The sequence below is a fragment of the Nuphar pumila genome, chromosome 2, assembly GCF_984573655.1.
Source record: "Nuphar pumila chromosome 2, dmNupPumi1.hap1.1, whole genome shotgun sequence".
In the NCBI taxonomy this organism is placed as follows: domain Eukaryota; kingdom Viridiplantae; phylum Streptophyta; class Magnoliopsida; order Nymphaeales; family Nymphaeaceae; genus Nuphar; species Nuphar pumila.
This window is the reverse complement of record NC_143250.1, coordinates 106509571-106571752: the sequence shown is the minus strand read 5'-3', so window position 1 is coordinate 106571752 and position 62182 is coordinate 106509571. Positions and strand designations below refer to the sequence as shown.

General features: G+C 40.5%; 2 protein-coding genes across 2 annotated transcripts; one reads left to right on the top strand and one right to left on the bottom strand.

Annotated features, from left to right (window-relative positions):
- Positions 1-11488: 11488 nt before the first annotated feature.
- Positions 11489-12697, top strand: LOC149846586 (fasciclin-like arabinogalactan protein 21). Its single transcript, XM_089991677.1, has one exon. The coding sequence runs from the start codon at positions 11489-11491 to the stop codon at positions 12695-12697; it is 1209 nt and encodes a 402-aa protein (XP_089847803.1).
- Positions 12698-52604: 39907 nt separating this feature from the next.
- On the bottom strand, positions 52605-53771 carry LOC149846585 (fasciclin-like arabinogalactan protein 21). The gene has a single exon (XM_089991665.1). It carries the CDS (start codon positions 53769-53771, stop codon positions 52605-52607), a length of 1167 nt encoding a protein of 388 aa, XP_089847791.1.
- Positions 53772-62182: the final 8411 nt, after the last annotated feature.

The following is a 62182-nucleotide window of genomic DNA, read 5'->3' as shown; positions in this document are numbered from 1 at the left end:
GAGCAGAAGGGCAAATTGAAGTACCAATACGTGACGCTGAGACAGAGTCAGACCTGTAAAGAGGCCAATGAGGCTTGGGCCTCAGGGTCCCTGGGCCCAAAAAAAATTTAGGGGCCCATTTTTAAGGCCCGAGCTCCCCATAAAAATTTTAGGGGCCTATTTTATTATTATTTTGATTCTTTAAAAAAAAATCTGAGGCGCTGCCCCTGAACTCCTACTGTTAATAGGGGCCCATTTTTTCCCTCCGCCTCAGGCCCCATAAAACACAAGTACGGCTCTGCGTTGAGATTAGAAGACAAGAAGCAAGGTTTAGATCAAATATTAATTCTAGAGAAACCAAAAAAATCACTAATTTCGATTTTAGATATTTATGTTTCTAAGTTGCCTTATTGTGACAGATCCCACGAGAAAAACAAATTTCTTGGAAAAATATCAAGAGAAACTCAGTGAATGATGAAAACTTTGTTGTTGTTGTTTGCGAGAAATAGTAAATCTCATGAAATTAGCTAAATATCATGATATTATCACGAGAAATGTAAAATCTATGCCTATGAAATCAATGAGGGAGGTGGGTTTAATTAATGGTGGAGGTGCTGGTGGACTTTATGCTGTCACAAATGAGGCAGATGGAACAAGAAATGTGTGCAATTTATGCCTATGAAATCAATTATCAGTGTCAAGAATCACTATAAGAGAAGCCATTGCCCCAAGATGTATGTACAACATATGCAATCGGATTTCTCTATTTTCAGATTTGAGGGATCATGAAAAGCACTGTGGACATCTCAAATGTTCACGTGAGAACTAAAAATTATGTTGATTTCATTTGGTTCACACAGGACATCGAGGCTGAGACATAAACACCAAGTGATTTATCTGTGTTGACATGATAGAGAAACGTTAAATAAATGGTAGTTAAGCATGGCCTCTTCTAAATATTAGAACATTTTTTCTTCAAAAAAAAATTCAGAACATTAGAGTTGTAGGAAAAGGGACAAGCATAGTGACAAATATCGATGATATAATTGATGCTTGGTGGTTAATAGATGATACTTCTAGATATGATTATTTCGAATCTAAGGTAGATTTTATTTTTTTATGTAAAAATTAATTTTATAATTAGTTTTTTATTTGATTTTTAATTTTTTTGACATTTTTGCAAGATCTTATCATAAAAACCCTAGAAAGATTAAAAAAAATGAAAATCTGACGAGAAAATGCCGTTTTAAACTTTTGTCACTATGATTGTAAGCCTTCAGCGAATGATAGCTTTTGTTATAAGGATAATCTCAAGATGCATCTCCATTAATAAGCAAAAAACCATCTTCTATTGGCCTGTAGCCTGACCTGTCTGGGTCGGGCTTGGGCTTGGTTTTTGAAGTAGGGCCTCACCCAAACTGGGTTTAGATCCAGACCTGATTTTTGCCGGGCCCTGCTGTGGGCTGACATGGGCCTGTCCAACACAACCAGACAGCTAAAAGCGCTAGCGTATCATATAAGGAGTTTTATCATGAGGACTTATCATCATTCACTCTAGATGTCTCGGTTTTTGCTAAACATTGGATTTGGGATTTGGGATTTGGGATTTGGGATTTGGGATTCCTGCTCAGCTCATGACTCTGGTGCTAAAGTTGCTCTCCACAAGTTCTCAAAAATGCAAGTGTTCAGGTTTTCAATTCCAACCCAAGTATATCAGAGCCAAAAATCCTGGACTTTGACCCGATCTCCAGGTTGAGGGAAACTCAATACCAAGAAAAAAAATCCCCAATTCAGTGGTTTTTCAGCCATAGAAACTCACCCTATTCAGCCAAATTCCTTTTTACACCAAAAATAATTCCCAAGCAGATTGCTACGTACTGTTTGGTGGTAAATGAGAGGAACAAACCAAGCAGGGGTTGTTTGGGCTCGGCTTGTTTACAGACATATGGTGTTCAGACTTGGCCCGTATGTCTCATGAGAGCCGAGCCGAGCCGAGCTCAGCTCATATGGGCCCGAGCCCGAACTGACTCACCTAAATAAAAAAATATTTTTTTTTAAAGGAAACACACTGAGAATGGAGCCTGACTTGTTAGATGCATGAATATTACCCAACCACCCAATTGAGCTTACATGTTCTTTACCATTTATGCTAAAATAAATTCTATCTAAACAAGCCTATACGAGCAGAGCAGAGATGAACACCCCTTGTTCGTGCTCAACTCGGCTATGTATACCGAACCAGCTTATGCTCAGATCACCATTCAAGAAAACTGAACACAGACGAGTTTGGGATGAGCCAAACTGAGCCGGGCCACGAGTTGCTCGGTTCGCTTACCAGCCCTACCGGCTGCCTCTTATTAAAGAGGAAAGGAGCCGAACACTGGACCATGCCTCAGATAATTCGGAGAGCAGATCAAATGATCGTGGCTGAACACTTATAGTGTTCCACCCCAACCAAAGCGAGAGCAAATCCAGTGTTCGGGGTAGAACACTTTATAGGATCCATGATTTTTAAATGTAAAAGAGATAAAAAAAAACATTAATTTATAAGATATGGATTGGGTCTGGTTCATGTAATGCTTAAAGAACCCGGGTATGGTTTTTCTTATGGTGGACCTGATCAGATTTGGGTCAGACCCGGTATCCACACATCAAAGTCAGATCCAGATTGGGACCCACTTGAGTTTGGACCAGATCTAATCCGTTGACACATTTAATTGCAGATATTATGCATCGAACTCTGCGTTGGGTGTGGAACGAATATATTCGGATCAGAATCAGGCGAATATAGTATATGGTCGTGTTAATATTCATGTACCGAACAGTTTTTGTTTGCTAGATGTAAATCAATATGTTTAACCCATTTTATTGTGCATCAGTATCACACAATTTCATTTTCTCACAGGATCCATAACCCCGTTAATGTGAGATTCCCTTAGAGTCCGGGTCTAAAACCAAACCCATCATTCACAAATCTGATACAATATCAGGTAAAACTGAATCAGGATCGGGTGCAATATTAAACACCTGATTACCCTCCATCTTGGGCCCCACAACTGACAGGCCCTGTCCCCAAGATGGAGGGTGACCAGGTGCTTAATGCACAAATATTTGTTCAATCCACCTGATCTTTTCACGGTAAAACTAGACCTAACCCTAGTGGTCATAGGTTAGGTCCACCGATACAATGTTGTACTTCAAAAGAACTAGTCTTCAGTGCTAAAACTAGAAGGGAGAGGTTGTCTTGACCAAATCTTTATTTGATGACTTGAAAGCCTTGCCCAGAACTGGGTCACTTAAATGGGCTTGTCCCTTGTGATTGAGGTAAACCCTGACTAGGGTCACAAACACCCAAGCTCTTACAGATCCTACCAGCTAAACACACTTGTACACCGAAGGAAAACCAACCTGGGACGAAAGGATCAGCACCTGTTCTGTCACGCAGGAAAATTGGGGAGTCCGGATCGGGTGTAATATGATTGCACAAAAAATTGTGCATTAAGCACCTGATCACCCTCCATCTTGGAGCCCAAGACCTGATGAAGGGTGATTGGGTGCTTAATGCACAAATATTTGTGCAATCATATTGCACCTGATATTTTCACAAAATTGGGTTGAAGCTGTCTAATTGCAACAAGGACTTCAAGAAAGGGAAGCAGATCATGTCATGTTGAACATGAGCGTTTTTGCTCATGCTGACATCGTGGCCATCCGATTTGCATTTTAAAAAGTTCAAAAGTCAACAAAACCACGTGGCATTCATCCAAAATGCAAACAGACGGCCACGATGTTGGCAGCTTGTACCTGTGATCCAGCTCATCCGATTGGACTCCACCCTCCAAGCTCAACAAGAACTGAGTGGACGTCAATGAATTGCAGGAAGACTTAAAAAGAAAAAAAGATACAAAGAAATGATTTTTCTAGGGGACACAGGTTCAAGGAGGCCGGCGACCAATTTATCAAAAGTTGAAGATCAAAGTCTTTGCCGGTGTCAACGGGTCGGACTTCCTACAGAAATGAGTGGATCCAGACCTGGATCCTATTAAGATTTCTCGTACTGGAATTGGAACCTGATCCGAATATTGTTCATAAGAAAACCATATTCAGAACAAAATAACGATTATGTAGTTCATACCCAGTAAAGTAATATTTCTTATATTTTTTACATTGAAAAATTGCAAGTTTTAATTGGATCTTGGGTTTCATGTAAATCTCGTAAACCATACCTGGGTTCATATACTTTTCGGATCTCACAGGTCCGAACAATGCGTAATTTCAATTAGTTAATACCATTCATGTTTGAATTGGAGAAAATACGAATATATGTTTAAAAGAAATGTTTACTTTTCCACGTGTTTTCTCCATAAATCAGTCACACTTTTTGTTAATTGCTCAAGCGACCATGGCCACACAGTTATGGCTGGATCACAAAGCAAAATATTAGCAAAAAAAAAAAATTCTGCTAACTTGCATACCTCAAGGTTGAAGTTGGGTGCACTCTTCTGTCGGCAGGAGGGACCTGAAGGGTTTTACTAACTGGGGACTTATCAATGTGCTGTCAAGAAAGCAAAAAAAAATATTATTTATAAAAAAACATGCCTAGTTCTTATTGATAATTCAACTTAAGAGGCCATTTTTTATGCAGCGGTGCACGCAGTTGAATATTTCTGCACATGGACACCACACCCATCCGGAGAAATACCAAGATAGGTGACTGTCAAGCAGGTCACTGCATGCCCACCATGTGGAGATGTAGATGCTGCATATATATATATATATATATATATATATATATATATATATATATATATACTTCAACTTAATTCCCAAAAGATTTGGTAAATCAAATGCATATATTTGTTCTATGATAAATCAGAATCACACTTGGGGTTTAGTTTCCAAGGTGACAATTCATATTTTCACCTCCAAATCTTCATTTCGCCCGCTTAATTATTATAGAAAATCAGTTTTACGCTCAACAAATGTTTTCCTATTTCCTCCATCTCCTTTATCCTTTCCTTCTCTTTCTTTTTTTATAATATTAGCAAATTCTAAGATCCCACTTAACAATCTTGTCCATCTACAACAATCTAGGGCATTCCGATAAATTGAAATTGGGTTAGTAAATACGATTGAATTTGGCGCAATATGCATAAACTTATTCATTATGTGTTTTTCTTATGCACATCAAAATGTTTTTAGTGTTTTGAACAAATGCAAAACTAAAGGTGTAAACAAATCAGATATGTGAAAGGTGCCTAACCAATACACCAAAAAGCCAAATGTGGTACGATAAATTTTGGTATTGGATCTGCAAAAAATGGGTCAAACAAACGTGGATTTACAGGTGAAACATGTAGGGGTGTCAATGGGTCGGGTTTACTCAGACCCGATCCGAACCAAACTCTATAGGGTCCGGATATGGTTTTACTGGGTCTGGTTCGTGTTGTTCAGGTCTGGATATTGTTTTAGTATAGTGGACCTGATTAGACCTGAGTCCGGACCCAATACCATACCCAAAAATTGGGTACAAGTCTGGTTCCACCTGGGTCCGAACCAAACCCGACCCGTTGACACCACTAGGAACATGTAAAGCAGATTAGGCAAGACTCATTCTCAACCTAGTTCCAATCACGTTTAAATACCCAGTCCTAACATGGTTTTGGATAGACCCAACTACGGTTTCCTAATATGACTCAAATTCATCTATGCTATCCATCTCAGATAATACTCCAACCAATTTGCATCCCTACCCAATACCACGTCTTAAATCCTTAGCAGATCCACAATACCACTTAAGAATATTTCAGTTAGATCCAAACATAAATCTGGATCCACTCTCTAAAAGTACGACTCAACCCATTTTGCATTAAGATCCAACCCAACCAAACCCTATAAAGTCACGGTTTGGTGATAAAAAGAGGACCTCCAATCAGAATCTGGGTGAGACTCAAAAGGTCCGATTAATATATAGAGCTGGGTATTGTTTATGAAATTTCACATCAGACCCAGCTCGACCCGAGTTCTGATTAAGATCTAAAAAACTTTCGATGTGAAAAATGATAAAATTAATATGATTTTACTGGGTATGGTCGCGCGGGGTCTGGTTCATATAATCCTTATAAGAGTTGGGTATAGGTTTATCTTATGGTGGGTCCAATTGGACCTGGAACCGGATCTGGCACCAAAACTTTAAATCAGATCCATGATCGATCCCAGCTATGTCCAAAGCAGATACATGACGTAATACAATTAGTTTGAGCACTTGGGATTCAATCACATAAGTTACAGTAGGTGCAAGTGATAGACAAGCAAAATGATGAAAAAAAATGTTGTAAGACTACCAATTAAGTTTTCACAGTACTACCTTTAACTAATTACAACAGATTGATTGGTATATGTGTTGAACAAAGAACAAGGATGCTCGAAAGCCAATGCTTCCCAGCATGAGGAACAAACGGTAGCAGATGGCCATGTAACCAAAGAAGAATGATGTCTTCATGAAACCCTACATGTTCGAACACAAGTAGCAATAATAGAAGCAGTAACAACATAACTACACTGTTGTAGATCTGCCATAACATCAACCCAAAAGGTCCAGAATTCACTAACGAATGTTTATGCACCTCATTGCTGGTGCAAACTAACCATGAAGTTATATAACCTTCAAAATGCACATCAATGTCTTTTAATAACACCAGTATAAGAGACTCGTTTTCCGCCCATACACAAAGAAACACCATACACAAAGTTTGGTGGAAAAACAGGGGAAAGTTCTTGTTGGCACTTGGGGGTCACAAAATTGAGTAAGGTACCATTTTCAACTTGAAAAACGAAGGGTATCATGATGTAGAATATATATATATATATATATATATATATATATATATATATATATATATATATATATATATATATATATATACAAAAATGTGTAGGTGTTATTTAGCATGAATAGTACAATCAGTTATAAGATTTAGCATTCAGATTTATAAATCGATTTATTTACATAAGAAAACCTTACACGAAACTCATCGAAATGACAGGAGTTTTGGTAATCCGACAGTGAAGGAGAAACACCTAAAAGGTAAATGTAGTGGATGGTGGCAACGGTGTTCCCACTATGCAGACGACAACAAAGGTTGCTCCAACGGCAACAGATGACGGCAAAGGGTGCTCTGACGATAGCAAACGACAGAAAAGGGTGTTCCGACGACAGCAGACGACGACAAAGGGTGTGTCGTCAAAAGAAGCTCCTATTACAGTAGATGGTGTGTCGTTAAAGGGTGATCATGCAGCAGCATAAGAGTTTACTGCTTAAGGCAAAAATGAAATGTTTGGACTTTAAAAAGTTAAGATTATCTTCTTTTTTCTGAATAAAAGACATTTTGTCTTTTTTTCAAATCATCGTTTCATGACGAGAATAACAGGAAAGGGTACTTAAGTCTTTACAATTGCACCAGACTCCAACGCTAAGTAATGCCGATACACACGGGGATATAAGACACACGTGCTTATATAAGTGGCGCTCATTCGGACCCCGAACACGAAAGACATATAACCTGCTTCGCCCATATATCGGCTAACGCATAGTAAAGCTCAACGTGGGTAGGGATGGCAGTGGGGCGGGGGACAAGGTCTCCACCCCCGCCCCGCCTCAAGATTTTATCCTCCACCCCGCCCCGCCTCCCTGGCGGGGATGGATTTTATCCTCCACCCCCGCCTTCGTCCCCGTTTCATGTCCTCCATCCCCGATTCAAACGAGGATGAGGCGGGGCGGGGATATTGCGGGGAAAAGTGGTGGGGTGGGGGTGGGGATGAGGTGGGGGACAAGGTCTCCACCCCCGCCCAGCCTCAAGATTTTATCCTCCACCCCTGCCCCGCCTCCCTGGCGGGGATGGATTGTATCCTCCACCCCGCCTTCATCCCCGTTTCATGTCCTCCATCCCTGGTTCAAACGGGGATGAGGCGGGGCGGGGCAGGGATATTGCTTGGGGCGGGAATGAGGCGGGGATCGTGGCGGGGCGGGGAAAAGTGCACGTCCATCCCCACCTCCACCCCCGGACGGGGATGGATTTTAACCTTCGTCCCCGCCTCCATCCCCGTTGCATACCCTTCATCCTCGGTCCAAACGGGGCGGGGCCCCGCTTTCCCCCGGTCCACTGCCATCCCTAAACGTGGGTGACACCGCAACGCCGAAGCCCTGGAAGCGGATAAGATCATTTGTGAAAATGAGCCTTCTCCTCATCCGGAAAGCATAACCATCCGTTAGGATGAATGCCACGTGTTACGTAACCTTTCCTTTAACGGCATCAAATACAAACTTTTGAATGTTACTAAAAAACAGTACGGAGCCACCTTTCAGCGTCCTTTCCCTCGTCTTGTCTGGAACTCTCTCTCTCTGTGGCGCGCCCCTCATCTCGTCGGAAAACCGTCAACCAGTTTTTCGGCCGACAACGAGAGATGGAAAAGGAGCGGTGGTAGGTCATAAGCGAAGCGGAAAAGGAGGAATCTCTCTCTCTCTCTCTGCCGAATCGCTCTTCGGCCGCCAGGGAGATCGCTTTCATGTGAGTCCCTTTTCCGATGTCTGATTGAGAAAAAACAGAATGTCCGTTTGTTTTGAGTCTTTTTTTAGTGTGATCGTGCTTGTGTTTAGGGGAAACGAAAATTTTAGGATTTGGGAAACTTTTTTTGTTGGTTCTGGGATTGCCTTGTTGCGGTTTTAGGCTGATCAGCCGTGCAAATTCCCGATCAAAGGCACGTAAGGATTTTTCTCTTTTTTATTGGTTTTGGGATTGCCTTCTCGCAGTTTAGTTCTAAATCGGTGTTTCTTTTTGAAGGTTTGGTTTGTGTTTTCATTTTGACCTTTGCTTTCTGCGTTTAGCTATGAAGTGGTGGAGTTGATTCGAGCAATTAAGATGATTTTTTGGGATTTTGTTGTATTTTTTTAATTTCTTGATTGCCATGATCTTCATTTTATTCATTCTGATTGTACAGGAAGAAAGCAAAAAATAAACTTTTGCTATTTTTTTTGCTTAATTGGGTGTATATGCCCGGTCTAAAATGGACAGAGAAAGGTTTTTCTTGATCACGGTGGCTGTTCAATATCTCAAGTATGAAGTATGAAGCTCTAAAAAATGAAGAAGAAAGAAAAACCAGTAAATAGAGTTATGACTACATTTTATGTCAATTTGCTGATTCTTGAGTTATTCGACCACGTTGTGGTCATGAATGCTAATTCTTGATCTATTCTGTGTGAATGATAACAGGTTGGATTTGATTGCAAAAGCACATCGTTAAGAGCACGTTCAGGCTATTGGAAGGCATCCCACCAATGGTAGGGGCCGACCAACCCTAACTTGCAGGGCAAGGTCCTCACCTTGCAGGAATATACCAAGCAATGACTGGGCATTGCAAGGCATAGGCAGCAGGGCACAGGCATTTGCATTTGAAGCACTTTTCACAAAAGACCTTTGAGGACCATGTTGATACTTCTCCGGTCACTTTTTTTTTTTTTTAATGGTCTTAACACAGCAATTATCATAGTGACAAATATAGCTAGATTCATGAAAATCTACCGATAATATCATGAGAAATTGCCTGAAAGTTTAAAACGGTAATTTCTTACGAGCCATGATTTAAACACAATATTTATGTTTTAAACGGCTATTTATCGTGAAAAAATGTGTACTTTTATTTCTAAATATTTTTTATTAATATTTTTTTATAAAATTTAATTGTTATATTTATTTATTTTTATTGTCGAGATTTTGCTGAAAAAAACATGAGTTTCAAATTCTCATGAGTTTTTAAAAACAAGATTTTGTTGTTTTTAACGTTTGTCACTATGTGCCTAACCCCAACTTTCTCGATCCAAAAAAGTTTTGTTGAAATGATATCATTCGAATGTTAATTGGTACATGACAACAACAAGTGATGAGGTATCACAACTAGAGGAACAATGGGCAGAACAAATTAATATATGATGCATATTTTATATCATATATTGTACATAGTTTTAATGTTTAGCATGCAAGAAAGACGTTTAGAATTCAATCCTTTTGGTTTACAACTTCAACACAATGTAATAATTTTGTAAATGGGTCAGCTTGTGCTTCTCTTAGTAGCTTTAGATTTCAAGTTCTATTATTTTTATAAATAACTGAGCTCAAGCTGAGCCCGTTTTGAACAAGCCGAGCTTGAACCACAATGGACCAGCACGTTTACCAGCATTAGTTATTAAAATTAGGGGTGTCAACGAGTCGGCTTTGGTTCGGACCTAACTGGAACCAGACTTGGACCAGATTTTCAGGTATGGTATCAGGTCCGGACCAGGTCTAATTGGGTTTACTATAAGAGAAGCCATACCTGGATATCTGATAAGAACTACATGAAGTAGACCCAGACCATACCCAGTAAAATAATATTTTTTATCATTTTTACATTGAAAATTTATGGGTCTTAATCGGAACTCGGGTCGGGTCCAGGTCTGGAATAAAATTTCACAAACTATAACTGAGTCCAGGTATTAATCAGATCTTCGGGTTTGGACCCGGGTCTTAATCGGGTCTTCTTATTTGTCACCATACCCAGACCATATAGGGTTTGGTCCTGGTCGGGTCCAGGTAAACCAGACCCGTTGACACCCCTAGTTATTATGGATGATTATTTTTATCACTAGTATGAAAAAAAAAATCAAGGCCAATCCCCATACGTTGATGTTACATTTTGAAGGTTTCACATTTAAATAAATCGTTTTATGTGCGGTTCAATTCCAGGATCCCAATCACAAAGCTCATCTTGAAACTGGATTTGAGTCTGATATAATCATATCCGAATCCATAGCACGATTTGTAATCTTCAAGTAAGGGCCCAAAGCTGCCCAAAATCAGGCAAAAACTTGCCTCTTAAGTTAGTTTTTTCAAAATTTCGTCGGTCATATATGCCTGATCACCTGAATTTGGTTTGCACGCGGTTGGATCCGGACGCATCTAATAAGAAAAGTAGGTCCATAACAACTTGGACATAGCACTTGAACTGGGGGATGATCCACGTCTAATATGATCCGTGGATATATATAGTACTGCGCTGACTCGATATGCCTAAAAAAAGGCTACGCAACACTCATGACAAGCTCCCATGCAAGAGGATCTGGATCCAGAGATTATATTAGGAGCCAATCAATGTGAAATTGCACCCATATCCACCATTACAGGAGCTGTTACAAATCAGAATTTGGATCTGGATTAGTTGCTTCAGTCAGGTATATATTAGCCTTCAGCTTGGCCTTCAAACCAAAAAGAAAGAAATATAAAAACAAAAAGAAATAACTAAATAAAAAATCAAGAATCAGAGCGCAAAACAAACTAAAAGAGAAAACAATCTCCAAATCTCTTACAACAGACTCTAACCACCAGCCTTCGACACTTATTTAACTCCTCTCTCTCTCGTTCTGCAAGAAAGATTCAGGTTTTTGGCTGCTTCTGATAGAGCTACAGCCATCCCCAAGATGGCGTCGTTACACAGCGCCTTCTTCTTCCTTCTCCCCTTCTTCTTCTTCACGTCGCTCTGCACACCGTCCCTTTGTGCGACCCGCCCACAGCCTTTTCCAAGTCTCCACAAGCTCATCGCCTCCGTCCTCGTCTCTCTCGGCTACCAGCAGCTCGCCTCATTAGCCCCTTCCCTCTCCAACTCCCTCTTCTACTGGCATCTCCCCGCCACCGTCTTCGCCCCCACTGACCACTCCATCAACGCCTCCTCCATCGTCCTCATGGAGCACATCGTCCGCGGCAACTTCAGCCTCAGCCACCTCTCCAAGCTCGAATCCGGCACCGTTCTCGAGACCACATACCCCGGACGATGCATAGCCTTCTCCCTCCGGGACTACGGAACCACCATTCTGGTGAACTCCGTCCCCATCGTAAAGCCCGACTTGTACAACGACGGCCTCCTGATTGTCCACGGGATCCAATCTCCACTCTCCCACTGCTCTTGCGACCTACATCCTACCACCTTCGGCCCCAACAGCACTACCCTGACCGGAAAACGCTGCCACCCATCGGCGGCGTCCGTCAAGAGACTGACGCTGCTCGATGCGATGCTCCGACTCGAACTGAGAGGTTACAGCATCTTGGCGGTCGCCATGCAGAACCAGTACGCGGAGCTCGTGAGGCTCCACAACATGACGGTGTTCGCCCTCAAAGACTCGGCCATCTTCTTGGGTGGCCACGCCTACTTCAACAACGTCCGGTTTCACGTCGTGCCCAACCGGTTGCTCACCCATGCCTGTCTCGCGAGCCTGCCCCTTGGCTCGGTCTTGCCGACGCTGGTGAGGGGGGACAGTCTCGTCGTAACTAACGCGGGCACAGGTGTTCGGATCAACTACGTGCCCATTCAGTCGCCGAACGTGTTCTACAACCTCAACATCATGGTACATGAGATCTTCCTTCCCTTCCCCCACCTATTCGAAGCGCCCTCCATCGATGACAACCCGCTCGGCGATGAAGTCTTTCAGGCATCTGAGAATGGTCTGCTCATAGATGAGCCATCCGAGCAAGGTCTGCACACAGCTGAGCCATCCGAGCATCGTCTGCACACAGCTGAGCCATCCGAGCAATGTCTGCACACAGCTGAGCCATCCGAGCTATGTCTGCACACAGATGAGCCATCCGAGCATAGTCCTAGCCCGGTCATGGAATCGGAGCATGACGAGCTTTGATGCGAAGAAGGGAGCCCCTCGCTCGCTCTCGTCTTTCTTAATTTCTTTTTCTTTATCCATCCATTCTTGGTGTTGGTTTTCTTGTTTCCTTGAATATACTAGAGTGCCTTGATTCTGATAGACGTCTCTTTTTTCCATGAATATTGTGATATCGTTATAAATCCACATGGACTAGCCTTTGTTGGTAAATCTACATGAGCTCCCCCTAGCCGGACATGCTGACGAGAGTGGGCAAGTGACCACCCGCTGAACATTCAGAGATTTATATTTTACCATACGATGCTCAAAACCAACCAAGATGCCTATAATTTGCCGAGCATTTAGAGATATATATTTTACTATACAATGCTCAAAGTATGGTTTGATAATCAGGCAAAAATCATAGCTCAAACCCAACCCACATGTTACTTGGGTTAAGTTCAGGTCGGGTTGGGGACCATATTTTACACTCGTATATCCAGATATTTGGGTTTGGGTTGTGTTGGAAACCCAACACAATGTAATTAAAGATTTTTTTTTTTCGCTCAAGAAAACTGACGTAAAAATGGCATGGAAAATTGAGTTACATTAAAAGCATTAAATAGTACACATGGGTTTAATTCGGCTTCAATCTTACAAAATGAGGTAGGGAAATGGACATGTAACGCCTTCCTTGGAAATCAATTGTTACTGTGTAGGAACTACCATTTCATGTCCAAGACTTGATATCATCCAATTCTCAGACCTGACAAAAGAAAAAATGATCCCACACTAGTGCTTTTTTTTGTATTTTTCTAAATATAAATATTCGTGTTCTAAACTTTTCCATTAACGAAACAAAACCAGCTTTTTGCTGATGTTTTGACAAAGACAAGAGGTTTTTCTGGTTTTTTTTTGTTGACAAAGCTTTATCGACAAAGAGATGGGATCAAGTCAGAGTGTGTTCTGAGGGAGTGTTTGACGTGCGGAACGCATGTGTCTGCAGGAGGCGCAGCGCATGGGCCCCACGCACGTCTGGACGCCCATGCAAGCACCGGATACATGGAAGCTGTTCTGGAAAGTCTCCCCCTAAAACAGTATCCTCCGCTATTCCGTCTCTCCCCCCCACCACACACACACACGCACACACACACACACACACAATGGAACAACGGTGGACGAACACTGCCGGATGCTTGAAAATAATAATAAATAAATAAATAAAATTTGGTGCACGGACAGAATCGGACAGCGCGTCCTGTCACGCCCCTGACCAGTACAAGACAGGATAGTGCATCCCTGTCTACTCACAAACCGCGTGTTCAGTGTTTTGATGGTTGGCGTTCATTTTTAAGATGAACAACATCCAAGGATCTCTCATACAAAAAGGTGGGTTTTAAACAAGAATTTTGCTAACTATAATAACATGACTAAGAATCTAAGATTATATCTTCTACTTCTTCCAAAAAAAAAAATAACTTGGCAAAGATTATGGGGGGCGCAGATCAGGTCATGCTGAACATGAGCGTTTATGCTCACGCGGACATCGTGGCCGTCTGTTTGCATTTTGGATGAATGCCACGTGGTTTTGTTGACTCGGACGGCCATGATGTCAGCATGAGCAAAAACCCTCATGTTCAGCCTGACCTGATCCGCTACCAAGATTATATACTCTGGTCAAACGCTTTTTCCCAGAACTACAATGACAATTTAGGAACTTGTTCTCTATTAATATCTAGATACATGACGTAGCACAATTAGTTTGAGCACTTGGGATAGGGATGGCAGTGGACCGGGGACAAGGTCCCCACCCCCTGCCCCATCTCAAAATTCTGCCCTCTATCCTTGCACAGATTTTTATTTTAACCTTCATTCTTCCTCTATCCTCATTTCATGTCCTCCATCCTGTCTAAACGGAGCGAGGCAAGGTGAGGTGAGGCTCCATTTTCCCTCGGTCTACTGTCATCTTTAAAGAAAGAGAGGAAGGTTTACTAACTGGGATCGGAAATGGGGCGGGGCGGGGCAAGCGAGGCAAGAAAAAGCGTAAGTCCATCTCTGTATTCATCATCGTGCGGGTTTTGATTTTAACGTCCATCACCCTTGCGGGGCGGAGCCCTGTTTGCCCTCGTTCCACTGCCATACATAGCTTGGGATGCCATCACCTATGCTATAATAGGTGCAGGCGATATGACAGGCAAAATGATGAACAAAAAGTGTTGTTTTAATCACAATTAATGGATTGGTACATGCGTTGAACGGAGAACAACGATGCGCAAAAGCCAATTTCCCAACAAGAGGAACAAACAGTAACAGATGAAAGCCATGTAACCAAAGAAAGAATGATGTTTGCATGAAACCCGACATTTCTGTGCGCATGTAGTAATAATAAAAGCAATAACTATAAGCATACGGTGTAGATCCTCAGCACAAAACAGATCTGCATAGCATTAACCACAAAAACGTGAGGATGTTTTTATGCATGTCACTGCCCGGTAACTTAATGCCCCCCTCCCCTCCCCTCCTACTAGGTAAACCTCGAATGGGATCACCAACATTGGAACCCTTATAGATTCCACCAGTCCAACTCTGCTTGTCTCTTTGACGAGCTTGAGCTAAACTAGCCAAGCTCAAGCTAACTCATTAACAAAAAAAATATATGATTTATGAGTTAAAAAAGAATTTGGACCCTAAACCTAAGCCAGGCCCCTAAAACGCACAAAAAAAAACTTTCAAACTTGTATGCAATAGGATAAAGTCTAAATTTATTGCTTGCAAGCCAAAACTTCAACCAACCATACTAAAAAAACTATCTTCATGTAAATGAATATATTAATTGAGCATGCACATGCACATGCACATGCGCACACACACATATAGCAGCCAATCAGACCATCACAACTAGCCTCCACCACCACAAACCGCATACATGAAGTTGGTGTTGCATTAACCTGTATCTGAGTTGGTGTCCGTAGTGTGAGTGTAAAACTCCTCGAGTACTTCCCCTACGCGTTTGGGATATTTTTTCATTTGGCAAAGGCCTTGTTGCAAAAGATGCACACCACAGATATCAAACTCTTCAACTTCTTTCAACTTGAAAGCATTAGGCCAACCAAGATGGAGCCCTTGTGGGCAATTTCTATTTGGTTAAAGACCAATTTCGTTCTTGAGCACCTGCAGATCATACTATACATGCTACTGCAAAATTCGTATAACTAACCTACTAAAATATAGATAAAATAATCAATAGTCCTCTCTCTCTCTCTCTCTCTCTCTCTCTCTCTCTCTCTCTCTCTCTCTCTCTCTCTCTCTCTCTGTGTGTGTGTGTGGTAAAACCAATTTCACAAGCACCTGTGGATCAATCTCCCCACTGCAAATTTGGTAGAACTAAACTACACTGGTTTCAATAAACAAAAGATGTAGATGACTCACCTAAAATGTCCAACGTTTCTCAAGCATAAATCTTTCTCTCTCTCTCTCTCTCTCTCTCTGAGCATAGAATCATCAATAGAGGTTAGATCCAAAATTTGGATTGACTACTATATTATCTTTATACAATGAAAACCATAACAAAAACATAATCACAATGAACCGAGGTTATGTTGGCCAAGAAGACAGAGCGACCTTCCTGTAGTTCAAAAAGCTCAAACCCTCAGAGTTGCTTGATCTTGCTATGAGATTTTTCTCTTGCCCACTCTTTTTTCACCTGCATCGCCACTACCTATTCCATTATTGATCCCTCTAAAGATGGATAGCTTCAAATCATTCATCGATTGATCACTCTCAATCACGCCCATCTTCACCTTCTTATCCAACCATAAAGGCGCCCATACAACCTCAACTTCCCCACTATCTTCCATCTACAACGAACACCCGGCTATATGAGTAGGGAAGAAAATGTATACCTGTTGAAATATGCCAAAAATAGAAATCTAATAAATTGCCCAAGATATAACAGAAAAAAAAAATTATGGATAAGGAAGAAAAAACCAAGATATTGAGAAAAGCGCAAGACCTGAAACGGATCCCAAAATATTAAGAATACCCTGTTATAAATGAAACCCAAAGCAAACACCCGGCTATATGAGTATATACTTGAAAAAGCTAGAAATATCAATAAAACTATTTTTTTCACTTCAAATGGGAAGAAAAGATTTAGGGGCATGTGATTGAGCGTAATAAATGAGAGGTAAATATGAGAATAAGCATTTATCAACAGTAGTGAAAGACCACTAAGGTTCTTCCACCAAGTTGGAAGTTCATGAGAAGGTTGATCAGTAAGTGCTAACAAAGCACAAGTGGAGTCGATCTCTTCGAGGAAAGAGGATCAAAAAGAGGCAACCTGCAACCAGAGGATTGCTATTTACAAGAAGTAGCAAAGAAAACTTAACAAGGATTTGAATAGATGCAAAAGTGTTTTGAAGAACTTGCTGGTTTCTGAAATTAACTAGAAATAACAAGTTTGTGCATAGATGAAGTGCCTGAATTTGCACATAAAACTGGAGTGCCTCATATGGAGATGAACAAATACCTAAAGAATAGATCATCATCTGGTCTGAAATTATGGAGAAGCACAACAAAAGTAAACATAGCACAATTAAACATTGCAAACAGATAAAAAAGGTGAACCAACTGTGGATCTAAGATCCTCTAAGCAAAAATTAATGTTCAGCATCTATATAAAGTGATAGCAGTCCATATATGAGATATCTACACAAGATTAAACAATAATGGAGATAAATAAAAAATTTACACTGCATAACATGTAGCATTTGCATTATAATAGAATGTTCTTCACATTTGACCGAGTAACTAACAAATTCAGAAATTCCATCAATAACATGGTGAAAGCTATGTTGAAGGAATTCTGTATATACATATCTTTTCCTTTTTAAAGCCCTGAAGATAAAAGCTTGAATAGGAACAGTTAATTATAATGCAAATGGATGCAGTGCGATGGGGGAATAGTTAATTGGGCACTCTGAATGCAAGGGTGACTCACAGTATAAACAAACCCCAATCCAAAAGAAACAAGTGGTGATTTCAGTAAGATTGAAGATTTCAAACTTGGCATAGATACCGAAAACCACTTCCAACTATTGTCATTTTAAGAATTTTCCCTACATAAAGCCATCGTCAATATAATGACAGCCAAATCAACCTCCAACAAAAAAACTTGTTTGAAACCTAACCACCCTTATTCCTTGAAAATCATTAAAGCAATTTGCCATATCATCCATTACCAATTTAAATTCAATCCATCAATTACGTGACCAAATGGCAATCCAAAGAAAAGTCGTTGATGAATACTTGTGAAGAAGCATTTACAGAACAACAAAACACACATGAATCCAAGCAAATCTAAATACCTGAAGCAATATAAATTGTGCTGACAAAGTGGTTGCCTCTTTCTGAAGTGTTTGCACCTTCCTCTCCAGCTCACTAGTATAAAGTATCTTTTGTTCCTTTGGTCGTGTTGCAGACTGTCGGTTAGCAAGAATCCTACACATGGAGGATCCGCAAAAACTCAACTTGAGTCAAAAGGAAGTCATAAACAATATGCAATCATCTCAGTAGAAACCCTCAAACAACACACTCATAACTAACACCTTCAAAACATCACCACACATCTGAAAAATTGCACCAAAGAGAAAACCACAAATTGTGATCCTCCCGTACACCAAATATATTATAGATGACTAAATAAATAGTTAAATAGATTAATAACCTACATACATTTAGAAAAACACCAGCTTGGCAGCATAAGATAGATAAATTTTCCAATAGAATGACTATAATCAGGAATAGTAGCCACTAGTACTACCACTAATACTAGTACTAATACTATAACGGCAACAACAGTAGCAAAAACTATGATGATAATGTTGCACAAAAAGATAGAATTTTTCATGAAATTTTGGGTTTTTGTGATTAAACAATGAAAATGGTAACATTAAAAGCAAGAACAATGACGATGGTGGTAGTGATGATGATGGTAATTGTAGCCACAAGCAGAAATCAAGAAAAGTTGGGGTAAATTTTCCCCATAAAGTCAAAATTTTATTACAAAAGGAAATTTTAACACAATGAACAACAAATCAAACAATCAGCGACAAAATGAATAATCTCCCAAAAGTAAAAAATGAAAGAAAAAAAAGAAAGGAAGTAGAAAAAAATTAAGAAGTAGATGAAGAAGACAAGCCTCTTAGCCCTCCTGGGATCGATCAGAGAGAGATCAACGAGCTTATTGGCGGGCATGGCCTTCTTTGTGTCGACCATCGACGACTCCGCTTTCAGAAACAAAGAGCTTGGCAACCCGTCGACCGACCCAGAGCGTCGGTGATGCGGCCTCTGACCGGGAACCGGTGTGGCCAAGCCCCCATTCTCCGTTGGAGGCCCGGCCATGTCCGACTGTGCTCGTTGGTGGGAGCCTCACCGTGGAGTGTTCGGCATGTGGTAGAGCGGGTCTCGGATGGAACCTCGGCCCGCTAAGAACTTCTCGATGCCCGCATCGGAATATTCGGCCTCCATTCCGTTAGAAAATCTTGAGGACAAATCGCCGGAGATGGTTCGTACGTATCTTCTTCTTCCTTTGATTATACTTCTGTCACAGACAGAGGGAGCTTACTTTCTTACGCCGTACTGCGGGAAGATGAAGTGGGGATCCAACGCCCCCCCCCCCCCCCCCCCCCCCCCCCCCCGTTGAGCTTCGTGGAGGAGATTGCGAGGGGGATGCGGAGGGCGATGGGGCTCAAAGAGGCATGCCCGTCGAGACAAAATCAATGTTCCTCTCATCCCTGTTACTTTTATAATAGGGGGAGGGTGGAACTAAAAGACCATGCGTTTAAGGACACAGCGAATGCATGAAATGTCGTCCGCTGCATCCAACATTTGTTGAAAATCGTCGTTCTCAGCGAGATTTTTGTCCAAATCATGATGGGAATGGTGCATCAAACATACCTTGAGAGAGTGAATTTCTCCCTCGCCCTTCTCTTCCATGTTCATCATTGACACAGAGGAAACACCTTTCCTCTCTCTCTCTTGTCGTCGAACCTCCATCCATGGCACACATCCCTATGCAGTCATCTAAAAGAGATGCCTCTCTCACTCCAACATAAACTGCGTGAATAAAATATCGCTAAAGAGTGTGTGTCAATGCATACTTCTTATTGAGAATAATCAAGGCAACAAAGGTTTGCCCCTTATGGTATATGTGGTCATAAGGTATACATGTCTTTTATGAAACATGAATACTTAGTCTAGGTTAAGGGTTGTGACCCTTGGGTTTAAAGGGACACTTCTTCATTAGACATGTCCCAATCCAGCCTCCTTTAAAAAATACATGTATGGCCCTAAGGGCCAGTTCTACACAAGGATGGAATTGTAGAAAGGATTATCGATTTTTGGAGAACAAGAAATCTAACTGAAAGACAAGAGGCAATGAGTAAATATTTGTCTGTGGTGATTTCTTGTGTAACTATGCACGCCTTCGATCCCAGGTCCATCCTTCTGCAATTGCATACAAGTTCCGACAATAGAAAGTTATTTAGGAAATACTTGGGAAAATACTACCATAATAGAAACAGATATAGAAAATAATGTTCAGCTTGCACTATTTGTTAAGTATCAAAACATGGATCATAGTACTTGTCGGGGACGAATGAGAAAACTGCATGGTAAGCACCATTGTCATAACCCAACGAGGGTCTTGAGCTTTGAACCATAAAGGGACATTCCATTGCTTCATTTCTCCTATTATTTTTTGTTGAAAGTTGCAGTTTTTTTGTTGTTTGCCTCGTTGTTTTGGGGTTTTCTTGGGTGTAGGATGATCTTAAAGGGAAGGAACAACCTATGAAGCATCTTGAGGTGTGTTTGGGAATCTTTCATAGCAGATTTTGTGATTCAAGGTAGATGTCAACCCCTCATTCTAGTGAATAGTGGCATGCATAGGTGCAATATCATGGTCGAATTTGATGAATGTCTGGCTAAGCATGTTAAGTTTTGATTTTTTGTTGTTCTAGCTTTTAAAACATATATATATATATATATATATATATATATATATATATATATATATCATATATAAATTGTGTATAAGATATCTTGTTGTCTGTTCATGCTTGTTTTAATACAATGTTGCATGATTTAGAGGTTGAAGCGTGTTTGTCATTGTGTTCTTTCAAAAAAATTTATATATTATTTTTTGTAGGGATGTTAGAGAGTTGTGTTGTTGTCCATAGTGAATGTCATCCAGTGAGCAGATTCAGCAGAACACTAAAGCTTTAACATCGCTTTAAGTATAAGGGGACCCATACAGGATATTGTAGCAATAGTAAACCCAAGCATTAAGATGGTAGGATATCAATTTTGAAGTTAGTTAAAGGATAAGTATGTTATCATGATGTCATCAAAGAAGGTTAACAAAAATTTAAAACCATTCCAGCTGACCTCAGTTAGGAAGATAGACTCAGGTTAACCATGAGTTGCTAATGGCTTGTCCTGAGTTATATGGGCATCGTAGTTTGCAGGATTAAAAGTCAAGTTTCAATGTTCAGAAGGAAAACAATTAGCTTTGCATTGTAATCTTGAAATACCAGCATCAACTTTCTAATGTTATTGTAACTCATGAGGCGAAACAACATGAACTCCCTTGTTGAAAATTTATTTTAAAGAACAATAAAAGATGAAAATCTTTGAGCCTGCCCAGCAAAATGTTGGATGTCTTAAAATCCCAATATATAACTGAGTTTTTTCGCTTAATGAAAGGAAGCAAGACCTCTTGCTTACCTCAAGGCAATCATTGTTTTGACAGCTCAAGAAAGTGAAAGCAAAATTCCTGTAAGTATTACAGAAATGATCAACCTAATGCAAAAAGAATTTTCCAAGAAAATTTAAGCAACTCAAGCATAGATACTTGTTGATATTAGGTACACAAAGTTTGTCAAAGCAGCTTTATAGTTAAAGGAATGGCATGCTATAAGGGTTATAAAGGTAGAAGAACATATTCTTTACATCGTCAGTCTAACTCAAGCTTAGTAATGAAAGTGACCATGCAATATTCATGAGTACTTCAACTTAAGCTGGTCAATTTTTGTTCAGTTATGGAAAATAAAAAAATTTGTTCTGACATTCAATGCAATTATTTTGATACTGTAAAAAAAATTAATATATTTCTGTGTTGGCCTATTCAATATGAATGCTTATGTGCCTAGGTGATTAGGTTCTGAAATATTATTTTTTTAAATGAATGCTTATGTGCCTATGAGATAGGTTCTGAAAACTTATGTTTTTTAATATTGGACTGAAAATCGATAAAGAATCCAATTGACACACTAACTTTTATAAAAGGATTAGTTTTTTTTTTCAAATGCATATATTGCTTATAGAATACTCTTAACCATACTTATTACCGTTGCTTCTACCTAAATAAGTTTTTTAAAATTAAAATTGATTAAGTCATGTTTAAGAAAAACTATGTCATAAGAAAAATTAAGTGGATTAGTTATGCTATACATTGAAGAGATATAATGACAAAGCTTGACTATAAAGATTTAATCAATACATTTGCATCATTAAAAACGAGAAATATTAATTTTAGATAGTATTTTTTAAATTATTTTAGATATTATGGGGCATATTTTATTACTGCAGCATATCTTCATCACAAGTGGAGAAAGATGACCCTATGTCACCAAAAAGTCCTAATTGATTGGAGGACTCATGCCGAGACCCAAATAATTGATATAAGTGCAATTGACCATCTACCAATTAAAGAGTCAATAATGTGTCTAGAGTCGCAAAGAAAGTGTAATGTAAGTGCATGTGTTATTGCTTTGTTTTAGGCCTTTGTGTTCTTTTTAGCTTTTGTAAATGAGTTCAAAAATATATATGACCCTTGTTTATATTTCATAATTGTGTGTTATCTTTACTCTATGATCTTGTAGTTGACGTTCATTTGATTTAATGTTTTTCTTATATGATAGTGAATATTCGTGTATGATTTAATTCTTTACAGTATAGTGTGATCTAATATTGTTTGTATAAAATTAACAAATATCGGCATATCATTCACGATGAAGAGATGGGCATTTTTCCTCCTCGTGGATCAGTTCACCACCTGCCAGCCAAGGTGAACACCTAGACAAGATCGACTTCAGATCACAGGTGGATGATACTTCAAGGGAGAAATAGGTGGGCCCCACATATCACAGGCCACTACAACTCTAGAGCCATCCACAATGGCCTCAGGTAAATATTAATCCAGTATTTCTTTAATACAATCAAATTTTTATTCCTATTAATATTTGTTTCTTACTACAAATTAGCAACTACAAAATCTTCTCAGCGCAAGCGTGGGAAGAACAAATGCTTAGCCCATGATAAGTTAATCAAGAAACGAAAGACTTTGGTAACTATTAAGCTTGAGACGCAATGAGTCATGGGCGAGGGATCCTCCATATTCTCTAGGAAGCTTTCATGCATCATCAGGGAGTGGGTCATACTCACTCACAACTCATGGAAGAATGTTTCACATGACAAGAAGATGGTACTACATGAGGCAGTTTATGTAAACATATTTTTTAACAAAATTTTAATAAAGAGATTAATCCATAAAACAGTGTTACTAACTATATTTTGAAAAATTGGTACTGAAAGAGTTTGATTTGCACAAAGATATACTTAAACATCATTGGTGCATGGAGAAGCATCTTCAGCTATCATACTCGAAGGTTTCTACAAGCATTACAAAAAGTTTTAAAATCACGATATAGCATAACAACATCCTCTCGAGGGAGTTCACTCTAAAGCATAGAAAGAGATTTGCAAGTTTTTCATCAGAGACTATTGAACAGTAAATATTAGATATATATTTATAAGTAAATAAATATTCAAAGTTTTAGATTTTTGTCTACTAATAGATTTTTCTTTGGTTAACAGCGATCGTAAAAAAAAATGGATGAATAGAGCAAAACAGACAGTCGAATATAGAGTGGATCGTCTTCATACCTTCACTACAAGAAAAATGCAGATTAGCGACGGACGCTATCCATCGTTAATCTGTCGCTAACGTATTTAGCGACGCATTAGCAATGTATTAATAATGGAAATTGACCATCGCATAATCTTGGTCACTAAAATGCAACAGAATTTATTTGTCACCAATTCGTCGCTAATTGGTGATGGATAATATTTGTCGCTAATTCGTCACTAAATAAGGATTGATTTGGTTTTGCGAAGGAATGTATTCTGTTGCTAATCCGTCGCTAAAATTTAACGATGAATACATATCTGTCGCTAATATCCGACACCAATTGAGCGAAGGATTAACGACAGATTAAATTCCATCGCAAAACATCAGTCGATTTAAATTGGTGACAAAAATTAGCGACGGATAATATCCGTCGCTAATTCATCACAAATGTAAAAAAAAATTAATATCAATATCGAGAAAAAATTTTTGTTATACAATTTATATAACCTGTGTATAAAAAACAAAGTACACATAAAAAATACATATACAAAGCAGGTGAAACAAATTTAACATAAGTTATAAGTTACAATACAGTCCTTACCAAGTTCTAATTAGTTACAAGTACGTGAAACAAATTATGGTACCTCATTGTCAACACCATCCATATATTCAAGTGATACCTCATTGTCAACTATCTTACGGTACATTCATTCACGGTTTGCAGTCATTTTGTTCTATGATTGTACGAATATTATCCTATCAAGTTAAAAGAGAATCATAAGAATGCTATGATAAAGAAAATATCTAATTTATCATGCATTCATGATGAATGTATTAATTTGATATCACACACACACACACACACACACACACACACACACATATATATATATATATATATATATATATATATATATATATATATATATATATATATATATATATATATATATATATATATATATATAATGTCATTAAATCACAAGAACTATGATGCATGCATTGATAACTTAATATTTTCATGTGAAAAATCATTCATTTGAAGCATGTTTGAAGCATTGATAACTTATCATTCATTTTCATGTACAAACTCATTCATAACACGATTCATTCATTTGAAGCATTTTTCATGATACAATTTCACATGAAAGTCATAATCAAATTGAAAATAACTTTATGCAAGCATGGATACAGTCACATCAAACTTGGCAATACATTCAAATCATTCATATCAAAACAATGTCAAACATGTACCTACAGCAAACACACTCCAATATCCTGCTAATTACTATCATGACTAGCATTGAATCCGAACTCCAAAAATAAGAAAACTTCTATTTTCATACTTTAAAATCATGCGCAGGATGATCTTCGAACTCCATCAAAGCAATCCTAGATATCCACAACTAAGTGAGTGTGTAAACAGAAAAGTGTTGCATCGAAGAAATTAAATAACCTGTGATGCGCTTGCATCATTTACTCATCACAGGTATTTACCTGATTTTCATTGCTTTTGCCTTTGCATTTTTTTCCCGAGTAACAAATTCGGTGCATTTATTTGTAAGTAACATATCCAGATAAATTTCATACTCTGTACACGATATCAAGCCTAATTGAGTCCATAAATTTCATACGTGTGTAGGCAATGCAGGGCTCGGGTCACGGGACACAAGCGGGATCCGTTGCGGAATCTGCAGGAGACATTGTGTTAAAATAAAGTTTATTACCCAATGACAATGGGCTAATGCACCCTGTCGAAAATGAGCCCGAACAGAGAGACGCAACCCTTTGCTAAAAGTGAGACAGGCAGGGATGCTACCCCTACCCGCAGTAAGGTCAAGGCAAGGAGAGAAACCTCCTATTGGAACATTCAGAGGAGGCAGGGGGTGGGACCCCCCGAAGGGAATCATCGAGAGGCAGAGGCCGAGCTCTCTGCCGAGATTCAATCACGAGGTAGGGGGTCTCGTCCCCTACCAAGACAAAATAGCAGAGCAGGGGGTTCTGCCCCTTGCCGAAAAAACAGACAAGGGGCAGGGGCAAATTATCAAGGATAGGGGAGCGGCGCCACCCCCTGCCAGGGAAAAAAAAAGGGCAGGGGGGAAATTATCAAGGACAGGGGGGTGGAGCCACCCCCTGCCAGGGAAAATAAAAGGGCAGGGGGCTTCTCCTCCTACTGATCATAACGAGGATAGGGGGGCGGAGCCCCACTACCAGAGAAGTCAAGAGGACAGGGGACGAAGCCCCCTGTCGACATTAAAAAGGACAAGGGCAAAGCCCCCTGTCTTGTCACAGAAAACAAGAGGACAGAGGCAAAGCCCCCTATCCTGCGGAAGAGATCAAGGGCAAGGGGAGGGCCTGGCAGAGGCAATTGGGGCCTCTGCCAGCCCCCGTCGACTACAAAGCGGTGGGGAGGGCCCGACAGAGGCTGTCGGGCCTCTACTGGCCCTCTGACAACCATAGGGGAAGGCTTCGACTGAGGTTGGTGGCCTTATGTCGGACCTTTGGCGATGCTAATTTCAAGGGAAAACAACAAGGGGGAAAGGGGGAGGGTTACCTGCTGGAGGCACCGACAATCATCGTGGGCAGAGTCGATGCGGGGAGAGCAGGCTGGGGTCGTCAGCTTGCTAGAAATCGCAGAGGGAGAGCAACGAGAGAGAGAACAGGAGAGGGAATGAGTCAGGAACGAGAGGGGAGGTCGCAACCTGGGTCCCCTCCTGCGACCACTTGAAATCTCAGGGGGGGGGAGAGCCATTTCAGAAAACCCCAAAGGGGTGAGGTCGGAAGGGGGTTGTCGGAAGGGGTTCGCCGGCCGAAAAAATGATAAGAGCAAGAGAGAGGGGAGCAGAGGTGAGAGGGGGACTGAGTCGAAGGGGGAGGTTGACAAGCGACGGGCGAGGGATGAAACAGAAAGGAAAAAAAAGGGGCTCGCATTAGGGTTTTACAGGGGAAATTAGCAACGGATTAGCGATGGAACAATTTCGTCACTACTTGGCGACAGAGTAGCGACAAAAAATTTTTGTCGTTGATCTGGCGCTAAGTTGTTAAGGATCTTGAGATAAAAAAAGTCATCGCTAATTAACGATGGAATTAGCAACGGAAGTTTTTTCGACACTAATTCTGTAAATAATCCGAAATTTAGCGACAGATTGTTTTCTCTAGCTAATCCGTCGCAAATTTGTGACAGATTATTTTCATCGCAAGCTTTCATCGCTAATTAACATTTTTCTTGTAGTGCTTTAGAATTATCATACGAGGGTAAGTTTTTTATTTTCATTATTTATTTTTTTATGTAGTATAGTGCTAAATATATTTGATCAAATAGATTCTTAATTTATTATTTGAAAATTAAAATAGATGGGCAAAAACTGATGACAAATGCATTCTAGAAAAAGATCTGCACTTATTTAGATCATACAACATTCATTTGTAGCAAAGCAGAAGATACATTTATAAGTAACTCACACTTTGTAGTGCCACATTCATTCATTCTATTTTGCACATTATCATTAGTTATTAATAATCAATTATTAACCATGTGTAGGTGAAGCTGCAATCTATGGAGATTGAAAATTCAATATCTTCTTCACAAGGATTCTTGTCGATGTTGCAGCGAGACATCTTTACCAAGGTCCTTGGAGAGTGGTACGAACCTGTGAAAAGGATGAGTGTATTTTTTTTCTCTATTTAAACCATCATATTTCAGCTAGGCTCAAATTTCACAACTATCTTCTCATCTCAAGGCGACGCAGACAGAGCTTCAATAATTAAGAGAGAAAATAGAATGACAACAATAAGCAACTAGATTAGAAATAGAACGAGAGATAGAAGCAATTAGATAGGCAATGATGTGAGAGAGAGAAGCAACTAGGAAGCTCAGAGAGGAGATGCATGCCATCATAGATGCGCACAAATAGAACCTCCCATCCTAGATCTAAAAATTCTAAAATCTTTGCTTATATGAAAAGTGTATATGTTTTGATTTCTAAAGCCTTTGCTACAATTGTTACAATTACTACAATTAAATTTTGATTTATGTGAATATTAGAAGTGTATGTATTTATTGTAGGTTTGAAGAGGATGTAAGGAGTGTAAGGGGTTTGTATTTGAAGTGTGTTTGTTGCATATTTGGAGAGAATGCAATGTGTGTGTATTTGAAGTGTGTTTATTGTAGGCTTAGAGAGAATGTAAGGGGGTTTGTATTTTTGAAGTGTATGTTTGAAATTTTTGTTGAATGTTTGTTTGAAGTGTATGTCAATAGTTTGAAGTGTGTTTAATGTTTGAGGATATATGTTTGAAGTTGAATGTTTGAGGATGTATCTTTGAAGTGTATATTTAAAGTTGAATGTCTGACGATGTACGTTTGAAGTATAGATTTGAAGTTTTTGTTGAATGTATGTTTCAATTTCAAGTTTTAAATGTAAAAAAAAAAATTAACTAATTTATGGTTTTCAATTTTCTGGTTTTATAACCTATAACAGTGGCATTCATGTCTCACTATTATAGTCATCCTATAACAATGAGTTAATTCTCATTGTTATAGCCTATAGCGGTGAGTTAATTCTCGTCATTATAGACTATAACGGTGACACAAAAATGTTATAACCTATAACGGTGAGCCAAAAATCTTGTCATTATAGGGTATCTCATGGTTAAAATAACCTCATCGCTATTAGTGTCCCCAATTTCAGTGAGATTCTACGCGTAACTACTATTATGTTATACTAACATTCTGGCTCAGCATGAGTTGGTGACATGGTGGACTCTTACAGATGGGTTCAATCATCAGAGTTTGTAAGAGGCAAAAGGAACTCGAACAATGTAGGTTTGCTTTCGAGGTTCACAAGGTGGGCTGGCAAAAAAACAAAAAACCAACCTGACCCATGAACCCAATTGGTTGACTCAGTTTAACACAACCTAAGTTGGTATATATGATCAAATACAAGTTTAAAAGTTGGGTCATATTCATATCATGGTGGCAAATTTTGATGATATTTTGAAGATACTGCCAAAAGAGAAAACAGAGAGAGACCCCTAGGGGAGTTGGGGGTGAGGACTTAGCCGCTAGCCAAGATTCAATTTTCATGAGTGTTGGGAAAAAGTCAGCAAGCCACATGAAGAAGGAGGCTTGGGAATTCGTAACATGAGTCCAACTTATCCAACCCAAATAACTAAACTTTGTATCAAATTGGGTCCCTCTTCATTCTTTTTTTGTTATCCACTAAATAACGTGGAAAATCACCATTAATTGCTTGTCTATATATTCAGAAGGCAAAAAAGCCTTCGGCTAAGATATACCCAAATGCCAAACGTTCCCTTATGGCATGTTTGATGCGTCGTTCTCAGCGTGATTCGGACGAAAATTATGCTGAGAAGGACTATTTTCAACAAACATTGGACGCGGCGGACGGCGTTCCGCGCGTTTCCGCGCCTCCATATTTGTTTGTGATTTGCGATCCAACACCCCCTTGTTACAAAATGAACAGGGACGAATCCTCTTCGCTGGGCTTCCACAAATCCTCTTTCACTCTCTCTTCTACAATAACAGGAGGGCTTCCACTCTCTCTTCTACAGTAACCGCTTCCACAGATCGGTCTCTCACTCTCTCTCTCTCTGGACGGTACCATCTCTCTCTCCTTCTATTGCTATCTGTATGTGTATCCTAGATCGATGTCTCCTCTCCTCCCACCACTGGCCTACCTTCTTTCCCCTTCCACCTCCACCACCACGCCACCATCGGCCTCCCCATCGTCGTCCCTTTTTCGAAGGTAGCCGCCCAAGGCAGAGCCCCCTATTCTCCCTCTTCGCCTTTATTAGTGAAATCTTTCATAACAGATGAAATTTTGGTTATACAATCCAAACCCACAGGAAGGTTTTCTTTTGCATGATGTTTTTATAAACCTGGGAATGTTAAAGACACAGAATGGTGGGGATGGATTGAAATCCTCAAGCAAATTGATCCTGGCTGAAAGATAATCATAGAAACCAGAAGGCTGTGGACCTAAAAGTGAAAACCTTCAATTTTTTGGAAGAAAGAACCAATGGTCAAGGACTTCCTCCTGAGCTGCGATTCATTTTGCAGGATTTTGACAGAATCTGTGTACAATTGGCGCAGGGGGATCCAAAAATCCTAGAAGGATACCCCAGACTGTTCCCTTCAAGGGATTGTATATAAAATTTATAATGATCTGATTAGTTAATGATACATGGCCTAACGACAGCTTACCTTTCAAAACGTCCAAAACCTAGCTGATGTAGCTCAATTCCAATAATCACTGGTCTCTTTTTTTACATATAACAACTGATATTTTGAGAGTAAATAGCATTTCGTGTGTATCTATACATACATATATATATATATATATATATATATATATATATATATATATATATATATATATATATATATATATCAGTAGAATAAGAGGTTGTAGGCTAGAGCAAATAACTGACATCAGGATGAAAAAAGAAATTTACTTTCTGAACTTTCATCTTTGACCCATAATTTAGTTGATGATGCAATATCATAAGGAAATTTCACATGTGAAGACTCTGATATTGATGCTAAGTTGCTAACCATGGCTATCACAGTGCCACTAATTTGAAAATTTTGCAAAATATCATTCAGATTTGATACTTTTGAATAAATACAGAGTTGCTCCACTGAAGTTGCACGAGGAAAAAAATGCTCCACTGAAGAAATCATCCCCATCTCATTTTTTGCATCAGTGTTTGAAACAATCTCATATTTTTCATTTAAATGACACTTATTACTGAGCATGCATTTTCATTGCATCCTTTATTATTTTCATGCTGAAGTTTTTTCTCTTTTACTAATCTCCTGTTATATGTATTGGGATTCATACAGTAATTTGATAACGCATATTATGTTCTCAATTTTTTTAAGTAGGGATGTTTTTTCTTAGCATTTAATATATCCTTTATTTACATGTTTCATAGAATTCAGAATGGGGTTTTTGTTTTCATTTCTTTTTCTAGAAGGCCGGTGTCTCCCACTGCGTCGTCCACCTTGCCTTTTCCCTGTGCACTCGCCGACGACCCTCGCCGGAGAACCCTGTGCACTCGCCGACGACCCTCGCCGACAGTCTTCTTCTACCGACAACACTCAGTCGAACCCCCTCGCCCCCATCTTCCTCGATTCGCCGACCCCCTGCGTCGGTGTCTCCCCCTGCGATATCTTTCAGCAACACCCCGTTCGGCACTCGCCGGAGAACCCACGACGTCGTCTCCCATAGGTGCATCTGGTCAGGGATTGACTCGATATGCAGAGTGGCGTCTCAAGAAGTAGGCCTCTCTCGTTCTAGAGTTTACTTGAGCCCTTTGTTTCAGCAGATCGTTCTTTTTGGTTTTCCCATCTATATTGGGGCCTGACAGATCAGAAAGACACCTCTTCCCTCACGATTGGGGTTTTTCCTGCACGGTGGGTTCCGGCCTCTTTCCTCACGATTGGAGCTTTTCCTGCACAGTGGTTTTCGGCCTCTTCCCTCACGAATGGATGGTTAGAAAGAGGCCTCTTCCATCAACATTGGGGCTTTTCCTGCACAGTGGTTTCCGGCCTCTTCCCTCACGATTGGGGCATTTTCCTGCACGGTGGTTTCTTTCTATGTTGTTTTGTTTTGTTTGTTTTTCAGGAAACACCGACCACTGTTCGTCGAAGAACCCTATACCATCTTCGGTTTCCAGGCACTGTTGAGGCCTCCAGGTATGCTTTCCTCACACAAATAGGATTTATTTGATTTGATCATTGTGTTGCATTTCTGTTTTGGTTATGATTCATCATCAAGGGTTTTTTTTGTGTGTAAATCCTTTTTCTCTTTCTGTTCGGTCCCAAGCCCTAATATAGGAGGAGGGTTACGGTAGGCCAGTGACAGTCAACATAAAAACTTAGTCACACCCTTTGAATATGAACCAATATGATAATTTTGTTGGGGGGTTTCCTACTGAACGACGCGGTGTACTCTATAGGCCGAGAGGCGGTGATAAATGGCCAAGGGTTGCTAGGTCATCGCCCAGGAGCGTCGGGTCACACCGGTGCCCGAGTGTGGTGTCAAATAGGCAAGGGTTCTCTCACTTTGTTGGACGGGTGAAGGAAAAGACGATAGTTCAAGACCATAAAATTAGGTTAGCCACTTGGAACATAGGGTCTTTAACTGGTAAGTTGGTAGAGTTAGTAGATGTTATTTATAGGAAAAAGATTGATATTTTATGTTTACAAGAGACCAAACGGGTGGGTGAGAAGGCAAAAGTGATAGACCCTTAGGGATATACGATTTGGTATATAGGAATAAATAGGAATAGGAATGGAGTAGGGATTGTTATTAGTCGTGAGTTTATAGATAATGTAGTTGAGGTCTGATCATGCATAATATTTGCATTTTATTAATCATTATTTATGCATGATCCGTGTTAAAAATCGTTCTAAAAACCCATTTTTATTGTTAATTCTGAGAAATCGCATTGAATCATATTTTATCAGAAAATCGAGTTTTCAACGCTTTCTCTACGGTTTTAGTATTTTTATTAGATTTAGATTTTCTTAATGGTAGTTTAGTTAGTTTAGGTTTGTATTAGCTAATTTGTAATTTTTAATTAGTTTAGGAAGTTTTCTTTTTAGACAATAAAATAGGTTTTACTAAAGTGGGTCTTTTTGAAAATTATTGAAAACTGTTGAACTTGTGTTGAAAAATTTGCTTTAACCTAATATTATATTATAAATAGTATACTAAAGCAAGGGAGAGACGTTTTTCCCTGGTGGATTGTACGCCTCTCTCTCTCTCTCTCTCTCTCTCCCTTTTCCTTTTCTTGTTCTTCTTGTTGTATTCTCCAGCACCGGTTCTTCCATCTTCTTCATTGGGAAGGTGCAGCAACAGCCAGGATTAACCAGTCTTTTCGCAACCCATCCATGGAATCACTCGGTGAGTGACCTTCTCCTTATTCCCATCTCTTTAACGTAGCTAGTTGCATAGAATCACATTGGCATATCGCATCTTAGTTCAGCAATACATATTTCTTTATTATCTGAAAAAAAAATACATAAAACAAAACAAAAGAAAAAAAAATATTGTGTTCACAGATTAGCCATTTTATTTCCATTCAACGTTCTATTCTATTCTGCATGTTATTCCATTCAGTAGGTTTTGTGCTGGTTACATCCATCATTTTATATTTTTTTTCCGTGTGTTATTCATTCAAATCAGCGTCTTTTGTTATTCAGTTTAGCATTTTTTATTTCTTTTTTGGTTGAGTATAGCATTGGTTCTTTAGCATCATAGCAACGTCTTGTTTTCTTTAATTTTTTGTTCATCAAGTAGTCTAAGATGTCCTTAGTTTATATACTATCAAATTAGTGGGTATAGAATAGTCGGTTTTGGTTTGATGTGTCATTTAAGATTCTTTTGCATAGGTGGGTGATTTTCCATTGCATTTTGGCTGCAGTGTTAGCTTAATCAATTAGGATAGTATTAATGCTAGTTAGGTAGATGAATCAGACGTGTTTATAATATAGATTTTTGTTCAGCGTGTGTTGTTTATCAGCCATAATTTTTGTGAGTCAACTGAAAACTCATGATTAATTGGTTCCAGCCTTTCTTTTTGGTTGTTTTAGTTTTAGCTTATTAAGTTTTTTTTTTCTTTTTAAGTAGTTTACTACATTAGACGCTAGTTGTTTTGGGTATGTATTAACATTAGTTGATTTTTCTTATTTCACCTAAGATCAATTAATTAGGTAGCTAGTAGTATTATTCCATGTCTTACTATTTGTTAACACCGTACAACCTATAGTATTGATTAGTTTCATTTAGTTGATTAGTGAGTTTCTTGATTTCTTGTATTAGGCATTAGTTTGTTACATTAATTCATGAATTATAGTTAGTTAAATCGGTTGTGATATTTTGTCCTTTAGTGTTAGGTTGTCAGATTAGTTTGTTCATAGTCCAGTTTATGTTTAGTTTAGTTAGTTAATGTAAATCTTGTTTTTGCTGAATGTTTTTAGTTATTAGTTATTAATTTCTTGTTTAGCTTCGTCGTACTGCTTTGTTTTTGTGTTTCTATGTTGTAGAGAAGCGGTGGAACGTGCGATAAAGCTATTTTCATACATCAGAAAGACCTTTCAGGGAGCCCTCAGAAAAGCAAAAGTTCAAGAAAACATGCATTACCTCAAGAAGGGACAAGAGGACTTGAAGCACTGAAGCCTTCTCTTTTCTTTTTAGATTAGGGTTCTATTTCTGATATTTATTCATTTAATTAGGTCTGTAATAAAACCATTTATTTTGTTTAAGCCCTCTGCGTAGGGCCATACTCCCTTAGTTATTTAATTATTTAATTTATTCTTTTACTTTTGGCAATAAAGAGTAGTTTAGTGTGTGTTTGAATACAAGTATTTTCCGTTCCCTGAGATCGACCCGGACTCCACCACTTGTGTGAGCCGGTTTTTATATTTTTGGTGTCTGGCTTTCACTGGATTTTCATTAAAAAAAAATATTGTTTTAAAAAGAGTTTTCATAAAACTCACACCAAATTTTGGCGCCGTTGCCGGGGAACGGCGAAATACTAGTATTCACTTTATTGCCTTGTGTTTGTTCTCGTATTTATAGGTTGTTAGTTTAATTCAGTTCTTTAATTAGGATTGTTTAGTTTGCTTTTCGCATTTAGGCTTAGAACCACGTGTGTGCATACCGTAGAGACAAGCTTACTTTTCTGCACAGCTCACCCATTAGGATCCCCTTAGAAGTGACTGTGTACGATTGGTTCCGTGCACATAGATTTCATTTTTGTAAATTCTCTACTGAGTGCAACTGCGTGGTGCTTGTTTATTTCTTGTTTTCAGTAATTATTTTTGTTACTCGCTTTGTGGTTTGTGTGGTTTGGCCGCTAGCGCGTTAGTTAGGTAGAAAAACCCAATTTAGGACGGTTGCTGCACCGGTCTACCCTTTGGTGCATGCACGGGCGACGTTCGCTTGAACCTGAGCTTGCCGAATTTGTTGAGGATCCCGAATCTTTCTTTAGAAGAGCCCATAAATCCAGCCCCATGGCTGAAGATCAGCAGTTGATCCGTCCTCTTAGGGAGTACTTCATGCCCAATATATACACTCCTGCCTCCTGCATCACAAGACCGGATGTGGGAGCGAACCATTTTGAAATCAAGGCCAGTGTCATCCAGATGTTACCCTCCTTTTATGGCCTTAGCAACGAAGACCCATACCGTCATCTCGACGAATTTCTCGAGATCTGCTCTACGGTGCGGATCAACAATTTTGGAGATGACGCGTTAAGGTTGACGTTATTCCCCTTCTCCCTTAAGGATAAAGCCAAGCATTGGCTAAAGGCCCTCGATACAGTTCAAATTACCACTTGGGAACATATGCAAAGGGAGTTTTTAAAGAAATACTTCCCAATTGGTAAGACGAACCAGTATCGAAAAGCCATCACCAGCTTTTCACAGATCGAGGGAGAAATGTTTCATGAAACGTGGGAGAGGATGAAAGATCTTCTCCGCAAGTGTCCCCACCGCCAGGTGCCCCGTTGGCAGCTGGTGCAATATTTTTATGATGGTCTCATTGAGAAGAACCGTCAAATGGTTGACGCTGCCTGTGGGGGCACTTTTATGCTTAAAAGTGAAGATGAAGCATGGTCCCTTTTTGAGACCTTGAGCGAGAACTCCATGCACCATGCTTCTGCTTCACGATCTGAGAGGGCCACACATGTGCTAGATGGCGCGAAGAAGGCTGATATATTCGAGATAGGAATGCACCTTGAGTTGCAAAACAAGGTCGACCAACTGTCCCAGAAATTGGATCAGTTGTTGTCGAGTCCCTCTCCAGTCCTACAGGTGTGTGCGTTGTGTGCTAGCCCTGCACACCATGTTGCTTATTGCCCCGTTGCGCCACAGTACCCTGAGTTTGTCCAGGAGCAAGCTCAGATGGCGCAGAGTTTCGCTAGGCCCGCCGCACCCAATCCATATTCCAGTACATATAACCCGGGTTGGTGGAACCATCCCAATTTTTCATGAAGAAATCCACAAGCCCAACCTCCCAACCCGTCCCAAAGCCAACCCAGGCAAGGCGGTTATGCGCCTGGATTTCAGAGAACCAGCTACCCTTCAGCTCAGCCTACTTATAGTCAGCCTCAGTCCCAAGAGCCTTCGTCCAGCCAGTATTTTGAGGACAAGATGTTGCAAGCCTTCTCGGATATCAAGGTCAATCTGAGCTCCCATACACATTCTATTGCGAAGCTTGAGACGCAAATGGGACAACTCGCCGAGGCGCTTAGCAGGCGGAGTGAGGGAGCTTTACCTAGCCAACCGGTGGTGAACCCTAGGGGTAAGGAGCCGATGCATGGCCTGCATATGACAGATGCCTATCAAGAGCAGGCTCAAGCGGTAATCACCATTAGGAATGGGAAGCAATACCAAGCGAGGGAGGCTGCAGAAGAAAGAGAGAGAACGAGTGAGAAGCAGCCTGTCCCTACCGTCCCACCTCAGGAAAGCGAGAGGGCTCTACCATTTGAGCCTTCAAAGTCCTATATTCCCAAAGCCCCCTTTCCTGAGGCGTTAGAGAGGCCGAAGTCATTAGGCAAACATGGAGTGAATATGCACGAGATGCTTGAGATATTCAAGCACGTTCAGATAAACCTCCCCTTGCTTGATGTCATTCAGCAAGTCCCTGCATACGCAAAGTTTCTAAAGGAGCTTTGTACGCAGAAAAGAAAGTTGAAGTCACAAGTGCCGAAGAAGATATACTTGACTGAGCAGGTGAGTGCGATGTTGCAGCACCAAAGCTTAAGGACCCAGGGACTCCAATTATTTCGTGTGTCATAGGAGACATCACTGTCGAGCGTGCATTGCTCGACCTTGGGGCAAGTGTCAATATCTTGCCGGGTTTCTTTTATGACAAATTTGGATTAAAGGAGATGAAGCTAATACCTATGACCCTGCAACTTGCAGATAGATCAATCAAGGTCCCGCGAGGGATTTTGGAAGATGTTCTAGTCAACGTAGAGGGCTTCTACTTCCTTGTCGACTTCATCATTTTAGATATGGAGGGAGTTAATGATATGTGACAGACCCCCATCATTCTTGGACGCCCATTTCTGGCCACTGCCAATGCGTACATTAATTGTCGCACAGGCGCGATGGATGTCTCATTTGGCAACAGGAAGATGAGGCTGAACATTTTTCATGCGGCGATGGGACCTGCCGGCGATGAGGCTTCTTTCGAGGTCGACTTCATTCAGGACCTGGTAGAAGCAGAGCATACCTGGTTATTGAGTGATCGACCTCAGGAGGAGGTTGATGAATCACTCAAAGAAGATTGTCATGGGTCGATAGAGAGTCAGACAGGTGATCTGAGTTGGACCTGGCACTTCGAGCCGCTTCCTGAATTGTCTGAAAAGCCAGCCCGACCATCCATAGAGAGTCTGCCTGAGCTTGAGTTGAAGCCCTTACCGGCCTCACTCAAGTATGCCTTCCTAGGCAAGGATCAGACTCTCCCCGTCATTATTTCCGCAGACCTGACTGACACACAGGAGTGTCAGCTTTTACAGGTCTTGCACGAGCATAAAGAGGCGATTGGATGGTCGGTGGCAGATTTAAAGGGGATAGATCCCTCCTTTTGCATGCATCGGATTATCATGGATGAGGGGGCTAAACCCTCAAGAGAGGCCCAAAGGAGACTAAATCCCCATATGAAGGAGGTGGTAAAGAAGGAAGTAGTCAAATGGTTGGATGCGGGGATCATTTATCTCATCTCCGACAGTCAGTGGGTGAGCCCTACCCAGGTTGTCCCCAAGAAGTTTGGGCTCACTGTAGAGACGAATGAAAAAGGAGAAAGTGTCCCCATGAGGACTACCACGGGGTGGCGAGTATGCATAGATTATAGAAAGTTGAACAGTGCAACTAGGAAGGATCACTTCCCTCTGCCGTTCATCGACCAGATCTTGGAGAAACTCGCGTGCCAGCAGTATTTTTGTTTTCTGGATGGTTATTCAGGATACAACCAGGTGGTCGTTCATCCCGAGGACCAGGAGAAAACGACGTTCACCTGTCCATATGGCACTTTTGCTTATAGGAGAATGTCGTTCGGGCTATGTAATGCCCCGGCTATATTTCAGCGGTGCATGATGGCGATCTTCTCACATATGATGGATGATGTTCTGGAGATTTTCATGGACGATTTCTCGGTCTATGGCTCTTCATTTGACGATTGTCTCCAAAAGTTATCTCGTGTGCTTCAACGTTGTAGGGAGGCAAATCTGATTCTTAGTTGGGAAAAGAGTCATTTCATGGTGAGACAGGGGATTGTTCTTGCACATATTGTGTCTGAGAAAGGAATCGAGGTTGATAAGGCCAAAGTGGAGACCATTGCTAGATTAGCTCCACCGACCTCTGTGCGGCAGGTGCGATCATTTCTAGGGCACGCAGTTTTTTATAGAAGGTTCATTAAGGACTTTAGCCAGATTTCTCGACCGTTGTGCAACCTGCTAATGAAAGATCAGTCGTTTGTGTTTGATGATGCCTGTCTGAAGGCATTCTTGGCCCTGAAGGAAGCTCTGACTACTGCTCCTATTCTTCGATGTCCTGAGTGGTCAGTGTCATTTGAGATTATGTGTGACGCGTCAGATTACACGGTTGGAGCGATTCTCGGTCAGAAGATTGAGCGACGATCTCATGTGATTTATTATGCTAGTAGGACCCTCTCTGATGCGCAAATGCATTATACCACCACAGAGAAGGAATTACTAGCCGTAGTTTTTGCTCTTGAGAAGTTTCGATCATATTTGTTAGGCTCCATGGTCATCATTTACTCAGATCATGCAGCATTGCGATATTTGATGAGTAAAAAGGATGCCAAACCGCGTCTCATTCGATGGATCCTTCTGTTACAAGAATTTGATCTCGAGATTCGAGATAAGAGTGGATGTGAGAATCTTGTAGCAGATCATTTATCCAGACTGACAGTGGAGACATCCACTGATCAGGGGCAGATTGATGATTCATTTCCGGATGAGCAGCTCTTTCATGTCAAGCATTTGCCTTGGTTCGCGCATATCATCAACTTTTTGGTGACTGGAGAGTACCCTTCGCACTGGAACCACAATGAGAGAGATTGATTTTTCTCGCAGGTAAAGCACTATTTTTGGGAGGAACCAGAATTGTTTCGATTATGCCCGGATCAGATGATTCAGAGGTGTGTTCCTGAGGAGGAGTATGACTCCATTCTATCATTCTGTCATTCCTTGGCTTGTGGAGGTCATTTTTCTAGTCGAAAGACAGCCGCAAAGGTCCTCCAGTCAGGATTTTGGTGGCCGACATTGCATAGAGATGCTCACGATTTTTGTAGGAGGTGCTTGCGCTGTCAGCAGACGGGACGCATTGCCAAGCGTGATATGATGCCCCTCCTTCCTATTTTGATTGTTGAGATTTTTGATGTGTGGGGCATTGATTTTATGGGTCCTTTCCCGCCTTCGTTCGGATTTATTTATATTCTAGTGGCGGTTGATTATGTCTCCAAATGGGTCGAGGCCGTGGCCACCCGAACCAATGATCATAAGGAGGTGCTCCGATTTATCAAGCACAACATTTTTAGTCGGTTCGGAGTCCCTAGAGCGATCATTAGTGATGGTGGTACACACTTTCGTAATGTACAAGTAGCTTCCTTACTTAGGAAATACTCGGTACATCATCGGATTGCCACACCGTACCACCCACAGACTAGTGGCCAAGTCGAGGTCTCCAATAGGGAGATCAAGCGGATTCTTGAAAAAACAGTCCGGCCAGACCGCAAGGACTGGTCTCAACGCCTTGATGATGCCCTTTGGGCCTATAGGACTGCTTTCAAGACTCTTATTGACATGTCCCCATACCGATTGGTTTTTGGGAAACCATGCCACCTTCCTGTTGAATTGGAGCATAGGGCATATTGGGCTATCAAGAAGTTCAATTTTGATATGGTCCAAGCTGGAGCTGAGAGGAAGTTGCAGTTGAGTGAGCTTGAGGAGTTGCGCAATGAAGCCTACGAGAGTGCCAAAATATACAAGGCTCGAACCAAGCATTTCCATGATCAACATATTGTGAGGAAGCAGTTCGAGCCTGGTCAAAAGGTGTGGCTTTATCATTCACGTCTCCATCTTTTTCCAGGGAAGCTGAAGTCCAGATGGGATGGACCATTCATAGTCCATAGAGTTTTTCCACATGGAGCGGTAGATCTTTTGGACCCTCGAACGGGTAGCATTTTCAAAGTTAATGGGCAGCGACTGAAGCCTTACATTTCTGATATGGTGGTGCAGCAAGACATTGAGGCTATTAACCTCGTGGATGCATGAGGGGGAGCACAGGTTTGTATGTTGTATTTTTAGTAGGATCTAGTAAATATCATAGATGGTTTTTTGTTATTTTGCTTTGCTTTCTTGTATCTCATGAGTGTTTTGTTAGATTAGGTATGCATTCTTGTGTAATCGTAGGACATGCATTCATATGTCATCTCAGGTGATTTCTGCTCTTTTCTCTCAATTATTTTGTTCTCAAGTGCAGCCTCTTAGTTTCATACAAGCATGGGGGAGTGCCACTGAGGACAGTGTCATTCAAGCATGGGGGAGGGTGTAGTTTGCACACCTAAACTTTTCATGTCTTTGTACTTGCATTTTTTATGTCAACTCATTAAAATTAGGCTTTTAGGGAATGAGTTTGAACTTATATGATTGCTTTGCAACATCTAACGTTTTAAGAGAATTTTTAAGCCCCACGAAAAACTTTTTCTAACACGAATCTAGAAAATTGTGGTTGTTTATGTGGATTTCAAAGAAATGATTATAGATGCATGTTAGAGTTTATTTTGAAACACAAGTATGGATATGCACAGTTTTATTTTTTTAAAAAACTAAGCAAATGAACAATATTGCGTTTATGAGCTCAAAAAGTGAAACGAGCATACGTTTAGTTGTTTGATATCTTTGTACTCCCTAGTAGCTGAGCTTAGACACAAGTTGAAGTGTTTGAGTCCATGTTGAAAAGGATAACGAAGGAAGTCAATTCTTTGTCTACGTTGATATCTGTGGCCTATTTTGTTCGAGCAAGTAGAGCCTGAGGGGTGTTTACACTTGGTGCCCTAAAGCCATCTGGTTTCGGAGTCATCGGCCTGAAAGCTCGTTACATGGACTTTATAGAGAGCGTAATAGATATTGACATTGCACATGACAGAAAAGTAGACTATACGTAAACTATAGAAAATTGAAGGTCTAGTGACTCGAACAATTAAGTCTGAGGGATACTTTGTATTTGGTGCCCTAAGGTCGTCTGGCCTGGGAGTCACTGACCCAAAGCTCGTTACACGGGTCACAAAAACTAAAAATTGGGTATAGTGCTCAGAAAAAAAAATTTAAAATGTGGAAAATTGAAAATCAAGAAAGAGAAAAGAGCGTAAAAGAGAAAAGTTCATTGCTTAAAAGCAAATATTGAGAAAACCTGTGCAGAACACATATGAGTGAGGATAATTAAATAATGATATGTATGTATTTGAATTTCTAAGGATGAAACATAAATGATTATGCTATTTAGAAAAGTGAAAGAAAATATTTTATTCTGTGGTGGCAAGTAGAAGACTCTAATCTTGTTTTGATGATGCAATGGCATGAAATATTTGTTGAAACGAACTCCTTAACTGCCTAATGCTTTGTGTTTTAAAATGCTTATGCATACTTGACGCAGATGTTTGTGGGTAGCATCACTGCAAACCCTCACGAGACCTTACTCGTCCACTGGGGTAACTCATGGGTTGAAAGGGCTTGTTGCATATGCTAATTGCAACCGTGATTCCTACGAAAGTGAGTTAGGTTTTTATTGTGTCTAGTTTAGTATTTTTGTTTTTGCTTCAGTTTGCTTCAGGACTAGCAAACGATAAGCATGGGGGTATTTGATCATGCATAATATTTGCATTTTATTAATCATTATTTATGCATGATCCGTGTTAAAAATCGTTCTAAAAACCCATTTTTATTGTTAATTCTGAGAAATCGCATTGAATCAAATTTTATCAGAAAATCGAGTTTTCAACGCTTTCTCTACGGTTTTAGTATTTTTATTAGATTTAGATTTTCTTAATGGTAGTTTAGTTAGCTTAGGTTTGTATTAGCTAATTTGTAATTTTTAATTAGTTTAGGAAGTTTTCTTTTTAGACAATAAAATAGGTTTTACTAAAGTGGGTCTTTTTGAAAATTATTGAAAACTGTTGGACTTGTGTTGAAAAATTTGCTTTAACCTAATATTATATTATAAATAGTATACTAAAGCAAGGGAGAGACGTTTTTCCCTGGTGGATTGTACGCCTCTCTCTCTCTCTCTCTCCCTTTTCCTTTTCTTGTTCTTCTTGTTGTATTCTCCAGCACCGGTTCTTCCATCTTCTTCATTGGGAAGGTGCAGCAACAGCCAGGATTAACCAGTCTTTTCGCAACCCATCCATGGAATCACTCGGTGAGTGACCTTCTCCTTATTCCCATCTCTTTAACGTAGCTAGTTGCATAGAATCACATTGGCATATCGCATCTTAGTTCAGCAATACATATTTCTTTATTATCTGAAAAAAAAAATACAGAAAACAAAACAAAAGAAAAAAAAATATTGTGTTCACAGATTAGCCATTTTATTTCCATTCAACGTTCTATTCTATTCTGCATGTTATTCCATTCAGTAGGTTTTGTGCTGGTTACATCCATCATTTTATATTTTTTTTTCGTGTGTTATTCATTCAAATAGCATCTTTTGTTATTCAGTTTAGCATTTTTTATTTCTTTTTTGGTTGAGTATAGCATTGGTTCTTTAGCATCATAGCAACGTCTTGTTTTCTTTAATTTTTTGTTCAGCAAGTAGTCTAAGATGTCCTTAGTTTATATACTATCAAATTAGTGGGTATAGAATAGTCGGTTTTGGTTTGATGTGTCATTTAAGATTCTTTTGCATAGGTGGGTGATTTTCCATTGCATTTTGGCTGCAGTGTTAGCTTAATCAATTAGGATAGTATTAATGCTAGTTAGGTAGATGAATCAGACGTGTTTATAATATAGATTTTTGTTCAGCGTGTGTTGTTTATCAGCCATAATGTTTGTGAGTCAACTGAAAACTCATGATTAATTGGTTCCAGCTTTTCTTTTTGGTTGTTTTAGTTTTAGCTTATTAAGTTTTTTTTTTCTTTTTAAGTAGTTTACTACATTAGACGCTAGTTGTTTTGGGTATGTATTAACATTAGTTGATTTTTCTTATTTCACCTAAGATCAATTAATTAGGTAGCTAGTAGTATTATTCCATGTCTTACTATTTGTTAACACCGTACAACCTATAGTATTGATTAGTTTCATTTAGTTGATTAGTGAGTTTCTTGATTTCTTGTATTAGGCATTAGTTTGTTACATTAATTCATGAATTATAGTTAGTTAAATCGGTTGTGATATTTTGTCCTTTAGTGTTAGGTTGTCAGATTAGTTTGTTCATAGTCCAGTTTATGTTTAGTTTAGTTAGTTAATGCAAATCTTGTTTTTGCTGAATGTTTTTAGTTATTAGTTATTAATTTCTTGTTTAGCTTCGTCGTACTGCTTTGTTTTTGTGTTTCTATGTTGTAGAGAAGTGGTGGAACGTGCGATAAAGCTATTTTCATACATCAGAAAGACCTTTCAGGGAGCCCTCAGAAAAGCAAAAGTTCAAGAAAACATGCATTACCTCAAGAAGGGACAAGAGGACTTGAAGCACTGAAGCCTTCTCTTTTCTTTTTAGATTAGGGTTCTATTTCTGATATTTATTCATTTAATTAGGTCTGTAATAAAACCATTTATTTTGTTTAAGCCCTCTGCGTAGGGCCATACTCCCTTAGTTATTTAATTATTTAATTTATTCTTTTACTTTTGGCAATAAAGAGTAGTTTAGTGTGTGTTTGAATACAAGTATTTTCCGTTCCCTGAGATCGACCCGGACTCCACCACTTGTGTGAGCCGGTTTTTATATTTTTGGTGTCTGGCTTTCACTGGATTTTCATTAAAAAAAAATATTGTTTTAAAAAGAGTTTTCATAAAACTCACACCAAATTTTGGCGCTGTTGTCGGGGAACGGCGAAATACTAGTATTCACTTTATTGCCTTGTGTTTGTTCTCGTATTTATAGGTTGTTAGTTTAATTCAGTTCTTTAATTAGGATTGTTTAGTTTGCTTTTCGCATTTAGGCTTAGAACCACGTGTGTGCATACCGTAGAGACAAGCTTACTTTTCTGCACAGCTCACCCATTAGGATCCTTTTAGAAGTGACTGTGTACGATTGGTACCGTGCACATAGATTTTATTTTTGTAAATTCTCTACTGAGTGCAACTGCGTGGTGCTTGTTTATTTCTTGTTTTCAGTAATTGTTTTTGTTACTCGCTTTGTGGTTTGGCCGCTAGCGCGTTAGTTAGGTAGAAAAACCCAATTTAGGACGGTTGCTGCACCGGTCTACCCTTTGGTGCAAGCACGGGCGACGTTCGCTTGAACCTGAGCTTGCCGAATTTGTTGAGGATCCCGAATCTTTCTTTAGGAGAGCCCATAAATCCAGCCCCATGGCTGAAGATCAGCAGTTGATCCGTCCTCTTAGGGAGTACTTCATGCCCAACATATACACTCCTGCCTCCTGCATCACAAGACCTGATGTGGGAGCGAACCATTTTGAAATCAAGGCCAGTGTCATCCAGATGTTACCCTCCTTTTATGGCCTTAGCAACGAAGACCCATACCGTCATCTCGAAGAATTTCTCGAGATCTGCTCTACGGTGCGGATCAACAAATTTGGAGATGACGCGTTAAGGTTGACGTTATTCCCCTTCTCCCTTAAGGATAAAGCCAAGCATTGGCTGAAGGCCCTCGATACAGTTCAAATTACCACTTGGGAACATATGCAAAGGGAGTTTTTAAAGTAATACTTCCCAATTGGTAAGACGAACCAGTATCGAAAAGCCATCACCAGCTTTTCACAGATCGAGGGAGAAATGTTTCATGAAATGTGGGAGAGGATGAAAGATCTTCTCCGTAAGTGTCCCCACCGCCAGGTGCCCCGTTGGCAGCTGGTGCAATATTTTTATGATGGTCTCATTGAGAAGAACCGTCAAATGGTTGACGCTGCTTGTGGGGGCACTTTTATGCTTAAAAGTGAAGATGAAGCATGGTCCCTTTTTGAGACCTTGAGCGAGAACTCCATACACCATGCTTCTGCTTCACGATCTGAGAGGGCCACACCTGTGCAAGATGGCGCGAAGAAGGCTGGTATATTCGAGATAGGGATGCACCTTGAGTTGCAAAACAAGGTCGACCAACTGTCCCAGAAATTGGATCAGTTGTTGTCGGGTCCCTCTCCAGTCCTACAGGTGTGTGCGTTGTGTGCTAGCCCTGCACACCATGTTGCTTATTGCCCCGTTGCGCCACAGTACCCTGAGTTTGTCCAGGAGCAAGCTCAGATGGCGCAGAGTTTCGCTAGGCCCGCTGCACCCAATCCATATTCCAGTACATATAACCCGGGTTGGCGGAACCATCCCAATTTTTCATGAAGAAATCCACAAGCCCAACCTCCCAACCCGTCCCAAAGCCAACCCAGGCAAGGCAGTTATGCGCCTGGATTTCAGAGAACCAGCTACCCTTCAGCTCAGCCTACTTATAGTCAGCCTCAGTCCCAAGAGCCTTCGTCCAGCCAGTCTTTTGAGGACAAGATGTTGCAAGCCTTCTCGGATATCAAGGTCAATCTGAGCTCCCATACACATTCTATTGCGAAGCTTGAGACGCAAATGGGACAACTCGCCGAGGCGCTTAGCAGGCGGAGTGAGGGAGCTTTACCTAGCCAACCGGTGGTGAACCCTAGGGGTAAGGAGCCGATGCATGGCCTGCATATGACAGATGCCTATCAAGAGCAGGCTCAAGCGGTAATCACCATTAGGAATGGGAAGCAATACCAAGCGAGGGAGGCTGCAGAAGAAAGAGAGAGAACGAGTGAGAAGCAGTCTGTCCCTACCGTCCCACCTCAGGAAAGCGAGAGGGCTCTACCATCTGAGCCTTCAAAGTCCTATATTCCCAAAGCCCCCTTTCCTGAGGCGTTAGAGAGGCCGAAGTCATTAGGCAAACATGGAGTGAATATGCACGAGATGCTTGAGATATTCAAGCACGTTCAGATAAACCTCCCCTTGCTTGATGTCATTCAGCAAGTCCCTGCATACGAAAAGTTTCTAAAGGAGCTTTGTACGCAGAAAAGAAAGTTGAAGTCACAAGTGCCGAAGAAGATATACTTGACTGAGCAGGTGAGTGCGATGTTGCAGCACCAAAGCTTAAGGACCCAGGGACTCCAATTATTTCGTGTGTCATAGGAGACATCACTGTCGAGCGTGCATTGCTCGACCTTGGGGCAAGTGTCAATATCTTGCCGGGTTTCTTTTATGACAAATTTGGATTAAAGGAGATGAAGCCAATACCTATGACCCTGTAACTTGCAGATAGATCAATCAAGGTCCCGCGAGGGATTTTGGAAGATGTTCTAGTCAAGGTAGAGGACTTCTACTTCCCTGTCGACTTCATCATTTTAGATATGGAGGGAGTTAATGATATGCGACAGACCCCCATCATTCTTGGACGCCCCTTTCTGGCCACTGCCAATGCATGCATTAATTGTCGCACAGACGCGATGGATGTCTCATTTGGCAACAGGAAGATGAGGCTGAACATTTTTCATGCGGCGATGGGACCTGCCGGCGATGAGGCTTCTTTCGAGGTCGACTTCATTCAGGACCTGGTAGAAGCAGAGCATACCTGGTTATTGAGTGATCTACCTCAGGAGGAGGTTGATGAATCACTCAAAGAAGATTGCCATGGGTTGATGAATCCCTGTGACATAGGCCTCAAGGTGTAAAGCCTAAGCCTCAAAATTAAAAAAAAAACCTAAAAAACTTTAAAATATATATAAATACAAATAAATAAAAAATGCTTTATTGATGAAGCTACAACCAAAAGCGACGCGTCACACCGGCGCCTGGGTGTGGAGTCAAATAGGCAAGGGTTCCCTCACTTTGTTGGATGGGTGGGGGTAAAGAAGATAGTTCAAGACCATAAAATTAGGTTAGCCACTTGGAACATAGGATCTTTAACTGGTAAGTTGGTAGAGTTAGTAGATGTTATGTGTAGGAGAAAGATTGATATTTTATGTCTACAAGAGACCAAATGGGTAGGTGAGAAAGCAAAAGTGATAGAACCTTGGGGATATAAGATTTGGTATACAGGAATAAATAGGAATAAGAATGGAGTAGGGATTGTTATGAGTCTTGAGTTTATAGATAATGTAGTTGAGGTCCGTAGGAAGGGTGATAGGATTTTACTTATTAAATTAGTATTAGGTACGGATATCATTAATATTATTAGTGTTTATGCACCTCAAGTAGGTTTAGATGATTCCATTAAGCGTCAATTTTGGGAAGATTTAGACGGAGTAGCACAAGGGATATCTCATGGAGATAAGATTTTCATCGGCGGTGACCTTAATGGACATGTAGGGATTAGTAGGGATGGATTTGAGAGTATCCATGGAGGCTATGGTATAGGAGAAAGAAACGAAAGTGGAGAAAGGATTTTAGATTTTTGTTTGTCCTATGATATGATCTTAGCCAACACTTGGTTTAGGAAGAGGGAGTCTCACCTAGTAACATTTAAAAGTGTGGTTAATACGAGTCAGATAGATTTTTTTCTACTTAAAAAGAGAGATAGGGGTTGTTGCATCGATTGTAAGGTTATACCAAGAAAAAGTGTAGCTACACAACATAGAGTCTTAATTTTAGATCTTAGAATTAAAAAATGTCGTAAAAGGGATAGACATAAGATAGATCCTAGAATTAAGTGGTGGGCACTGAAAGGAGCTAAACAAAGAATGTTTGTAGAGCAGGTAGTTAAGGAAGTTGATTGGTGTCTTAAGGAGGATTCAGAATCAATGTGGAATAAGATAGCGAGTTACATGAGAAAGGTGGCTAAGGAGGTATTGGGTGAGTCTAAAGGTGGTGCACTACTAGGTAAGGATACATCATGGTGGAACGAGGATGTCAAATTAGCTATTAAGGTTAAAAGAGAGTGTTATTGAAATCTAAGTAAAAGTCATGATAATGAGAATTTGGAAAAGTATATGATAGCAAAGAAGGAAGCTAAGAAAGTATTTCGAAACGCGAGGGATAAGGTATATAAGGAGGTTTATGACAAGTTGGATACCAAAGAGGGAGAGAAAAATATTTATAGGCTTGCAAAGATGAGAGATAGGAAATTGAGTGATCTGGGTATGGTTAGATACATCAAATGTGAAACTCAAAGGGTTTTAGTCAAAGATGAGGAGATTAAGGAGAGATGGAAAGATTATTTTGATAATCTTTTTAATTGAAGTCATACTCAGGATCTTGGAGACTTCTTCATTCCTTCTCATGAGATGAATCGTGACTTCATGCGCAAGATTTAAAAGAAAGAAATTGCAAAGGCTTTAAAGAAAATGAAATCAAGAAAGTCAGTTGGACGAGATGGTATATCTATCGAGACTTAAAAATGCTTGGGTGAGAATGGTTTAGAATGGTTGACACATCTTTTTAACAAGATTTGGCAGACAAATAAGATGCCCAAGGAGTGGAGGAAGAGTACTTTGGTGCCTCTATATAAGAATAAGGGTGACATACAAGATTGCACAAACTATCATGGTATAAAACTCATGAGTCATACTATGAAACTTTGAGAGAGGGTGATTGAGCATAGGTTGAGGGAGGTTGTCATGATATCGGAGAATCAATTTAGTTTTATGCCTGGAAGATCAACTATGGAAGCTATACATCTTCTTAGATAAATTATTGAGAGATATAGAGAGAGGAACAAAGATTTGCATATGGTTTTTATTGATTTAGAGAAGGCATACGATAGAGTACCTAGGGATGTTCTCTAGTGGACAATGATGAAGAAAGGTGTTTCTCTCAAGTATATTAGTATAATTAAAGATATGTACGCAGGAGTGGTAACCAATGTCCGCACTTGTGGAGGGGTGTCAAACAATTTTCCTATAAAAGTTGGGTTACATCAAGGATCTACATTAAGCCCTTTCCTATTTGCTATAGTGATGGATGAGCTTACGAAATCAATTCAAGAAAATGTGTCGTGGTGTATGTTGTTTGTTGATGATATTGTTTTGATTGATGAGTCTAGAGCTTGGGTTAATGCTAAGTTAGAATTATGGAGACAAACATTGGAAGCAAGAGGTTTTACGTTGAGTAAGAGTAAGACAGAATATATGGAATGTCGGTTTAGTAAGCAACGCAGTAGTGATGAGAGTGTAGTGAAACTTGGCGAGCAAGAAATATCGGTGGATGACTGTTTCAAATATTTGGGATCTATCATTTGAAATGATGGAGAAATTGATGGAGATGTAAACCATAGGATAAAGGTTGGGTGGATGAAATGAAAAAGTGCAACTGGAGTGTTGTGCGATCGTAGAATGTCATTGTGGTTGAAGGGAAAGTTTTATAGGATGACAATTAGGCCTGCTTTATTATATGGTACGGAATGCTGGGTGGCCAAGAGACATCATATTCAAAAAATGAGTGTAGCTGAGATGCGTATGCTTCGATGGATGTGTGGAAATACAATAAAAGATAAGATTCGAAACAAGGAGATACGTAAGAAGGTAGGTGTTGCATCAATTGAAAATAAGATGAGAGAAAATCGTTTGCGGTGGTTTGGACATATTTGACGAAGGCCTAATTCCAATTAGAAGGATGGACAAATGGAAAAATATATTAGTCAAAAGAGGTCGAGGTAGGCCTAAGAAGACTTGGATGGAGATGATAAGAAAGGATATGAATGCTTTGAACCTCACCGAGGACATGGCATTGGATAGAAATGATTGGAGGAGAAGGATTCATGTGGAGGACCCAGAATGATTTTCTTTTTTGGTTTATATCGCCGACTCCAATTGTTTTGGGATGAAGGCGTAGTTGTTGTTCTTGTTGTATAGAATTCATAATGGAAAATGTAATGGGTGAGGTACAAGAAGTGCAGCCAAGTCAGACTGAGAAAATGCAATGGAGTACTCCCCGGGTGGACTTCTTATTTGACTGTATGTTAGAGCAATGTAGAATACCTGCAATGAAATGTACGTGCTAAGTCAATCAATAGGTGAGCAAAAGACAGGTAGGTGCTAAGTCAATCAATTAGAAAACTGACAGGTAGGTGGCTTTTCTGGTGGCAATATATCTATTACTATACATGTAGTATCATCTCTAAGTCTTTTTGCCTTTAAAGTTTCATGTAAAGATTATAACAAGAATGATTTAATGTGAAATATTACTTGTATCTATGAAACAACAGAATGTAAGAGGACATTCAGTGGACTTGTTTCTATGGCAACAACGCCACTACCATTTCTTCCATAACCTGATATCATGGTATTGAATGAAACAACATCTTTTTCAGGCATTACGTCAAAGACCAACCTTGCATTTTCTGGATCCCCATTTTTCATGTACATATCTATAAGACAGCTACCAACATGAGTTTCTAAATCCCATCGCCCTTAAGCAATGCCATATATCTGTTTTCTTGCATCTAGAGAAGCACACTTCAGAACAACAGTAAAAGTGTGTTGGTTAGGCTCAATGTCACTATTACACATTTCTATAAGAGGCTTAGTGCTTCTTTCCCATGATTATGTTACAAATAACAATTGATCATTATGGTCCACGATATCACATTCCATCTCCTCATCCTAACAAATACCTTCTTAGCTTCAGGTAGAAACCCACACTTTACAATCACATGACCCATAGTTGACATGATACCCGAATTTGCTAGACCTACTACCATATTAATACGATTGTGTGGCCTCTTCCTACTAAACTTGTCGTGTGGAATTTGGTTTTTTTAATTGAATTGTATGGAATCTTTTCATCTTAAAGTTTTTGAAATTTTCATGGAAGAAATCAAATCATTTCTATTTTGAATCATCACATGCCTGAAATAAAATTGTTACTAAGATGGGTTGCGTCATTTAATCTTCTAGAGGCTGTTGTGCATATGATCACACTCCGGTACATTTGAATTTTGAACTATATTGATACGTTGAAGCTTATTATATTTGTAACTCTGCCTCTGATTTTTGTTCTCCTGTCCATGGAATTGGTTAAAATTGAAAATTACAAATACAACAAGGCATCACTCTGTCTCTCTTCATTTCTTTCTTTCATATTTTCTTGTTAGGTATTTACTTTTGTTACAGCCAGGGATGGATTCAAATGTCTTGTTAAATTGAATATAATTGTGTCTGAAAAAGCATAACCACGTACTCTATGTTCAAGAAAACCATGCCCACATGTCCTTTCTACATGGGAGCAATCAGTTTATTCTATTCTGTGTGAGTGAGCAACTAGTAGGACTATGGGGGTCGTATGCAGTACTGGCATGGAAGTGACGCAAATGAAGCTTATAGTCATCAAAAGCTCAGGCATTTGGCTACTGCATCAAACAGTCCTGGTTTCTTTTATGCAGTAATTCATTCGCCTATTTGAACCTTTACTGTTGTCTTTCATTTTACATTGACATGTTTTGGTGCACTTAGTATGTTGCTTATCAACTTTTGAAAAACTATGTTTGGTTTCTCTCACTTGAACGATGTGGTCAACACTTGTTAAAACCAAAGTACATCAGAAAAACATGATCTAAACTAAGTCAATACTTGGTTTGATTAAAAGGTGTTTGTTTGCTGGAAATCATTTGCTTGCCCTAGATTTTGAGGCCTACTTGCCTGTAAAGTAAAATCCAAATTGAGATTCATATTCGGGGCAAAAATCCAATTTGAGATCCATATTCAAGGCAAAAATACATATTCAGGGCAAATATCTAATTCTAGATCCATATTCGAGGCAAAAATACATATTTAGGGCAAATATCCAATTCTAGATTCATATTTGAGACAAAAATCCATATTCGGGAAAAAAATACATATTCAAGGCAAATATCCAATTCTAGATCCATATTCGAGGCAAAAATCTATATTGGGGCCAAAAATCCAATTCAAGATCCATATTTGGGGCAAATATCCATATTCATGGCAAAAATCTAATTTCAAATCCATATTCATGACAAAAATGTTATTCAAGATCCATATTGAAGACAAAAATCCATATTTAGGGCAAAAATCTAATTTTAAATCTATATTCATAGCAAGAAATCATGATATTAGATATAATTTTGTAATTGGATCCATATCTTGGCAAAAAACCATAATAGATTGGTTAAAACGTGTAAAATGGTAGACAGATCGGGTCATACGATCCAAAACAAAATAATTTGATCCATTATCCATGACTGTCCAAGTTGTCCTCACATTGTCATCAAACAATGGGCATTTGGAACATAGCATCCGAGTACGGTTTAAACAAATGTTGGACTAGGAACAGTTGTTACAGAATGAACAGAACAAATGTCCTGTTCCATCCTTTTTGTTCATTTTGTCCCATCCTGGACAAGCCATCAACCATACCCTTAACCCTTAAGCCCTTGGGTTCAATCAATGGAACTCATCAAGTCTTACCAAGATTGCAGTGGACGAAAAATACACAAGCCCTAAAGTTAGATTGTGTTGCTTTTTTGCACAAGCTGAAGCGTGTCGTAGGCCTCACGGGCAAGGGTTCTATCCTCGGAGTTTTACGCCGCTGCAGTTTTTTTCTATTATAAAATCAAAAAAATATAAAAAAACAAATAAAGATAGAGAAGAAAAAGGTTGAAAGCAAGATAACACTGTTGTCAAAAAAAAGGATCGTACTCTCCTCGACGTACGCTTTACTAGCCGTAGGCTCTCCAATACCTCAATCAAAGTTACAAGTAAACCATCACGAAGAAGCAGTAGAGGAGGAAAAGAAAGAAAGACGAAGAAAAGAAGAGAGCCAGCAAGTGAGGGGCCTCCATTCTTCCGATCAAAGGCTGTCATCCTCCAGCTCCACGGCCGGGCTCGGACCGAGCACGGACTTCTTCCATCTTAGCGCCTTCACCGCCGGGCTAGGCTCATCACCGTGGTTGAGCGCTTCGAAAACCGCATCGCCGAGCGGCTTGTCCACGGAGGGCGCTTGGAACAGGTGGGAGAAGGGGAGAAAGATGTCGTGAACCACGATGTTGAGGTTGTAGAACATGTCCGGCGACCGGATGGGTACGTAGTTGATCCGGACGCCAGCCCCTTCGGTCGTCACGACGAGACTCTCCCCGCTCGCCAGCGTCGGCAAGACCGAGCCCAGGGGCAGTCCCTCGAGGTCGGCGCGGGTGAGGAACTGGTTGGGCACGACGTGGAACCGGACGCTGTTGACGTAGGCTTGGCCACCGGAGAAGATCGTCGAGTCGTCGAGGGCGAACACCGTCATGTTGTGGAGCCTCACGAGCTCCGCGTACTTGACCCGCATGGCGAGCGCCACGATGCTGTAGCCTCTCTCTCTGAGCCGGAGCATCGCGTCGCTGAGCATCAGACTCATGACCGACGCCGCCGACGTGTGGACGTAGGGGTCTCCTGTCACCGGAGCGTCTGTGGTGGGCGAGGGGTGGTGGCGGCTTCCGGTCAAGGTGGTGGTATTGGAGGCGGCAGGAGGCGGGTTGCAAGGGGTGGTGATAGTGGTGTTGGCGATGCCGTGGACAACCAGGAGGCCGTCGTTGTACAGGTCGGGTTGGACGATGGGGACAGAGTTCACAAGAATGGTGGTGGCGTTGTCTTGGAGTGTGAAGGCGAGGCATCGTCCTGGGCTCATGGTCTCCAGGACGGTGCCGGATTTGAGCTTGGAGAGGAGGCTGAGGGTAAAGACGCCAGGGACGATGTGCTCCTTGAGGATGATGGAGGAGGCATTGATGGAGCCTTCGGCGGGAGCGAAGACGGTGGCGGGGAGGTTCCAGCCGGATAAGAGGGGATCGGAGAGGGAAGGGTCAACGGAGGGGAGCTGCTGGTAGCCGAGAGAAACGAGGACGGAGGAGAGCTGCTGGTGGAGGCCGGGGAGTGGTGGTGGGGCATCGATGGTGCTTTGATGGTGGTGGTGGAAGCAGAGAGACGATGTAAAGAGGAAAGGGAGGAAGAGGAGGAAGAAGGCGCGGTGGAACGACGCCATCTTGGGAACGGCTGTAGCGGACAAGAAGCTTTCTTGCTGAGTGAGAAAGAAAGAGAAAGAGAGAGAGAGACAGAGAGAGAGCGAGATCGAGAGAATGTATGGGGGATATGGGAAGGTTAAAAGGCTTAAATAGTGTGGGATGTGAGGCGGTTTGTGTTTGTTGCAAGAGATATGTTCGTTTTTCTTTCTTCATTTCTGTTTTCACGGAGTCCCGTCTGATTCTTTTTCATTTCAGTATTTGACGAAATTGCCCCCAGTTCTTTTCAAAACCTATAACAATATTAAGTAAATGTTTTTCAGGAACCAGGGTTGTTTTAGTCATACCGCGTGGCATCTTCTGGTTCTGTAAAATCATGATATTACAAGGTTCAAGCCCTTCAAGATACTACCAAAGCGACCGAAAAAATCACAGTAAGGAATACAGTAAGAGTACATTATAACTGCTATTCAAAGCCCCAAGGGGTTGGGGTTGGGTCCTTGGCTGCTACAGGAGCAATCAAGGTTCCATTCTCATGGGCGTCAAACTTCTGCACAAGCCAACGTGTAGCATAGACCTGAGAGCAGGGATATGATGACCGCAGGTATGGCAGGCTGAGTCAATGCGATCAGGCCTTAGTGCCTGGTGCGGCTTTCTGATTATAAATTCAAAAAAAAGAAACTACGATTCAAAGCCTTCAGTTTTCATATAACAGAGGAAGAGGATGGTCTAAGATGCTGATGAAAACGAAGACATTGGTTAGCCCCCACCAAGTAAGTACTATATAGCATGTATGCAATATAAGTCAAACGATTCTAAGATGTTTGAAGTGTATGTCAAACGATTCATGTATGCAATATATCTTTAATTTATCAGGTACTATATAGCATGAAACACATCAAAAGAATGGAAAAACTGAAGTACCAACATCTATACTTACAAAATTCAATAAGATGACAACATTTACATCAAAGGCTTATTCTTGGGATTGAAAGATCATGAGTGTACAATAATAAAGTTGCGTGCAGTTTATGCCATCTTGAGGATCAGAAAATTAATTTATTATCCTCCATCCATGTTTTTTTGAGCAGCTTATACACTAAAAGAACTAGTGAAGGGAACCCCAAGATTTTTTTCTCTCAAAAAAAAAAAAACTAATCCGTAACTAATTCTGTCGTTAATTAGCGACAGATTAATGATGGAAAATTTGTCTTAAGATCCTTCGCAACTTAGAGATGTATTAGCGGCAGAAATTTTCTGTCGCTACTCCATCATCAAGTAGCGATGGAGTAGCGACGTAATCGTTTCGTCGCTAATTTCCTCCGTAAAACCTTTATGTGAGCCCATTTCTTTCTCTTTTTGTTTCATTCCTCGCCAGTCGCCCGCCGCCCGTCGACCTCCCCCTTCGACTCAATCCCCCTTTCACCTCCGCTCCCCTCTCTCTCGCTCTCATCATTTTTTCCGTCGGTGAGCCTCGTCCGGCAACCCCTTCTGACCTCATCCCTTCGGGGTTTCCTAAAACGGCTCACCCCCCCCCCCCCTAACTTTCAACTTATCGCAGAAGGGGACCCAGGTTGTGACCTCCTCTCTCGTTCCATCTCCCGTTCTCTCTCTCGTTGCTCCTCCTCTGCGATTTTTGACGAGCTGACAACCCCAGCCTGCTCTCCCTGCGACGATCGTCGGTGCCTCCCACAGGTAACCCTTTCTCCCTTGTTGTTTATCCTTGAAATCAACATCGTCGAAGGTCCGACATAGGCCCGCCAACCTCTACCGAAGCCTCCCCCTTCCCCTTATGGTTGCTGGAGGGCTAGCAGAGGCCCGACAGCCTCTGTCGGGCTCTCTCCACCGCTTTGTAGTCGACGGGAGCTGGCAGAGGCCCCGATCGCCTTTGCCAGGCCCTCCCCTTGCCCTTAATCTCTTCGGCAGGACAGGAGGCTTCGCCCCTGTCCTCTTGTTTTCTCCAGCAGGACAAGGGGATTCGCCTCTGTACTTTTGAATGCCGATAGAGGGCTTCACCCCCTATCCTCTTGACTTCTCCGGTAGTGGGGCTTCGCCCTCCTGTCCTCGTTATGATTGGCAGGAGGAGAAGCCCTCTGCCCTTTTGTTTTCCCTGGCAGGGGGTGGCTCCACCCCCTCTGTCCTCGATAATTTTGATAGGGGGCGAAGCCCCCTGCCCCTTATTTTTTTTTTCAGCAGGGGGCGGTTCCCTCTACTCTGCTATTTTGCCTCGGCAGGGGGCGAGACCCCCTGCCTTGTGATTGATTCCCAGCAAGGGCTCGACCCCTACCTCCCGATGCTTCCCTTCAGGGGGTCCCACCACTGCATCCTGTGAATGTTTCGGTAAGGAGTTTTGCTCCCTGGCTTGACCTTACTGCCGGCAGGGGCAACGCCCTGCCTGTCTCACTTTCAGCAGAGGGTTGTGTCTCCCTGTCTGGGCTCATTTTCGACAAGAGGCGTCACCCCCCTTGTCATCGGGTAATAAACTTCATTTTAACATAGTGTCTCCTGCATATTCCACAATGGATACCGCTTATGCCTTGTGACCCGAGCCTCGCATCGCCTACACACGTATGAAATTTATGGACTCAATTAGGCTTGATATCATGTACAAACAATAACAACTACGCCTTCATCCCAAAACAATTGGGGTAGGCGATATGAACCAACAAAGAAAATCATTTTGGGTCTTCCACATGAATCCTTCTCCTCCAATCATTTCTATCCAATGACATGTCCTCGGTGAGGTTCAAAGCATTCATATCCTTTCCTATCATTTCCCTCCAAGTCTTCCTAAGCCTACCCCGACTTCTTTTAACTAATATATTTTCCCATTTCTCCATCCTTCTAACTGGAGCATCATTAGGCCTTCGTCGAATATGTCCAAACCATCGTAAACGATTCTCTCTCATCTTATTTTCAATGGGTGCAATGCCTACCTTCTTACGTATCTCCTTGTTCCGAATCTTATCTTTTATTGTATTTCCACACATCCATCTCAGCATACGCATCTCAGCTACACTCATTTTTTGAATATGATGTCTCTTGGAAATCCAACATTCCATACTATATAGTAAAGTGGGCCTAATAGTCGTCCTATAAAACTTTTCCTTCAACCGCAATGGCATTCTACGATCGCACAACACTCCTGTTGCACTCTTCCATTTCATCCACCCAACCTTTATCCTATGATTTACATCTCCATCAATTTCTCCATACTTTTGAATGATAGATCCTAAATATTTGAAAGAATCATCCACTGGTATTTCTTGCTCACCAAGCTTCACTACACTCCCATCACTACTTCGTTGCTTACTAAATTGGCATTCCATGTATTCTGTCTTACTTTTACTCAACTTAAAACCTCTTGCTTCCAATGTTTGTCTCCATAATTCTAACTTAGCATTAACCCCAGCTCTAGACTCATCAATCAAAACAATATCATCAGCAAACAACATACACCGTGGCACATTTTCTTGAATTGATCTCGTAAGCTCATCCATCACTATAGCAAATAGGAAAGGGCTTGATATCATGTACAAAGTATGAAATTCATCTGAATGTGTTACTTGCAACTAAATGTACCTGAATTTGTTACTCGAGAAAAAAATGCAAAGGCAAAAGCAATGCAAATCAGGTAAATACCCGTGGTGAGTAAGTGATGTAAGTGCATCACAGGTTATTTAATTTCTTGGATGCAACACTTTTCTGTTCAAACACTCACTTAGTTGTGGATATCTAGGACTGCTTTGATGGAGTTCAGAGATCATACTGAGCATGATTTTAATGTATGAAAATAGAAGTGTTCTTATTTTTAGAGTTCGGATTCCATGCTAGTCATGATAATAGTTAGCGGGATATTAGATTGTGTTTGTTGTAGGTACATGTTTGACATTATTTGGATATGAATGATTTGAATGTATTGTCATGTTTGATGTGACTGTATTCATGCTTGCATGAAGTTATTTTCAATTTGATTATGCCTTCCAAGTGAAATTATATCATGAAAAATGCTTGAAATGAATGTATCGTATTATGATTGGGTTTGCACATGAAAATGAATGATAAGTTGTCAATGCTTCAAATAAATGGTGTTGCACATGAAAATATTAAGTTATCAATACATGCATCATAGTTCTTGTGATTGAATGATATCATATACATATATATATATACATCTGTGTGTGTAATATATATCAAATCATTATATTCACCAGGAATGCATGATAAATTAAATATTTTCTTCATCATAGCATTCTTATGATTCTCTTTTAACTTGTTAGGATAATATCCCTACCATCATAGGATAAAATGGTTGTAAACCGTGAATGAATGTACCGTAGGATAGTTGACAATGAGGTATCGCTTGAATATATGGATGGTGTTGACAGTTTTATTGAATTTGCAATGGCAAGTGTCAGTACAGTGGATCTCACAGGTCGGATCAGGTGCCCCTGCACGATGTGTAAGAACAATCGATTTATAGAAACTCATGGTGTTAGACATCACCTATACATGAAGGGTTTTGTGAAGGATTATCAGAATTGAACGCTTCATGGTGATGAATTTTGGAATAATTTTGACGCACGGGTGGATGTGGTGCATAATAATCTATATGTGGATTTAATATTTGATCAGCACCAGAACTAAGTTCTGCTATTGGTCCTAGTGATGTACCAACTGGGGAAGAGGAAGAAGCAGCAAACGATGTAGCTAGTAGATTTTATGATTTACTTAGATATGTTGATGAGCCACTTTGGAATGGTTGTGAGAGTCATACTATCTTGTCTATAGTTCTTCAACTAATGTATTTGAAGTCAGAGTATATTTTGACACTACAAGAAAATACGTTGTTAGCGACGGAATTTAGCGACGGAAGTATTCTGTCGCTAATTAGCGACAGATTAACGAGCGAAAACCATCCGTCGCTATAATGAATGAAATTTACGAAAATAGCGATGAAAGATACCCCGTCGCAAAATCCGGCGCTAATTAGCGACGGATTTTGCGACATAGTGTTTTGTCGTAATGGCCGCTATATTTGGCGACGTCGTTTGTGACGAAATATTTTCTGTCACTAATTAGCAATGGAATATATTTTGTCGTTGTGTCGATAAATTTGATTTACATCGGTTTAGTGACGGAATTAATCTGTCACTAAGCCATCGCAAAATTTCGAATAACCCTAATCCCAGACAGTTTATCCTTTTCTTCTTTCGCTGCTCCCGCCCCCGTCGTTCGCCCGTTCCCGTCGTTTGCCGGTCCCGCCGTTCGTCGCCGCCCAGAGACAGGTAATCCGTTCCCCCCCCCCCCCCCCCCACGTTTTTCGGCAGGGGGTCGACCCCCTGCTTTTTTCGGTAGGGGGTCGACCCCGACAGGGGGTTAACCACCTGCCTTTTTGGTAGGAGGTCGACCCCCTGCTTGTTCTAGCAGGGGGTTAACCCCCTGCCGGAAAGGTAGGGGCTTAACCCCTTGCCTTTCCGACAGGGGCTTAACCCCTTGCCGGAACAGGAGGGGGTTAACCCCTTGCCTTTCCAACAAGGGGTTAACCCCCTACCTTTCAGGTAGGGGGTCGACCCCCTACCGGAAAAGGCAGAAGGTTTCGGCAGGAGCTCGACCCTCTCCCTGTTCAGGCAGGGGGTCGACCCCTGCTGTTCCGACAAGGAGTCGACTCACTGCCTGTTCCGGCAGGGGGTCGACCCCCTGCCGGAAAAGTAGGGGAGTCGACCCCCTGCCGGAATAGCCTCATTTTTTTTTTTGTGACTTCATTTTAAAACAATATTTTTTTGTGCAGATTTTTCAACGGAACCAGCTTGTGCTCAGCCACCTGTGGTAAGTAAGTGAAAAAAACAATGCAAATCGGGTAAATACCCGTGGTGAGTAAGTGATGCAAGTGTATCCCATGTTATTTAATTTATTAGATGTAACATTTTATTGTTCACACACTCACTTAGTTGTTGATATTTAGGGTTGCTTTGTTGGAGTTCGGAGATCATGCTGAGCATAATTTTAATGTATGAATATGGAAGTGTTCTTAGTTTTGGAGTACGGAGTCCATGCTAGGCATGGTAGTAGTTAGTGAAATATTGAAGTGTGTTTGTTGCAGGTACATGTTTGCCATTTGTTTGATATGAATGATTACGATATATTACAATGTTTGATGTAATTGTATCCATGCTTGCATGTAGTTACTTTCAATTTGATTATGGCTTCCATGTGAAATTGTATAATGAAAGCATGCTTTAAATGATTGTATCGTGTCATTAATAGTTTGCACATGAAAATATTAAGTTATCAATGCATGCATCAAAATTCTTTTTATTGTATGACATCATATATTGCATGATAAATTTGATATTTTCTTCATCATAGCATTCTAATGGTTCTCTTTTAATTCGTTAGGTTATTATTCGTAACATCATAAGAAAATGAGTGCAAACCGTGAATGGATGTACCGTAGGATAGTGGACAATGAGTTATCGCATGAATATATGGATGATGTTGAAAGTTTTATTGAATTTGCAACGGCAAGTGTCAGTACAGTGGATCCCACAGGTCGGATTAGGTGTCCCTGCAAGATTTGTAAGAATAATCGATTTGTAGAACCACATGGCGTTAGACATCACCTATACAGGAAGGGTTTTGTCAGTGATTATCAGAATTGGACGTTTCATGGAGAAGAATTTAGAAACAATTTTGAAGCACGGGTGAATGCGGTGCACGATAATCCATATATGAATTTGATATTTGATGCTGCAGAAACAGAACTGGGTTCTGCTATGAGTCCTAGTGATGTAAGAACTGTCGTAGATGAAGAATCACCAAACGATGCATCTAGTAGATTTTATGATTTACTTAGATATGCTGATGAGCCACTTTGGAACAGTTGCGAGAGTCACACTATCTTGTATGCAGTTCTTCAACTAATGAATTTGAAGTTCGAGTATAATTTGAGTCAATCATGTTTTGACCATTTGTGTATGATTGTGAAGAGTATGTTGCCCAAAGATGAGAAATTTCCACAAAATTTCTATCGTGCGAAAGTTATGGTCAACGCTATAAGTATGGGGTACAAAAAGATTGATGCTTGTCCAAATCACTACATGTTGTATTTCAAGGAGCAGGAAAACAACATATCATGCCCGTCATGTGGGCATCCTCGGTTCAAGCCAAAGACAAGAGGCAATGGTAGCACGAGATCAAAGGAAGTTTCATACAAGTCGCTCCGTTATTTTCCTATTACTCCTAGATTGCAACGATTGTATATGTCTTCAAGGACAGCTAAACACATGAGATGGCATGCAAATAAAGTTCAACACGATGAAAACAAGATCACGCATCTTGTTGACGTTGAAGCTTGGAAGCACTTTGATCGTACTCATCAGAACTTCGCAATGGAAGTGTGAAATGTTAGACTCGGTCTATGTACAGATGGATTTAATCCATTTGGGTGTAGATCAACTCCATACTCATGCTGGCCAGTATTTGTAACTCCATACAACCTTCCACCAAGCTTGTGTATGAAACGTAAAAATCTTTTCATGTCTCTATTGATCCCTGGTCCGACCTCACCTGGCCAAAATCTTGATGTTATTTAAGGTCATTGATTGATGAACTAAAAGTACTGTGGGATGATGGTGTTGCCACGTACGATGGCCACAAAAAACAAAATTTCAACATGAAGGTCGTTGTTCTATGGACAATCAGTGACTTTCCTGCATATGGTATGCTATCTGGTTGGAGCACACATGGGAGGTTGGCATGTTCGTACTGCATGGAGGATTCCAAAGCTTTTAGATTGACGCATGGAAGGAAGTCATGCTGTTTTGAGTGCCATCGTCAATTTCTACCCAGCGACCATCCGTTCCGACGACAAAAGAATGCGTTTAAAGCAGGCACAACTGAAATGGAAGGTTCATCCACAAGATTGTCTGGCATAGAGATTTGAAGAAGATTACGATACTTTCCAGATGTATTAACAGATGCCCGCAGTCCTACACCCTTTCGTGGATTTGGGAAGGATCACAATTGGACGAAGAAATCTATTTTTTGGGAACTACTGTATTGGCCGACCCTATTGATACGAGATAATTTGAATGTGATGTATGTGGAGAAAAATGTGTTTGATAATATGTTCAACACAGTAATGAATGTTAAAGGGAAAACGAAGGATAATCCGAAGGTCCGTATGGATTTGAAAGTAATATGTAAAAGACCAAAATTGGAACTCAAAGAATATAATGGCAAAGTACTGAAACCAAAGGCAAAGTACGTGCTTGGACCTAATCAAATAAACATATATGTCAATGGTTGAGACAATTGAGATTTCCAGATGGATATGTCTCTAACATTGCTCGGGCTGTTAAGATTGATGATGGACAGTTATATGGGTTGAAGAGCCATGATTGTCATATCTTTATGCAACGATTGATACCCC

Bases quoted from the DNA above. Each gene is read 5' to 3' on its own strand.
- LOC149846586 (XM_089991677.1), top strand. From the start codon at position 11,489: ATGGCGTCGTTACACAGCGCCTTCTTCTTCCTTCTCCCCTTCTTCTTC.
- LOC149846585 (XM_089991665.1), bottom strand. From the start codon at position 53,771: ATGGCGTCGTTCCACCGCGCCTTCTTCCTCCTCTTCCTCCCTTTCCTC.